The following is a 72,089-nucleotide window of genomic DNA, read 5'->3' as shown; positions in this document are numbered from 1 at the left end:
AAAAGTGATGTAGAGAATTAAATAATTGTAGTACTCATAGAGGTAGTGTAAGTCTGCTTCATATTAAGCAGTATCAGTGTCATACGAAATGTAGAACATGACTGAGCAAGAAGGGGAAGATATTACTATTCCAGGATTGTGAAAATGATCTTCAACATTTTAATTCTGAAAGTTGCGGGAATGCCAAATGATGGGATTGGCTAACAAGAAATCCAAGAGTTATACATGGCTCTGACAAAATTTGGCCTTGTGGAATCTTGTGGTAGAGAGCAAGAAGTCATTTATTGTATGTAACATGTTTTTAAAAACGATGGAGATTTTCTTTCAGAAACTGGTGGGCTGAAAGTAATAACAGCACAAAAGAGTATAAGCTATTCATAGGACATCCTTGGACGTCATGGAAAGTAAGTTAACTTTAAGGAGTTCTGATTTTTGATTTCTGATCTTCTATGGGTTTTTTAAACACAATCATTTTGATTGTGTTTTTTTTTCCCCGCTGTTACATGATGAATACCTTCAAGTCACTGTTTTTAGTGAATTTTGATACATTCTGAGAACAGCAAAAATAAACCATTTAACATGTATAATTAATTCTGTAATGTTTCCATTTATGATGTATATGTAGAACTGTGTAGAAGGCATGGAGAAGGTGAGGCTTCTGTAAGTGTCAAAGTTGTTGCATGCAGTGCTGCACTTCTGTGTATTCTTTGATATGCTAGACTACATCTGCACAATGAGATACCTAAGCAAAGGAAACAGAAGTGATGTGATTGTGAAATGAGCAAAATAAATTGCATGTATTTCAATTACATCACCTGTGTTTCCTATCATTACGAATCACATTGTGCAGATCAAGTTTAGGTCTGTCCAGGGAAACATAGGAGGTTTGGACTTTGTTGAAGATTGCAGTGGACATGACTCACTTCATTGGTAGACCTTCACATGTATTATGTCTTCTATTCTCTTCAACAACTCGAAATTTCATCTGCAACCCTGAGTAGGCCTCACCTGAAACAAAACTCTGGATAGTAGACATCTTATTGGCATCCTGAAGCAATTATTTTAAATTTTAGTGTCTTGCGACACTTTTCTGAGACAACTGCAATGCAAAAGATGCACCATGTTTTAAGATAGGCCTCACTTCATCTGCATCAAGATAGTGTTAGTTTAAAATGTATATCTTTAGGACTGTGTAGCTTCTGTAAGTGTCAAAGTTATTGAAAAACTGTTTGTCCTTCAATCTTTGCCCTTGTCTTTTGTAATTTTTCAATACATGTTTTTATATTTTTCAAATGTTTGTTCTCTCTTTCACAGATTGAAAGTATAAAAATAAAAAGTGAGGAATTTAACGACAATTATAAGGTAAGTATTTTGTACTCTTTTCGTTACATTTCTATCACATTGAACTACTATTAGTTCCACTGCTTCATTTCTTTAATCCTCAGTTTCCTGCCTTTGCTACTTCCCTCATTCCTTTCTCTATTACCTACTTACTCAACTCCTTCCACTTTTTTTCTCAGTCCCTCTCTTCTCATAGTTCCTCACTCTTGTTCACTCACTCCGTCTCTATTACTCTTAGTGTCTTTGACTGATCACTGTATCACTATTTGTTCATAATGCTTTCTCTGTGTAGTTGAAGCACACTAAGGGGCATATTATGAATGCAGCCAATAAAATTATTGCTCTTTTTATTGGCAGAAAACTGGTGCAAAAGCGGCTTTATTGGCAGTTTTCTGCCGCAAAAGCAGCTTTAGCGACACATTTCTGCCTATAAAAGCTGCAAAACTTTTATTGCCTATGTTGATAATATGCCCCTATGTTATTTACATTAGGGCTATATTGTCCAGTATAACAATCAAAATTGCTCTCCAAAGACACCAGGCAAAGCAGACGCTCCCTCAAACAGATCACCAAGCGCAATTTACCCTACTTACAATCTAGCCTGTTCTCTGTCGAGACTTTAGCAATCTTTAGAGCACAAGATAAGATTTTTTTACATGGAAGAGCCATACGTATTGCAATTCTACTTAAGAAACAAGCATTGGCATAGACAATAGGTCTCGCCTTTGGGACCTTATACGTGTTTAGCCATGCAACAGTTGATGTTGCTGCACCAAGGATATTATGCTGCATAACTAAAGACTTAGAAGGTCCAAAAGTCGATACCTATTGGCTATGCCAATGCTTGTTTTTCTTTCACTTCGTTATCTATTTTGTTTTTCACAATTATACCATCTTCTGTCTGTTCTTTGGTAAATAGATCTATTAAATAGTATCTCTTCTTTACTCCCTATAGCTGTCTTTCTTGAAACATCACTCTCTGTTTACTTTCCTTATACTTACTCTTTTTTTTTTTAAAGTTTTTTTTTTGGTTAGCTCCCGGTACGCGTACCGGGAAGCTAAACCGGAAGCGAACCAAAAGAAATAGAGCTTGCCAGAGTGCTAAACATTCTAGCAATTTTTTTGGAAAGGGAAGGTAGTTCTGAAAAGAACTTTTTTTTTAATATTTTTGTTGTTTTATATTTTTTTTGTATTTTTTGAACATTTTTTGTTTTTTTTGTATTTTTTGAACGATTTTATATTTTTTTGGGTTTTTTTGGGGGGGGGGGGAACAACAAAAAACAGGCGTTGAAAAGGGCTCAACAGGAGCAAAAAAAAATTACTGGGGGCGGTTAGGGCAATTATGATTGTCATAAGCCAGGTTGATGGCATTAATACTCATGTTACCACATGATATCAACGCACCACAGTGCATACAAGTATGTTTCATGTGCCCAAAATTCTCTTGGATGTTTGGCACAGTTTCCCGTGCCTCTGCTGGTGTCAATGATATTGACGATGTTGACCTGGCCACAGGAGTTGCTGTTGGGTTTTGTTCCATATCCCGTATTTCCGCCCGGCTGTAATTAAGTGGATGCTTCCTGGTCATGTGCCGATGCATGGTATAGTTCCCATAGCTATACTTTTTATCAGTCCCTCTTGATAATTTCTCTTTGCAGATGAGGCAGGTGACATACCTCGCATTCACTTTCTTTTGCCCTGGAGGGATTGAATAAAACTGCCAGATGAAACTGGCTTTCCTATGGGAAACCCGGGGCACCTCTTCCAAGAACTGTGGTTCTTCTCTCTCCTCTTCCTCTAGTTCTTCCTCTTCCTCCTCTGTGTTGGTGATCACCTGGGGAGGTGGTCCTCTCTTCCCATGAGGAGGTGGAGGTGGTGGTGGGGGTGCACCAGCTGAAGCAAGTACTGAAGTCATTTCTCAAGTATTAATAAAGGTCTTCCTCTCACAATGATGAAAGTCAGAGTGAGGAAAGAAGGAGGGGTTTTCATCATTTGGAAAAAACAATACTTCTCAACCAATGAAAAGTGTTATTTTTAGGTCACCTGACCTAGCCTTCCATAATTATGAAACTAAAAGTGAAATGAACCAATGAAAAGCTTTATTAACAAGTCACATGACTCTAACTTTCATGTTACGCGCTGCGGAACGCTCCCCGGTTAGCTTCCGGTTCGCTGCGCTTCGCGCCTCGGTCCGCGCCCGGGGACACTTCCGGGTGCGCTAACGCAGTACGTCACAAGACGCATTTCGCGGCAACGCGATACGTCGCGCTTTCGCGCCGCGGATCGCTTCCGGGGAGTTGCGTTTCGCGCCTCGGTCCGCGCCCCGGGGCACTTCCGGGTGCGCTAACGCAGTACGTCATAAGACGCATTACGCGGCAACGCGATACCGTTACTATGTTGATTTGTTACCGGTTCGCGGACCGGATCGCGGAATCGAATTGAGCTAACGGGAAGCTTCCCGGTTAGCGGACCGGGAGCGAAACAAAAAAAATATTTTAAAAAATTTATTAAGAAACATATAAAATATATTTTTGGATTTAAAGAAGAATACATTTTACTTCTGTAGATATTAGCTTTTAAAAAACCAATGAAATTCACTGAAAAAACCATAGGTTATAGACCATATATAGTTAGGAATTAGCATTTACAAAACCTTGAAAATTCACTGAAAAAACCATAGGTTATAGACCATATATAGTTAGGAATTAGCATTTAAAAAACCTTATTTTACTCACACAAAACCATTGAAATTCCATATATAGTTAGTTGCACTAACTATATATCGCGCACCCGCAATCCACTGCTGATCATGTCACATATTACATCATTCATGACATGGTCAGTGACATCACTGATGACATCACTGATGACATCTCAAATGACATCACTGATGACATCACTGATGACATCTCAAATGACATCACTGATGACTACATCCAGTGACTGTATAATTCTGTAAAGTTAAAATATGTCTTACATATTGAAGAATGAGTGGATGTATAAGTGTCTTGATGAAGGATTTAGTAGGGGCATGGCTGACTGTATGAGTGACTGATTAAATGTGTCTCACTGAGTGCATGGGTTAGTGACTAAACTGTCTTAATTTGTGCATCATTATGTCTGTTGTTCTGTAAACTGCTGCATGTGTTGATCATTAGCTATATGATTAACTGTATGGGTTATTGATTGGTTGCCAAAGCATTTGTATGGGAGACTGAGTGTGTGTGTGGGTGGCTGGGAGGTGTATGACTCTCTGCATAGATGTGTGAGCAGTTGATTGACTAGATGTATGGGTTCAAAAGTGCATGTGGAAACAGCTGTATGGGCGGTTGACTGTGTGCATGAGTGTATTGGTGAGTGAATGGATATCTCAGTGCTACATGTCAAAGTAAGTACATATGTAAAACACAGTACATGTGAAAGTTGACATATATAAATAACTGTGCATAAGAGCCAGTGAATGTGTGAGTGGCTGTATGGATCATTGTGAACTTGTATACAGGATTGTATAAGTGAGTAAATATGTTTTAGTATATGTTTGAATAAGTAAGGTGTGTATAACTGTATAGTTGAGGAAATGGAGGTGTGATTGATTCTTTGCATGACTGACTAAGTGTCTGAGTAACTCCATGGATGAGTGACAGTCTATGAGTGTCTGTTTACACTGAGTGTATCTAAGGTTATATTAGAGTCTGAAGAGGTTCATCGTATTATCACATGAATGATGTCATCAGTGATGTGATCAGTAATGTCAAATGAGATGTCATCAGTGATGTCATCAGTGATGTCATTTGAGATGTCATCAGTGATGTCATTTGAGATGTCATCAGTGATGTCATCAGTGATGTCATTTGAGATGTCATCAGTGATGTCATCAGTGATGTCACTGACCATGTCATGAATGATGTAATATGTGACATGATCAGCAGTGGATTGCGGGTGCGCGATATATAGTTAGTGCAACTAACTATATATGGAATTTCAATGGTTTTGTGTGAGTAAAATAAGGTTTTTTAAATGCTAATTCCTAACTATATATAGTCTATATATGGTCTATATATATGGTCTATATATGGTCTATAACCTATGGTTTTTTCAGTGAATATATATATATATATATATATATATTCACTGAAAAAACCATAGGTTATAGACCATATATAGTTAGGAATTAGCATTTAAAAAACCTTATTTTACTCACACAAAACCATTGAAATTCCATATATAGTTAGTTGCACTAACTATATATCGCGCACCCGCAATCCACTGCTGATGATGTCACATATTACATCATTCATGACATGGTCAGTGACATCACTGATTACATCACTGATGACATCTCAAATGACATCACTGATGACATCACTGATGACATCTCAAATGACATCACTGATGACATCTCACTTGACATCAATGATCACATCACTGATGATATCATTCATGTCATAATACAATGCATCTCCTCACACTGTAATATAACCTCCGTTACACCCAGTGTTAAATAGAGAGTATCATTTTTGAAACCATTGACACACCAATACTAGTTACTACATACGCACTCACTGATTCCTATGTCTACACACACATTCACTCATACAATCATTCATACATACAATCACTCATCTTTACAACACTATCATATGCACTCATACACCTATACAGACACTGACACTCTGCCACTCATCCATGGAGTTACTCACACACCTAGTCAGTCCTGAAAAGAATCAATCACACTTCCATTTTCTCATCTATACAGTTAAACACAGAACACCTTACATTTTTGAAACATATACTAACACATAGTTACTCTCTTATAGAATCACTGATACAAGTACACATTGATCTGCACAGAGTCACACACCTCCCAGCCAGCCATACACACACTCAGTCTCCCATACAAATACTTGTGCAACCAATCAATAACCCATATAGCTACTTATATAGCTACTGATCAACACATGCAGCAGCTTGCACAACAACAGACATACTGATGCACACTTTCAGACAGTTTAGTCACTAACCCGTGCATTCAGTAAGACGCATTTAATCACTCACTCATACAGTCAATCACGCACCTACTAAAACCTTCATTCAGACACTTATACATCCACTCATTCTTCAATATGTAAGACATATTTTAACTTTACAGAAACATAGTCACTGGATGTTGTCATCAGTGATGTCATCAGTGATGTCATTTGAGATGTCATCAGTGATGTAATCAGTGATGTCACTGACCATGTCATGAATGATGTAATATGTGACATCATCAGCAGTGGATTGCGGGTGCGCGATATATAGTTAGTGCAACTAACTATATATGGAATTTCAATGGTTTTGTGTGAGTAAAATAAGGTTTTTTAAATGCTAATTCCTAACTATATATGGTCTATAACCTATGGTTTTTTCAGTGAATTTTCAAGGTTTTGTAAATGCTAATTCCTAACTATATATGGTCTATAACCTATGGTTTTTTCTGTGAATTTCATTGGTTTTTTAACAGCTAATATCTGTAGCTGTAAAATGTATTCTTCTTTAAATCCAAAAATATATTTTATATGTTTATGAATAATTTTTTTTTTAAATATTTTTTTTTCTTCGTTTCCGCTTCGCGAATCGGGAAGCTTCCCGTTAGCTGACCTTGATGCCGCGAAATAGACCGCGAGCCGGTAAACGTTTCTTTACCGCAAGTGCCGCGTTAGAAAACAACATCGTGACGCCTCCCGTCCGCATGACGTTTCACGTTGTCGCGTGATACGTCATATGACGTGCTACGTTAGCGAACTGGTACGCGAAGCGAGTCGCAAAGCGCAGGTTTCTAGAAGCAAACCGGGAGGCCCTGCAAAGCGCTTAACGTAAACACAGCAAGTCATGTGACTTGGTAATAACACTTTTCATTGGTTCATTTCACTTTTGGTTTCCTAATGATGTAAGACTAGGTCATATAATCTAAAATGAACACTTTTGATTGGTTGAGAACTCTTGTTTTTCCCAAATGATGAAAATCCCTCCTTCTTTCCTCACTCTGACTTTCATCATTGTGAGAGAAAGACCCTTTGTGATCACTGAGCAATGGCTTCTTTAGTAGCTTCAGCTGGTGCTTCCCCACCACCTCCACCGCCTCCAAGGAAGAGAGGACCACCTGCTGAAGTTGTAATTCAACAAGAAGAAAAAGAAGAGGAACAGGAGGACGAGCACGAAGAGAGGCAGTTTTTGCCTGAGCAGCCCAGGACGTCTCACCGGAAAGAAAACTTCATTTGGCAATTTTTTAAAATTCCCAAAGGTCAGAAAAAAGTAAATGCAAGATACGTAACTTGCCTTATATGTCAAGATAGACTGTCCAGAGGGACCGACAAAAAATACAGTTTCGGAAACTACACAATGCATCGCCATATGACTAGGTGGCATCCTAACAACTACAGTGCTGCACAGTTTCGGAACGACCTAGATAATCTCCCTATTATGGCCAGAAGATCTGTTGTACCGGAAGTAACGGGACCAGAGGGCAGGGAGATGGTGCCAAATATACAAATGAGATTTGGTGAAGTAAAACACACCTGCGTATTTTGCGATGGATTCATTTCCTACGGAGAAAGAAGCATCACTCTGATCAACAGAGCTATTGACTATCATATGCAAGTTTGTCCGAAACGCCCAAAATAATAAATACTTCTTTTTTTTGTTTTGTTGCTCCTGTTGAGCCCTTTACAATGAATCGTTTTCATTGCCCCCTCCAAGAAAAACCCAAAAAAATATAAAACTGTTCCGAAAAATTCAAAAACAGTAAAAAAATGTTCAGAAAAATAAAAAAAAAAGTTCTTTTCAGAACTACCTCCCCGTTATTAAAAAATTGGTACAATATTTGGAACTGTGCCAACCTCTATTTCTCTTAGTTCGCTTCCTAGTTCGCTCGCTGGTACGCGAACTGGAAGCGAACCAAAAACAGTAAGTATAAGGGAAGGAAACACACACTTATGTTAAAAGAAAGACAGCTATAGGGGAGTAAACTAGAGATACCATTACCCATAATCCACTGCTGATGATGTCACATATTACATCATTCATGACATGCTCAGTGACATCATCAGCAGAGGATTGCGGGTTTTTTGGCAACATGCCTTATCCACGGTTTAATAACGCTGCCTTTTGCTTTATATAAGTTTTCAAATTGTATGAAATATATACCAATAGGTCGTTATGAACCTTTAGGTAGTGCTTTTGTTCATGAGGTCTGGTCGCTTCCATACACATACAGATGTTTCAAAGATGATCAAGAAGTTTATCTGAATGGAGAGGAATGCACTGAGACGCCAGATCATTCACTAATGTGTAGGCACATACAGTTACACGATTCATGCAACAAACACCGACCAAATATGGCTTGCGTGTTGCAAGGCACGCCAGTTCCTGCTATCATCCCCACGTTCAAGTTGTTGGAAAATGGTAGTTATTTGATGCTCAATAATGAAGATTGTTCTGAGTTAATTAAAAGTATTCCTTTTATCGTAACAGTAAGTGAACGGGTTATTTGCTGCAGAAATGTTCTATTTCCTCCCACACATGAACATAGGGAGTTTTCAATCTGGCCACAAATACCAACCTTGGGACACGTTTCAAAGGCATGGCAAGAATAAGAGCTCTTTTGTCTCAGAGAGAGGTGGCCTTGAGTTCGGCCCGTGAAACTTTCGTACTTCACATAGCGAACACCCGTACACAGGTTTGCCTTTCAATTTCAGCAACATGTTTCCGACTATCTTTAACGCATCCTCCACAAAATCCCTGGCACACTTTTTTAAAGTTGTTACCAGTGGTCTCGTGACTTCATTTGAGAAAATCTTTGGAGTCATCCCTGCTCCCTTTCATTGTATTTTCTGCACTCTGGTTCGTGGATTGGCATTTTTACTTGCATTACCAGCGGACGCTCTTGTGCTTTTTTACATTTTTAAATATGGATGTCCCTCCTATGCAACCTCCGACCCTGCAGCTGCTGACACTGTTCCGCAATCGCATGCTAGAATATTATGGCACAATGCCGTTGGCGATATTAAGCACGGCATATGGATTATCTTTTCGGTTCTCCTACTTCACCTGTGTCCAGCCTGTATTTCACTGCCTGACCTGTGATTTCGATTGGGCCATTGATTTGTGTCTCTGCGGACCGGTTTCTCCTGACGTCGACTTTAATCAGCTGATGACTCCTATCATTACTCACGAGTTGATTTGTCCTGGCGAAAGGATTATGGCTGTGGCATTGATGCATGGACTACTTGGTCCCTGGAATTTACTGGCGGCAGCACAGTCTTTCTTGGAACAGAGCTTTCTTGAAAACCCACCGAGCTGTCCTCTGATGGTGATAGAGGATCCGGTGCTGGGAGAGCACGTATGTTCTTTTCCGCTTTTAAATTGGATGGCTGAACTGTTTTCGGATGAAGACGGTGACTTCCTATTGGAGGCTGTTGCAGCTTATTTTGCACACACAGTTATGTCATAGACCTTTTTCATGTTTGATATGCTGAGTACTAGCATTTCATTGACAATTCATTGACTTATTTGTCAAGTTTTTATTATTTACCTTGCCTATTGGCTTAAGACTCGATAAAGTACTTGGCTGTTTTATTTTTCTTTAGCATTAAATTTTCCTAGTTTTTAATGCTTTACCTTGCGGACCGTCCACATATAAACTTGCAATCTGCTCTCATGAGATGGCACTTCTATTATCTTATTCAGTTCGTTTCCGGATCATGAGGAAGTGTCATCTAGGTCCTGGATATCTTTACACCGTGTTAAGTTAGGATGGGCTCATTACCGGTTTAAACGCCATTTTTCCTTTTTTGCAACTTCTGCACACGACACTTAGTTGTTGCTTTAGCTTTCCACCTAGTAGTTCATCGTGGTTTACATGAGAATAATATGTTATTGGTCTACTATCTGCTTTACTTGTTAAACTATATCTGTACAGCGAGTGCTAAAGTTTCAAGAACAACACGATACAGAATTGTTATGAGGTCTGATCTCCACGACTTCATACTCATAACATAAGTGCAACTTCTGCCAATTCTGGGCATGAGGCGGGTTTTATATTGCTTTGCCGAACACACATACACAACAGTTGATGCGGTTCACATGAAGAGAGAGCTGGTGTATGCTGATGTGATTCCTTCAAATCTAAGACACTAAAGTATGGGCACGCCCTAAACCAACACAAAGAGACCTTCTTAGCAAATAATATAATATGTGTATTAGGGAGGGTGAGATATAAGCAGCCGCGGGCCGTGGAGGGAGTTACGGTGAAGCAGGGAGGCGGGGAGGGGGAGAAGCAGGGTGGAGCCCTCTCTACCTTGCCCCTCCCCCTCCCCGCCTCCCTGCCCCACCGTAACTCCCTCCACGGCCCGCGGCTGCTTATAAGTGTTGCTAACTCTTATTCATTTACAGCATGTTAACATACTGTCACCATTCGCTTTTTATGTACTAGTAACTATGCTGGTAATTTTGCTACTGATAATATGTGTACTTGTATTCTCCACCCTGCTTCTCCCCCTCCCCGCCTCCCTGCCTCAACGTAACTCCCTCCACGGCCCGCGGCTGCTTATAAGTGTTGCTAACTCTTATTCATTTACAGCATGTTAACATACTATCACCATTCACTTTTTATGTACTAGTAACTATGCTGGTAATTTTGCTACTGATAATATGTGTACTTTTATTATCTAAGGTACTACGCCTGAGAAGACGGCATTAGTAAATAAACATTTCAAATACACATCTGTTCTTCTTAACTCCATGTTCTGGTTTCTAAGAAATCTATAACGACCGACTGTTCATGAGTTCCACGTATCCTGAGGTACTATAAGTTCATATTCTGGATTGTCTAAACATTGAGAGTTTGTTATATCCAATGTGACACTGTACCTAGCTTGCTAAGGAGTTTTTGATTACTAACATGAGTTTTGGGACACCCTAATTCGCCGAGGTTCCAATCCTCTGTCCACAGTTCTGTGTGAGAACAGAAACCCTGCGACAGGGGCACCCCCGACCCTTGCTGGAGCTTCATCACACTTGCGATACAACTGCAGCAATGCGCTACCTTTACGGCACAGATACATCACGCATCTGTGCTGTTTTTGCCCCATGATGCGCCGCATTGTAAATGCAGCACACCATAGGTGACGGAACAGCGGCACAGAATGACTAACACATCCCTGGTGATGCGCCAGTCATCATAAATGTATCCCTATGCTTCTTATCTTGTTAGAGATGAACCGCCATATGTATCATCAAAGTTTTTTGCATTTCCTAAATAGCGAACTTTAAGGAATAAATAGCGATTCATTACCATTCCTAGTTTGCGATGAGCTATTTGCTAATTAGCCGAATGTAGCCCAATGAAGCCCAATGTAGCCCAAAGATGGCCGCCAGACACACAAAAAAACAAATGTAGCCCAAATATCAGCCAGATGTAGCCCAACTATAGCCCAGTGACAGAATGACCAATCAGCTTCGCAAACCTCCGTTACGCGAAGCGGAGCGCTGTTACAGATATATATCTTTTTTTTAACGTTAATTTCTCAAAATCCACTGGAGCACATATATTGAGACCTAGCAAAGGCACATCGGGCTACCAGTCCCTAATATTTTGCCAAGTTTCGTGCAAATCCATTCAGCCGTTCAATTATTATTATTATTATTTTTTTTTGCCCCGCGGGGCCCTTTTAAAACCTCCACATCAAACCTAGGGGGTCAGCGAGGATCTACTATGCCCCCTTATAGTTATTTCCCCCTTTGTTTTGACCTCCTCTTGTCTCTCGATCCTACCGAGAGACAAGATGGCGGCCGCTACGGACTGTTTGGAATGTTGACAGACGCCGGAGAACCAATCAGCTTCGCTTCACAAAGCTCCGTTGCGCGAAAAGTCCGCGAACCAGTGCGCTGCCCAGTCCGCGCTTACAGATATATATCTTTTTTTAAACGTTAATTTCTCAAAATCCACTGGAGCACATATATTGAGACCTACAAAAGGCACATCGGGCTACCAGTCCCTACAATTTTGCCAAGTTTCGTGCAAATCCATTCAGCCGTTCGGGCTAAAAGTGAGGCCAACCGCCCTATGGAAAACTCAATGTTAAAAACACGTTTTGGGACCCCCCTTTTTTCTCGGCCCCCACTGGACGAACCCCCTTCAAATTTTCAAGGGCTGCTCAGAAACAAAATGTGCCATTTTCCTGAAAATTTCAGCCAATTCCGTCCACAAACGCCAAAGTTATTAGACATAGAATTTTCAAAAAACCCATAGAGAAAAAATCCTAACTATATATACCTACTGGCGACCGCCAGTAGGTAATATATATATATATATATATATATATATATATATTCACTGAAAAAACCATAGGTTATACACCATATATAGTTAGGAATTAGCATTTAAAAAACCTTATTTTACTCACACAAAACCATTGAAATTCCATATATAGTTAGTTGTACTAACTATATATCGCGCACCCGCAATCCACTGCTGATCATGTCACATATTACATCATTCATGACATGGTCAGTGACATCACTGATGACATCACTGATGACATCTCAAATGACATCACTGATGACATCACTGATGACATCTCAAATGACATGAAGGTATTCATCATATAACAGCGGGGAAAAAAACCCACAATCAAAATGATTGTGTTTAAAAAACCCATACAACATAACAAATCAGAATTCAGAACTCCTTAAAGTTAACTTACTTTCCATGACGTCAAAGGATGTCCTATGAACAGCTTACACTCTGTTGTGCTGTTATTACTTTCAGCCCGCCACTTTCTGAAAGAAAACCTCCATCGTTTTTAAAAACATGTTACATGCAATAAATGACTTCTTGCTCTCTACCACAAGTTTCCACAAAGCCAAATCTTGTCAGAGCCATTTATAACTCTTGGATTTCTTGTAAGCCAATCCCGTCATTTGGCATTTCTGCAACTTTCAGAATTAAAATGTTGAAGATCATTTTCACAATCCTGGAATAGTAATATCTTCCCCTTCTTGCTCAGTCATGTTCTACATTTCCTATGACACTGATACTGCTTACTATGAAGCAGACTTACACTACCTCTATGACTACTACAGTTATTTAATTCTCTACATCACTTTTAATCACAAAGCAATGTAAAACAGTAGACCGCATTGCAGACTTACATTCCCTCTACTCTATGTTTTGATTGGCTGCTTCAATTAGCTTATAAAAAGAAATAGTTTTTCTGAACTCATTCAAAGTGCACTTATTTCTCCATGACGTCCAGTCTTATGGTTAGAAGTTATGTCTCTGAACTACACTTATCCTCAAGGCCAAATCATGTAGGAGCCATTAGAACTTCTTGAAATTCCACAGAGCACATCCCGAGATTCTTTCCCTAAAATTTGGTTTTAAAAACACCAGGTAAGAGTTTTTAAGGTCATACGGCAATTTTTTTTTGAAAATTAAAACAGAATCATTGCAAAATGACCAGCCATTTCTAGACTTTAAATAAGCTGTGTAATGTCCTGATGTTATTGAAGGACCGTCATGATATATAATTGCTGCAGTTACAAAAGTCCTTCCTGATATTGACAACTGCGAAGCCACAACATTTTTAATTAAAGTTGTCAATTTTGTTCCATCAGGCCTACATCGTTGGAACATTAAAATGACATACTGGCCATATGTTTGTATAAATAATGTGGACATCATTTCAGATTTACATTGGCTACACTCCATGTTGTGATCAGCTGCTTTTACTAGCTTATTAAAGGAGACTGATTTACTGTCTGGCAAAGTTAAATATATAAATCTTTCTGAGTCTACACTAGTAGTACTTGATACCATACAGTTCTCGCAGTCATGCTGCCATTGATAAGAAAGCCCAAACAGCTGATCTACATCTACACCTTCAGCATGCAATACATCAAGCATATACATTAAAAACTCCTGACAATCTTGCTGAATATTTTGAGAGAATTGTGTTTGGCCTGAACATCTGTCTAACAGATTTCGAATTTCAGACACACTTTCTATGTTTGTTCTATCAGTGCTACATTTCTCTAACACAGAATTTAACAAACTGCAAAATCTTTGATCAGAATTGACCACAATCTCTTCTTTTACATTTTCTAGAGAAAACAAAACATTAACCACTACATTAGCATAGCAGTTGACACCAGAACTGTTTTCAAATTGAAAACCAACAACATCTTCAACAGAATTCTTTTTGTTTCTGCTTATAATTTCAGGTTCATCGACTTTTCGTCTTTTTGCTACAACCTCCCCAGTATTGGTTACATTTCTTCGTTTCCGGCCTACCACACGTTTCTCAAACAAAGGATATTGAGGCAAATGTGGTGCATACTCTCTTCTTAACCTATTGTATTCCTTAACACAATCTAGATCCGCACAAATGCTTGTGACATCACACTCAATCAAGTACAATCCCGATAAAGTTCTAACTCGTGACAATGCCACATATGCCATACCCTCCTTGAACACAGAACTGCCAATATTCACCAATGCACTGTCTACACTTAAACCTTGCGATTTATGGATTGTCACCGCATATGCCAAGCAAACAGGAAACTGCTTACGGCGAACATATAAGTCTTTTACAAGCAAAAATCTAGCAGAGCAACGACCAATTAGCTGTACTTCCTCAATGCCATCAAATTACATTTTTAAAAATTCAATTCCATCTCTATTTCTGTATTTTACAAAATCAACAACATTACCCATTGATCCATTTACCAGACCTCTTTCAACATGTAAATTCCTTCTTAAAATTATACGGCAGTTCAAGCACACATTCAGAGTCTTTTCAAAACCTGCAGTTTTAGATATACTCTTCTCTAATGAATCCAATTTTGTTTTCAGATTCTCAGACAAAATAATTGTTGATCCCATATGCTCTACTCTGTCAATAGCTTCCAGTTTCACAATCTCTTGCTTTTCTAAATGCAACATTTTGTTGTTGAATTTGGCACATTCTGCAAGAGTTGGCATCAAACATATTCCAGATTTCTTCTCAGTAATTTTCTGAAAAATATTCTCAGGCACAACATCTTGTTCTGGATATAAATTTGACAGTAATCGTGCATGTAAAGCTTCTTTCCCATGCTCGGTCACTTTTCCAATTCTAACATCTTGTAGAATAGTCTTGTAAACTTCATCCTTCGCCTGACGCATATTTTCATGCAGTTCAGCATAATTGAAGTTTAACCATATATTGACGTTGCCAATGCTGCCTAGGCACTTCCTGGTATCTTCATGCGTGAGCATTTTGAACACAGGTTGCCCTTTCACTGGTGTCAGCTGCAGAAGATCTCCGAAAACAATGATGTGTTTGCCACCAAATAACACATCATACTCTGTTTTGAGAACTTCTTGCATTCTCAAATGCACAAAGGCAAGCATGACATTGGAAACCATGCTTACTTCGTCAATGATAAGAAGTTTCATTTTCCTCAAGATTCTTGAAACTTCAAAACAAGCATCTCCAGATAGCTTGTGATATTGTAATTTGTTGTCATGCTCCACTGGCAGCATCAGTAAACGATGTAAAGTAATCCCTTTAATGTTATGTGCTGCCAGTCCAGTTGGAGCGGTGACAACACAAGACAGCGATGACTCTGTCCTTTCCTGCAAATAGCATGAAATTGCTTTAATGAGGAAACTTTTTCCAGTTCCCGCTTCTCCACTCACGTACAGTCGGACAGGCTTCAACGACGTACATGAGCACTCTTTCTTGTCATGACTTAATCCATGATCAATTTGCATGGTAACTTCGTCATATATTTTCCTCTGCTCAACGTTGAGTTGTCTTTCCAACTCTTCTAAGTTAACCGCATCCTCCTGAGCATGTGCCATGGCTCTTTCCACTTCATTCATAGCAGTGGCAGCTTCATTTTCGATAACAGGTCCTCCTAGTGGATCCTGACTCAATGAAGCAGAACTCTGACTGTCCTGAGAACTGTCTCTGGCAATCTCGGCTGCAATCATTGCTTCCTGCTCAATTTCCGCATTCAACATTTGTACATATTTGGGAAAAGCAGGACATTCTATGGTCTCCTTGGCGGCATTGAAAGAGTCTTCGTAACAGAGAAAATCTCCAAGCAGTTCCTCTTCTGCACGCCAAGGCTTGAAAAGTTGCAAAAGTGCTAAATAGAAAAACTCCTTTTTTTCAGGAGATTCGCCACTCAATTTTCGATGGTTTACCAAGTGGCATTTTCTTTGCTTGACCAGACATCCCTCACTTCCTATTACAGCATACACTCCTTTCTCAGTATCTTCTTTGATGTTCCTCTTGAATATGTAATTTTGCAGAACCTCATACAGACAAACATTCTCGAGGTGACTGCTTCGATTTGGATAATATGTATCCAACATGTTGGTCTTCAAAATGTCGGTACTGTTTGGCTCCTTTTCCGCCAAATACTCAATTTCCCGCACAGGTTTGAGAACTCGATTACGCGTTGCAGCAAGACCAAGACTCGCCCAAATGATACTCCTGGACTTGGCATAGAGACTTGCTGAAGACAACCGGTCAGAACATTCGTACGCTCCGATTTCTCGATGCGACAACATCTTCAGACTGAAACTGTACAACTTCTTGCTGAGGCTCTTTTCATGGGAAATGTCCTCCCACATATCCTTCAATTCTGTCTTCTCTTTTTTGGTGATGTAAGACGTCACATACCGAGCCACAGCCATACAGTTATCAGCCACAAACTGTATATCCATGTTAGCATTCCACATGGACAAAATCACCGGGTTGTAGTCGTTGATGTACTTGGACTCTTCGTTCCTCTTCAAATTGTATGTGTTTTTAGGTGATTTCTTCATCACATTATGTCGCAGCGAAGACATCAAACTGTTTACTATTCCTTTAGAAATCACCGGTCGTGGAAAACCGAAACGACATTTGGTGTAGAACTTGTCCTTGTTTCGGAATTCACGACGACAGTACTTTCCACATCGATGGCTTTGGAAACGCAGAACTTTTTCTCTTAGGCTTTTCTTCTCCTTTGCGTTTGGAACAGCACACGTAGAATACTGTTGTATAAAACTCATCACTGAGTCTTCTGGATCCGTTCCAAATTTAGGTGCATCCTTGATCCACAGCAACATATGTATATGAGGAGCACCTCTTGCTTGGTACTCCTTTCTCCAGAAGAAATCCAACACCTCTCCAAGAGGTGGATTCTTCTTATTCATGATGAAAGACATCATAGCTTCAAATCTATGATTGAATTACCTACATACATTGACTGGATCCAAAGAGCACAGTTCTCCGGGTGTCTTGAATTCGATGTTTTCTACGTTAGCATTTGCCTCTCTAGAAATTCAAGTAAGTCTTCCCAGCCATACTCGGCACAGCTCAGAGTGAGGAACCATGTGAGAGTACCTAAGTTCCTCAGCATACATTTTAAATCACCATGACGACGGTACCAGTACTCATTAGTATCACGCTGACACGCCATGAGATTAATCAGGTGAGAATCCAAAATACTGTCTTGGACATTGACTTTATCCATAAAGTCACTTGCCGAGATGTTTTGCATGTGTATATCACTTTTCAAGATGTGGTTCACTGCATATGACAGTCCAGACAGATCGCTTTCAAACAGGAGATGAAACAAATAAGGAATGCATTGTCGAAACCTAGCATCTCCTGCATACAATCGCAAAGTCCGGTATTCAGAAGCAGGAATTTGATGAGGTCGCTCATCATATCTTCCTCCCTGACCTGTTGGAAAAAGCTGTGGGAAACACCGAGCTTCCAAACTTTCCTCCCAAACACTAATGGGACTCCCTTTGGCTTGTTTCATTTGAAACAACTCAATAGCATTCCCCATGACTTCCTTGGAATGCAAAGGATGAACACTATAATGTTCATATATTTCTTCACTAGTAGAAGTTTCTACTTTCTCAATTTGACCAGCACACAAATCGCTATCCTCTTCCTCACTTACTTCCTCTTCTGCAACATATACATTCTTTTAGTGTTTATTATTTTTTTTCAAATACAATGTTGCCTTTTTAACTTTCCTAACATCTACTAAATCTTGCCATATTTTCTTATTCTTTGTCGGAACCCCATTAACTAAGATAACCAGAGGTTCCTCGTCCACTTTTTCTACTCCAATTGTGTTAATGGTTTTCTTCAAATCTAGAGGCAAATAAACAACTCTTCCCTTTAATCCTCTCTGTAAATCTGATGGAGGCAATTTCCCTGTCTTTGGCTCCATTCTTACAATAGCCTGAAAGGGATGGATACTTTGAATCAAAATAGATTCATAAGTATTTAAATCCTTCAATTCAGAAGGAATCTCAACCAATTCCAGATTATTATGAACTGCTCTAGCAGGCATCTGGTTTTGATTTAATTTGCAACAACAATAAGTACACACACGTTGATCCAATCCCAAATCAAAACAATTTTCTACCATCAAGTATGTTGCGAAATCCTTCCATTCACTATTATTTTCCCTTTCACTTTTTGCATATAAATCCACTAACTTAGTCTGATTCTTATAATAAGTGCGTCGACAACACACACAAGTGAAATTGGGCCTCTCACTTGATTTGACCTGAAACGTGGCAATTTCCCTCTGGAAATTATCTGTACTGGAAACCTGTACACTATCTTCCACATTACCCGCTTCTTCTTGGTCAATTTCAACATTCTCCTCTTTACTTCCAAAGTAACAAAACTCAATTTCTTCACATATATTCTTCACATCTATTTCAGAACCATGCAAAAGAGCAGCACATAATTGTTTAAGCATAATTGCTGGACTCTCAGCATAATACAACAATCTAACTAATTTCCTCACTTTATTATGATGCACTGCTAGCATCCTGAAATGATGAAAAACACTCTGGCATACTCTCCTGGAAAGACAAGCCAGTGAATGACCATGCAAACCTGTCACTTCTCTCACTCTGCAAGGATCTAATTCTTGCAACAACCTTATTTTCTGCTTCAAACTTTTCTTATTAAATGACCGTACAAAATCACAAAGCAAATTGATGGAATCCTGTCGCACACTGCAAATACTACTACACTTCCAGGTGTACACCGGACCCTTAGCACGTCTTCCTAAAACCTCATTACCTAACACCTCTTCTGCCTCTGTTGTCACAAGTTTTTCTTTTTCAACTGGACAACCATCTTTCACTTCATAAGCACGACCACTGGTGTCAACTGCATGCACCAAATCATTATCCTGGAAATAACTTTCCTCATTAAAAAATGCCTCACAGCTTGAACTATGCATCCATTCTCCAGAAAAAACTTCACAAAAATTACTACGATTAACTATTCTCTTCCATCTACTATTTCTTTTGAAATCATAAATTGCCTTGTTTAGCTTCCTAATTCTATTGATTATCAAAATAAATAACTTACGTTTAATTTCAAATGCCTGATCAATAACTTTCTCAACTTTTTTTTTTCTCTTATAAAAAACCACTTTCTGTTGACCTTTCTTAATATTTTTTAACAAATTGCCAATTATCCTGTTGCGGAACATTCGTTTACAAATGTCCCTAAACTGTTGTTTCCTTCTACTATCATGCACAGAGTTATCTCTTGCTCTAGCAGTAACATTTTTGATTGGCCTTTCCTTTCCATTTGAATTGCTTCTCTTTTTCTGGACTGAAACATTTTCTGTAGTAATATTTTTTTTACTGAAAATATTTCTTATGAATGTTTTTGTACTCTTACCCGGTGCTTTCTTGTTGACTTGACAAATCTTTTTGTTAGAGGACTGCTGCTTTTTTTCAATCACCTGCTGTCTTTGACGTTTTGCAGCCTTTCTCAGTCTTTCTTTCGTTGGCATGGTGAAATGTTGAAATGATCTGCAGTTGAATCTGTGGTAAAATATATTAAAAAATGTTATTAACCACTATTACCCAACAGTACATCAATAACAGTAATCAAAAACTTAAAACACTACTTTACATTTTTACATATAAGATTTTTTAGTGCATGGCAATTTTAGAATACAGAAATAGCAGAAAAGAAATGGAATTTATAATCATGTTACCTGTGCTATCTTATATGTGAATCTGATCTAATTTTATGAGCATATTTTAATATTTTATTGAAGACACTACACATAACCTGTTTTTGAAGGTGTCTTTATTTTTAAATTAAACGGTTTACATTTTTACATTTATTTATTATAAATTTTTAAAATAAATGTTTATAGTTCCATAGGCTCAAGCAGGTCAGCTTCCCACCCTATGTCATATAATTCGGACAAATCTGCATCCTCATCACGTTCTTCTTCATCCTCAGGATTTAAATTATCCAAGGGATCAACATCCACTGATGTTTCAATTACAAGTTCAATGATGAGGTCAAAATCAACTGATTGCAGATTATCGCTCATGTTGATGTTGTCTTTATCTTTAAAGAAAGATAACAACAATGAGATGTTGCAGAGTAAGATACAAATCTCAGAGATTATAATAGTAAAATTGTTTAACAAGAGTAACATTTTGCAAATATTATTTAGCCATGTCCAGCGATGCTGAGCAGGTGAAGCCTATGTCTAATTTTTCAGTGAACAGGACTCATCTCTTCTTAACCTTGGATAAGCCTCACCGACTCTGTGTCCCCTGCAGATACTTAAATGTAAAGGGGCAGATTTATGTTAAATGGCACATCCCCAGGCATGCACCAGTTAACGTGCAGCGCTGCTCTGCCACCCATGGTGTGTCGCATTTACAATCAGATAGGAGAAAGCTGCGTCAAAACCCTGCGCCTGCTTTAAGCAGGCATAGGTCTTGACGCAACATTGTGGAGATGGGGCACCTCTGAGCCTTGCTGGAGCTGCATCACACTTGCAATACAACTCCAGCAATGCGCCACCTTTACAGCACAGATACGTCACACATCTGTGCCATTTTTGCCCCATGCTGCGCCGCATTGGAAATGCAGCACACCATGGGTGGCGGAACAGCGGCGCAGGATGACTGGCACATCCCTGGTGATGCGCCAGTCATCATAAATCTATCCCTAAGCTTCTTATCTTGTTACAGATGAACCGCCATATGTATCATCAAACTATTTTGCATTTCCTAAATAGCGAATTTTAAGGAATAAATAGCAATTCTTTACCATTCCTAATTTGCAATGAGCAAATTGCTAATTGCAAATTACCCATTCATTTCCATGGGCTAGGAGGCTCATAGGAATGAAGGTGCAATTTGTGATAAGCAATTAGCTCATCACAAATTAGGAATTTTTTCAAGGGTGCAGGGGTGTCTCAAGAACACCCTGCTGCACCCCTGAAAAAGAAATTTGGGGGCATATGGCGCACATACATGCCCTAAGGGCATGTATTGGCGTCATATGGCACCTTTTGTTTTTTGGAAAAAAAGCTTTTTGAAAAGAATTCGCAAATTACCACAAACTAGAAGTTGGTGGTAGTTTCCAAATCCTTAATGTCATTTTTTACATATTTTTTGTTTGATACATTGCATTTAAGGAATCGCAAAATTTGCAAATCCTTCAGTGCAATCGCAAAATAAGGAATAGCAAATATTGCTATTCCTTATTTTGCATCCAACTTGTTTGATACATACCATTTGTCTAATTAGCATTCGCAAAGGCCGAAATTTGCAGAATTTTGATCTTTGCGAATGCTAATTAGCTTGATACATATGGCCCCAAGTGAGGCCTGTCTTGCAACATGGTGCATCTTTTGCATCACTGCTGCATCGGTTTCATGTGGCACGTTTTTTTTACACCATGACACATCTGCCTAAATGCATCAATTTGTAATTTTGTCGCCTCATAGCAAATCTTTTGCACCGCCGCTGCATCATAAAAGTGACGCACAGTGGAGCAAAAGAGGCATACACCTATCATAAATCTGTCCCTAGCATTTTAAATGATTAATCCAGGATGATGATAAGGTGTGGCCTATCCAGAGGTTTGTTTAAGGTGAGGCCTACTCAGGATTGCAGATTAAAGTTACACTTGATGAAGAATACAGAGGAGATAATACATGTAAAGGCCTACCAATGAAGTAAGTAATGTCCACTTTATTGCGCCAGTCATCATAAATGTATCCCTAAGCTTCTTATCTTGTTACAGATGAACTGCCATATGTATCATCAAACTATTTTGCATTTCCTAAATAGCGAATTTTAAGGAATAAATAGCAATTCTTTACCATTCCTAATTTGCAATGAGCAAATTGCTAATTGCAAATTACCCATTCATTTCCATGGGCTAGGAGACTCATAGGAATGAAGGTGCAATTTGCGATTAGCAATTAGCTCATCGCAAATTAGGAATTTTTTCAAGGGTGCAGGGGTGTCTCAAGAACACCCTGCTGCACCCCTGAAAAAGAAATTTGGGGGCATTTGGCGCACATACATGCCCTAAGGGCATGTATTGGCGTCATATGGCACCTTTTGTTTTTTGGAAAAAAAGCTTTTTGAAAAGAATTCGCACATTACCACAAACTAGAAGTTGGTGGTAGTTTCCAAATCCTTAATGTCATTTTTTACATATTTTTTGTTTGATACATTGCATTTTAGGAATCGCAAAATTTGCAAATCCTTCAGTGCAATCGCAAAATAAGGAATAGCAAATATTGCTATTCCTTATTTTGCATCAAACTTGTTTGATACATACCATTTGTCTAATTAGCATTCGCAAAGGCCGAAATTTGCAGAATTTTGATCTTTGCGAATGCTAATTAGCTTGATACATATGTCCCAAGTGAGGCCTGTCTTGCAACATGGTGCATCTTTTGCATCACTGCTGCATCAGTTTCATGTGGCACGTTTTTTTTACACCATGACACATCTGCCTAAATGCATCAATTTGTAATTTTGTCGCCTCATAGCAAATCTTTTGCACCGCCGCTGCATCATAAAAGTGACGCACAGTGGCGCAAAAGAGGCATACACCTATCATAAATCTGTCCCTAGCATTTTAAATGATTAATCCAGGATGACGATAAGGTGTGGCCTATCCAGAGGTTTGTTTAAGGTGAGGCCTACTCAGGATTGCAGATTAAAGTTACGCTTGATGAAGAATACAGAGGAGATAATACATGTAAAGGCCTACCAATGAAGTAAGTAATGTCCACTTTATTGCGCCAGTCATCATAAATGTATCCCTAAGCTTCTTATCTTGTTACAGATGAACCGCCATATGTATCATCAAACTATTTTGCATTTCCTAAATAGCGAATTTTAAGGAATAAATAGCAATTCTTTACCATTCCTAATTTGCAATGAGCAAATTGCTAATTGCAAATTACCCATTCATTTCCATGGGCTAGGAGGCTCATAGGAATGAAGGTGCAATTTGTGATTAACAATTAGCTCATCGCAAATTAGGATTTTTTTCAAGGGTGCAGGGGTGTCTCAAGAACACCCTGCTGCACCCCTGAAAAAGAAATTTGGGGGCATATGGCGCACATACAGGCCCTAAGGACATGTATTGGCGTCATATGGCACCTTTTGTTTTTTGGAAAAAAAGCTTTTTGAAAAGAATTCGCAAATTACCACAAACTAGAAGTTGGTGGTAGTTTCCAAATCCTTAATGTCATTTTTTACATATTTTTTGTTTGATACATTGCATTTAAGGAATCGCAAAATTTGCAAATCCTTCAGTGCAATCGCAAAATAAGGAATAGCAAATTTTGAATTAAGGACATTTTAAGTCATTTCCACATGTGCAGTGTTTTCAAATTTTGATTTGAAAATCGTTTTTAGGGAAAAGGAATGGTTTGTAAATTTATGACAAGGACATAATGGTGTATGCTTCTTTATAAGGCATTTCACTGTCTCTGATGTCATTTTTCCCATATTACATTATAAGACCTTTCCCCATGGAGCACATTCCTTGTAAATATGCTCCCACCTGTGCATGGTGAATTTAGATTTTGACTGTTTGAGTCACATAGCCATGTTAAAAGTGACCCAAAAAAATTGCAAAGGCTTTAAAAAAACACTTTCATGTGTCTTAAGGACATTTTAAGTCATTTCCCCATGGGCAGTGTTTTGTAAGTGGCGCAAAAGAGGCATACACCTATCATAAATCTGTCCCTAGCATTTTAAATGATTAATTCATGATGACGATAAGGTGTGGCCTATCCAGAGGTTTGTTTAAGGTGAGGCCTACTCAGGATTGCAGATTAAAGTTACGCTTGATGAAGAATACAGAGGAGATAATACATGTAAAGCTCTACCAATGAAGTAAGTGATGTCCACTTCATTGCGCCAGTCATCATAAATGTATCCCTAAGCTTCTTATCTTGTTAGAGATCAACCGCCATATGTATCATCAAACTATTTTGCATTTCCAAAATAGCGAATTTTAAAGAATAAATAGCGATTCTTTACCATTCCTAATTTGCGATGAGCAAATTGCTAATTGCAAATTACCCATTCATTTCCATGGGCCAGGATGCCCATAGGAATGAAGGTGCAATTTGCGATTAGCAATTAGCTCATCGCAAATTAGGAATTTTTCCAAAGGTGCAGGGGTGTCTCAAGAACACCCTGCTGCACCCCTGAAAAAGAAATTTGGGGGCATATGGCGCACATAAAAATTAACAACATTCCTTTACCTCAAAAACGATTTTCAAGTCATAATTTGAAAACACTGCCCACAGGGAAATGACTTAAAATGTCCTTAAGACACATGAAAGTGTTTTTTGAAAGCCTTTGCAATTTTTTTGGGTCACTTTTAACATGGTTATGTAACTCAAACAGTCAAAATCTAAATTTACCATGCACAAGTGTAACCATATTTACAAGGAATGTGCCCCAAGGAGAAAGGTCTTTTAATGTAATATGGGAAAAATGACATCAAATGTCCTTAAGACACATAAAAGCGTTTTTTGATTGCCTTTGCAGCATGTTTGTATCACTTTTAACATGGCTATGTAACACAAACATTCAAAATCTAAATTTGCCATGCACAGGTGGGAGCATATTTACAAGCAATTTGCGCCACAGAGAAAGGTCTTACATTGAAATGGGAAAAATAACATCAGAGACAGTCAATTGCCTAATAAAGGAGCATACACCATTATGTCCTTGTCATAAATTTAAAAACAATTCCTTTTCCCCAAAAACGATTTTCAAATCATAATTTCAAAACACTGCACATCGGAAAATTACTTAAAATGTCCTTAAGACACATAAAAGCATTTTTTGATTGCCTTTGCAGCATGTTTGTATCACTTTTAACATGGCTATGTAACACAAACATTCAAAATCTAAATTTGCCATGCACAGGTGGGAGCATATTTACAAGCAATTTGCGCCACAGAGAAAGGTCTTACATTAAAATGGGAAAAATAACATCAGAGACAGTCAATTGCATTATAAAGAAGCATACACCATTATGTCCTTGTCAGAAATATTATAACCATTAATTTTCCTCAAAAACGATTTTCTAGTCATAATTTGAAAAGACTCCACAGCTCCTATGCAGAAAAACACCCTGTCAGTACTAATACTTCACATTTTCTCCAATTACATTTTCTCAAAGAAACAAAATCTATTTGTAAAACACTTGAGACAAAGCAACATTTGAAAAACACAACTTTCTTCATAATTTTCTCCTTAAAGCACACTATTCTCTATCTAAATTAAAGAAATATTTTCTCACTTTAGCAAATACTTTGAGTTTGAAAACAGTCTCAGAAACACACCAATTTGTCTTCAGCAGAGCAAAAGGTATGCACTCCAGAGTCTGCAGCTATCAAAAGCACAGAAATGCTGTAATTCTTCACACATATCTCTCATGTCACCCAATCAAAACTCTTCCCTCACTTTTTTTCAAATGAAAACCCTTCCCCCCTCTGCCATTTCATGCCTTTTCTGCATGGCAACCACCTCTTGGAAGACCTCTGGTGTTTGCAAGTTCACACAACAATGTTGCAATTGAACTCTGAACTCTCAGTGCACCTGCGTATCCACTGCAATCTTTCATTTAATGATTTTTTATTGACCATTCAAAATACATCTTTCAAAGAACTCATCCATGCACCCTAACTTTCTGTTTTCAGCAATCAAAATCCACCAATCACTGTTACTGCTTCATTAACACAGAAACTCCACAGTTTTTTTCATTTTAAACTCTCATTTTTTCAACTGCCATTTCATTGCCACACTTCATCTGACTGCAGCAGAACCTTCTCTCACCATGTTTTCTGTCTGGATTGTTGGACATAGTTATATCCACTGGGCTCACAGGTATGCTAAGAACAGAAATTTACCTAACCTCAATTTACAAGATGTGGAAATTAAGTGGTTTGGCCACAGAGGATTAAAATGTCACCAATTGATACCATTGGTGAAAACCTTTATGCATTTGCCAAAACCTGACCTGTTAATTGTGCACTGTGGAGGTAATGATTTGGGCACTTTGACTGGGGTAGGTCTGGAAATGCTTTTAAAGGACACCTTTGAGCAATTGATGGCACTTTTTCCTCAAACTGCCTTGGTATATTCAAATATATGCCAAGACAGAAATGGAGGTGGTCAAATCAATTTTGTCCACAAATTGAGAAGTCGAGTAAGCATGTAAACAAATCTGTTTCAGCTTACATGAGAGACCATGGAATGGGCTCCATGTACAACAATAACTTGCGTTACTACATTCAAGATATCTACAGAGGAGATGGAGTTCACTTCTCAGATGAGGGCAACAGAATTTTCATTCTGAATTTAAGACTGTGCATTGGTACCTACTTATAAGTACCTAAATGTACCATAAACCCAAAAGCTCTTCTCAGAGCTACCCTACATCTGATCACTCACAATTATTATTTTACTCTAACATTTTTCACTAATTTTCAAAAAAGTACGCTCCCCGGGGCGCTACCCGGTACGCGAACCGGGAGCTAACCTCGCTAAATTTTTAAAAAAATGTTTTTTTTCGCACATATGGGCCTCCTCAGCCACCCTCAGAAAACCTAGGGGGTCAAGATAAGTCTACCGTGCCCCCTTCTACCCATTCTGAACATTATTTGCCCTCCATCTTGTATCTTAATTCGACCGAAACACAAAATGGTGGACTCCCGTAACGCTTAAGGTTCGCGAACCGGGGCGCTCAACAGTTTGCGTACCGGGTCGCTCCCTGGGAAGCGCACCATCAAAAAAGGTGGGAAAGTAGTTTACAGAAAAGCCACTGGAGACAATGTCACCAAATATAGATTAGCTCATACTACATACCAATCCCTACCATTTTCACAAATTTGATTGGAATTCCATTTAACCATTTAGCCTGTAGACCTCTCTAAATACCCTGAGGTAAATTACTTCTCAAAACACATCTGAAGTGTTGGAATTGACAACCAATGAAAATGTTACTTTCATTTTCTACTTTTTTTACCTGACATTTGATTGGTTATGTACCTGAATATATATAAAGAAAGAGAGAGAAACACAGCCATTTTGACTACTACTTCCTGAATTACATTGCAAGATCATTTTCACTCACAACTTAAACTTGTTTTTAGAAGGTGAGATATTATTTTATAAATTTGAAAACATTTTCAGATAGTTATATACTATCCCTCTGTAAGAGTTAGACTTTGAGAAAGGCTTCTTTATTATAATTATGGATTGATTTAGGTTTCTGTGGTATAATTATGAATTTACTTAGGCTTCTTCACAGGCACTTTTTAATAGTACTACTTCACGCCTGAAACCATACAGTGCCAATAGATTACTTCTCTGTTATAAACTCACAAGTACCTGTCTGAACTTAAACCCAACAGTGTCCTATCACTACTGATATATTTATTTTTTATGCAAATTACAGCAATAAAATGGAAGGTGAGCAGAATGTTTCCTTCGAAATTGTTCTGGACAGCAACAATGAACAAGTTATGGAACCCATTGATGACTTAGAATTCATGGATGAGTCACGGGACTATGAATTACTTCAATGTGTAGAATCTGTCGATCATTTACTCCATTATGATGACGGTCAAATGTGGGAACTTATGTTCACTCAACAAGAGTACATATCGGACAGTCAAATGCTAGATGTTCTATTAAATTTTGAAAAACAATCTGAAAAATAAAATTGTATGTAAAATAAAAAAATTGTTTGAGTCTTTAATCATTTTTATATGTAATTCATAAACTAGTTAAATGTTAGAAATGTTATTAAATTTTGAAACACAATCACAATAATAAATAATTGCTTAAAAAATAAAAAAATTAAAAAATAATCAACAAAACCAACAATCAATTAACATACAGTATTTGAAAAGTCTATCATTCATTTTTCATTATAGTACGCTGCCCAGAACGCTTCCCGGTTCGCGGACCGGGCGCTACCCACGCAAAAAAACAAAACCTAGGGGGTCAGGGAGGATATACTATGCCCCCTTATGGTCATTTCCCCCTTTGTTTTGGCCTCCTCTTGTCTCTCAATCCTACCGAGAGACAAGATGGCGGCCGCTCCGGACTGTTTAGAATGTTGACAGACACCGGAGAGCCAATCAGCTTCGCTACGCGAAGTTCCGGTACGCGTAAAGTCCGCAAACCGGAGCACTGCCCGGTCTGCTGTTACAGATATATATCTTTTTTTGAACATTAATTTCTCAAAATCCACTGAAGCACATATATTGAGACCTAGCAAAGGCACATCGGGCTACCAGTCCCTACAATTTTGCCAAGTTTCGTGGAAATCCATTCAGCCGTTCGGGCTAAAAGTGAGGCCAACCGCCCTATGGAAAACTCAATGTTAAAAACACGTTTTGGGACCCCCCTTTTTTCTCGGCCCCCCCTTGACGAACCCCCCCCAAATTTCCAGGGGCTGCTCAGAAACAAAATGTTCCATTTTCCAGAAAATTTCAGCCAATTCCGTCCACAAACGCCAAAGTTATTAGACATAGAATTTTCAAAAATCCCATAGGGAAAAATCCTAACTATATATACCTACTGGCGACCGCCAGTAGGTAATATATATTCACTGAAAAAACCATAGGTTATAGACCATATATAGTTAGGAATTAGCATTTACAAAACCTTGAAAATTCACTGAAAAAACCATAGGTTATAGACCATATATAGTTAGGAATTAGCATTTACAAAACCTTATTTTACTCACACAAAACCATTGAAATTCCATATATAGTTAGTTGCAAGATGTCATCAGTGATGTCATCAGTGATGTCACTGACCATGTCATGAATGATGTAATATGTGACATCATCAGCAGTGGATTGCGGGTGCGCGATATATAGTTAGTGCAACTAACTATATATGGAATTTCAATGGTTTTGTGTGAGTAAAATAAGGTTTTGTAAATGCTAATTCCTAACTATATATGGTCTATAACCTATGGTTTTTTCAGTGAATTTTCAAGGTTTTGTAAATGCTAATTCCTAACTATATATGGTCTATAACCTATGGTTTTTTCAGTGAATTTCAATGGTTTTTTAATAGCAAATATCATAAGCTGTCGAATGTCAAGTACGTGGTAAGTAAAAACATTTTCGTGTTTATGCACACTGATCTGCTTTGAATGCTGCCCCCCCCCCCTCATTTCTATTAGGAGTACTCTCTCTTTGCAGATAGTGAAAGGTAGTTAACGCAGGCCTTTGCCCCCGTTGTAATACGTCGTGCCTGCTTCTCTCTCCATTTGATTGATTGTTATCCAAGCATTTACTGTTTTAGAATTGGTTCTCTTTGGTTCATTCTCTATTTACAAACAAACACAGAGTCGCAATACTCTGTTTAGTCTTTGCAGATAACGAAAAATCGTGTAAAAAAACCAAAAGGAATCGAGCAAAATCAGTAGGCCACTAATGGGATCTCTTTTTGACCTCGCTAAAATAGAAACATTAGGAACAACCCCTCATGACAAATACGAAACTAGTGAGATGAACTAAACTCCACACCATGATGGCTGCAATACAGCTCGGCTCCGCCACCCACCCCGCCCAAATTAACGATAAAGAGCTGCTGCCATGATTGCTCGCGGAATGGCCACGACGGAGCTACGAAATGGTGGTGCTATCATGCTAACCCCAGCTTCAGTCTGAAACATCCAGAAACACTGTAGACTACCAATTCGATCAGTTCCGGTAGCGCCCCAACGTAACCCGGTAGAGAAGAACTAGCCCTCCCCTCTTTGACTGATGGTTCTTGTTGCCTGTCCCTTCTGTTGTCATTTAACAGAACTATTTAGCCTGCTGAAAGGGGTTGTGTACCGACCGCTGGTTGGTGGAGACATTTCGACTGTATTCTGGACCTGCGTTGTTGCGTAATGCGTCATACGATGCGCCGCGTTAGCGCATCCGGAAGTGATCCGGGGCACGACGCGCAGAGCGTAACGTAATCATAACAGGTCATGTGACTTGTTAATAAAACTTTTCATTGGATCATTTTACTTTTCTTATTCTAATGATGAAAGGCTTGGTCATATGACCTAAAAATTACGCTTTTTATTACTTCCGAACATTATTTTTTCTTAAACATATATGTTATAATGTTCCAGGCTAATGTACTTTCCCGGAAAATTTACAACTGTCCTGTAAGTAAAATATATTCTTTTTTCGAGAAAAAGGGCGTTTCTTCGTCCCATGACGGAGCCGTTGAGCAAAAGAGGGTCGACCTGCTGTCTTAGTTGCCGATACGCCTGAATATGAGATTCTTATCGATCACTTTATGTTGCAGGAGTAGAAAACACAACAGCCCTTGACCATTTATCTTTACTGCGTTCCTGCGTATTATACCTTTTACCCTTCATGTAATTGGTCTGCTTTATTTCACTTGCCTTTTACTGATTCTAAAACAGTGACTATTATTAAAAACTTTACCAATGTAAATACTACTACCATGTGTTCTTTTAAAAACCTTTATTGTGAAAATGTCAGTATACAAATACAGGCCTATAACCACGTGCGCCGGCCACGGAGCAAACTGTAATCGTATATGATGAGGAGACATTTACACTGTAGAGGAACGTAACGGGCGGGCCATTGGGTTGCAAGAACTAAGGTGTCTAACAGTTGCGGAATCGGTGGACGTACATTTTATAATTAAAATACGACAGGGCCAGTTACAATAAAATTATCTAGATATACATTTGCGGGCAAGTACCATGGGTGACGTTAATTCGAACTTTCAATAGTACAGTAATCAATAACACATCACAACTTAATATCAATAGAGATGTCGAAATATTCAATCTATTCTCGTCCCCGCCCGCCATGTGCTTCAAAACTGCATACGTATCTCGTGATATCAAGGTTGTACAACAAGTACACAACAAGGAGTTACGAGTCCCATTTATTCCGGCGCCATTTTGGGCGAGGACGGGCAGGTCCAGGATATAGTCAAAATGTCTCTACCAACCATCGACTATCATGATGTTCATATGCTGTATTTATTAGAGTAACACTCATCTGTCCAAATCAAATTAATTTGCCACAATCTAAACATGTCATTTTAATCTTTCCAAAGTTCTTCTAAATATTTGGGACCGTTTCCCTTGCCTCTGATGCTGTCAGTGCCACTTCTTTGATGAATGTACTGGCAGGTCGGGGGTTCTTCTCCAAATCTCTCTTTTATGCAGCACTATAATTAATCGGTGCCACCTCTCCATATGACGATGCATGGTATAGTTACCATAACTATATTTTTTTTCGGTTCCTCTGGAGAGTACATCGTGGCAGATGAAGCGTGTAACGTACCGGGCATTTACCTTTTTTTGCATGTAGAGGAAAGGAAAAAAAATTCAAGCGTCCGAGTTCTAAGGTGTCCCAGGGCCATTTTAGTGGACCAGGCCCAAATCCAAAGAACAGGCCGCCATTTTGAGAGTCCTGTTGCAGCCGCCTGTCGCTGTAGCATCAAGAGCGTCCGAAACTCAGCTGAATGGCAACTGAAACGGTAAAGGGGCGCCCCACTACAGCAGACGAGCCTCCACCTGGGAAGGCCCGTTCACGCCGCCTCCCCCCCCTTCGGGCACCCCACGCCGTTATTCGGAGCAGTATTGTAGGATGGCCACACCAGTGCAGCAACTTGCTAGACACCACCTCGGTGGTAACCGAATCTCAGCGCCTTGTGGTGTCTTCTAGTCAGAAAATATTGTTGCGCTGCCTTTGGCCCCATTCGCACATCGGTCCGCTACTGACGCCACCTCACAGGCCAACGGGGCGCCCCACGCCGACTTTCAGCATTGTAGGATGGCCACACCAGTGCGACAACTTGCTAGACACCACCTCGGTGCAATCCGGATCTTGGCATCTCAGCGCCTTGTGGTGTCTTCTATTCAGAAAATATTGTTGCGCTACCTTTGGCCCCATTCGCACATCGGTCCACTACTGACACCACCTCACAGGCCAACGGGGCGCCCCACGCCGACTTTTACCATTGTAGGATGGCCACACCAGTGCGGCAAGTTACTAGACACCACCTCGGTGCCATCCGGATCTTGGCATCTCAGCGCCTTGTGGTGTCTTCTATTCAGAAAATATTGTTGCGCTGCCTTTGGCCCCATTCGCACATCGGTCCGCTACTGACGCCATCTCACAGGCCAACGGGGCGCCCCACGCCGACTTTCAGCATTGTAGGATGGCCACACCAGTACGGCAACCTAGACACTACCTCGGTGCCATCCGGATCTTGGCATCTCAGCGCCTTGTGGTGTCTTCTATTCAGAAAATATTGTTGCGCTGCCTTTGGCCCCATTCGCACATTGGTCAGCTACTGACGCCATCTCACAGGCCAACGGGGCGCCCCACGCTGACTTTCAGCATTGTAGGATGGCCACACCAGTGCGGCAACTTACTAGACACCACCTCGGTGCCATCCGGATCTTGGCATCTCAGCGCCTAGTGGTGTCTTCTATTCGGAAAATATTGTTGCGCTGCCTTTGGCCCCATTCGCACATCGGTCCGCTACTGACGCCATCTCACAGGCCAACGGGGCGCCCCACGCCGACTTTTACCATTGTAGGATGGCCACACCAGTGCGGCAACTTACTAGACACCACCTTGGTGCCATCCGGATCTTGGCATCTCAGCGCCTTGTGGTGTCTTCTATTCAGAAAATATTGTTGCGCTGCCTTTGGCCCCATTCGCACATCGGTCCGCTACTGACGCCATCTCACAGGCCAACGGGGCGCCCCACGCCGACTTTCAGCATTGTAGGATGGCCACACCAGTGCGGCAACTTACTAGACACCACCTCGGTGCCATCCGGATCTTTGCGCGTTGTGCTGCCTTCGACCTATTCGCACATCGTTCCGCTACTGGCGCCGCCTCACGTGCCAACGTATTTTCTCCGCATTTTATACCCTATGCCGCATAACAGGTCATGTGACTTGTTTATAAAACTTTTCATTGGTTCATTTTACTTTTGGTTTCCTAATGATGGAAGGCTTGATCATATGACCTAAAAACAACACTTTTCATTGGATGAAAACTTTTTTTTTTCCCAAACGATGAAAGCCCCACCTTGTTTCTGGATGTTTCAGACTGAAGCTGGCGTCAACATGAAAGCACCACCATCTCGTGGCTCCGTCGTGGTCATTCCGCAAGCAATCATGGCAGCCGCTCCCCACCAGAAGCCTGCAGGAGTCGGGGCCCCCCAAAACTTTTGTTGAATCCTCAAGGCGGAGGGGACGCTTTCGAGAATGGGGTCCAAGACCTAGCAGACAAGCGTGCGATTTCCAAGGTGTCCCAGGGCCATTTCAGTGGACCAGGCCCAAAAAGGAAAGAGCCTGCCGCCATTTTGAGAGTCCTGTGACAGCCGCCTATCGCTGCACCGCAAGAGTGGGCGCAACTCAGCTGAATTGCGGCTTTTGACACAGTGGACCAAAAGCGGACGGAATGGCAACTGAAACGGTAAAGGGGCGCCCCACTACAGCAGACGAAACTCCACCTGGAGAGGCCCGTTCACGCCGCCTCCCCCCCCCCCCCGGGGCGCCCCACGCCGTTATTCGGAGGGCGGCAACTTACTGGACATCACCTTGGTGCCATCGTTCTGCTGCCTTGGAACTATTCGCACAACAGACCGCTACTGATGACCCACCCCCCGCGACGCCCCACGCCGGATACCGAAATCAGTGCGGCACCCAGGCAACATCACCTGGGTGCCGTCCAGAAATCTGGACGTTGTGCTACGTTGGGACTATTCGCACAGCCAACCGCTACTTCCTTCATTTTCCCTAAAAATGTTTAAATGTTTTTACTGTTTTTGTTTTGTTGTATATATTTATAAGTTATTAAAGTTTTATAATCATACTACTTTTTTGGAGTGCTATATATTTTTAATGTGACACATAATTGTAAAAACTTTGATGTACAAAGAGTCATCCCTGGAATCTTCCGCTTCAGGCTCGGTTCCCTCCCCAATCACAATACAGGATGGTTTTCAGATAGTAGGAACGCGTGTGCTGTGACGGATCTCATCGGGTGTGGGCCTTGATCTACTATAACTCCTTTGAAGAGGGGTGATTCTTTACAGCTGGGGCCATAAACTACATCTGCAGGGCTAGCTGATAGCCTAGGACCGGCCTGGACAATCGGACACAGAGGAAAAGGAGTGTCAGAGGGTGCGGTAGTGAATAGAGCGAAAGGGAGGTGTCGGGCGGGCACAGGGTGTGATTCTCAGGGAAGAGCAGCGCAGATGGGGGGAGGTTTATTACCCATGCATAAGACAGAGAGCGGGGGTGACCAGTGCCTGGGGAGATGCTTGCGAGGGTGGGGAGCCATGCTAAGGATCGACAGCGTACAGAGAGTGGGTCTGGTCAAGGCATCTAAAATGGCTGCCGTGCACGACAAAAGTGTGGCATTTGAAAAAAGGCAAGATGGCGCAGACAATGTTTTTCAACACTTCCTGATTTCCTTCGAATCGAACGTTAACAGACGTTCGGGCATATTACCAAAGTTAAGCGATATTTATCCCTAACGATGCTTAGCAACAAATTTTTTACCGCTAAGCATCGTCAGAAATTATCGCAGATAAACCCTGCTATTATCAAGGTTTATCGCAAATGCGATGAAAAACGACCGCAATGCATTAATATCGCTGAAAAGTCCGCGATATTCATGCATTACCGAGCTAATGCTCTTAGCCATGTTATCCACCTCCCGTTGGATAACATGGCTAGGAACTGCTCAGGGCAGGTGTTACTTTTTGGAGATATTCGCGCTTAGCGCGAATATCTCCAAAAGTTGGTAATAGGAGATAGCGATGTTAGCGACTGTTTCCAGTCGCTAACATCTTGGCATGCCCACTTTGCATGTCATTAGTGATAAATATCACTGACATGCAAAGTGGAGCCCAAGATGGTCGCTATCTCCTACTAGCGGTCGCTAACTGGTGTTAGCAACAGCTAGGTAATACAGAGATAATTTTATCTCCGCGAAGCGGAGCGCTGTTACAGATATATATCTTTTTTTGAACGTTAATTTCTCAAAATCCACTGGAGCACATATATTGAGACCTAGCAAAGGCACATCGGGCTACCAGTCCCTACAATTTTGCCAAGTTTCGTGCAAATCCATTCAGCCGTTCGATTATTATTATTTATTTTTTTTGCCCCGCGGGGCCCTTTTAAAACCTCCACATCAAACCTAAGAGGTCAAGGAGGATCTACTATGCCCCCTTATGATCATTTGCCCCTTCGCTTTGGCCTCCTCTTGTCTCTCGATCCTACCGAGAGACAAGATGGCGGCCGCTATGGACTGTTTGGAATGTTTACAGATGCCGGAGAACCAATCAGCTTCGCTTCACAAAGCTCCGTAACGCGAAAAGTACGCGAACTGGAGCTCTGCCCGGTCCGCTGTTACAGATATATATCTTTTTTTGAACGTTAATTTCTCAAAATCCACTGGAGCACATATATTGAGATCTAGCAAAGGCACATCGGGCTACCAGTCCCTACAATTTTGCCAAGTTTCGTGCAAATCCATTCAGCCGTTCGGGCTAAAAGTGAGGCCAACCGCCCTATGGAAAACTCAATGTTAAAAACACGTTTTGGGACCCCCCTTTTTTCTCGGCCCCCCCTTGACGAACCCCCCCCAAATTTTCAGGGGCTGCTCAGAAACAAAATGTTCAATTTTCCTGAAAATTTCAGCCAATTCCGTCCACAAAAGCCAAAGTTATTAGACATAGAATTTTCAAAAATCCCATAGAGAAAAAATCCTAACTATATATACCTACTGGCGACCGCCAGTAGGTAATATATATATATATATGTGTGCTTGATTCTTTACCTAAATTTACAGTGCTTTAAATATAGTTATGCAAAGTCAAGTCCAGACCTATTGCTGATTCTGAGTGACCTCCGGTCCCTGGGTGATTTTATGCCAGTGTAGTGTGCCTGGAGTTGAAGAGTCTGTGTTGGAATTTTAAGTCCTTATAGGTGACCTCTGATTCTTAGTGATATCTGATTCTTGGATGTTTCTGTTAAGCCTGCTGTTTTTTTCTAGGATATCTAGATCACTATGTTTAAATTCTGGGTGGCCTATTGTCTCCAGAAGTTGCTGTACACCCTGCTGTGTTTGTCTGGTATTTCCAGATAATTTTAGATACATTGTTGAGTCTGAGTGGCCTCCGATCCCTGTGCCTGTTGTGTTTGTTTAGTATATATAGGATGTTATATTTAGATTACTAATTTTTTGTGTTCTCTTGTGCCTAGGAGTTGTAAATCCTGTTAGGATATCTAAGTTATTATATTCAAATTTCCAATTCTCAGGATTCCCTTTTTCGTGGTTATTGTTGTATAGCCTGTTGAGTATGTCTTGAGATGGACAGTCATCTTTGATATTTTTAAGTATTAATTCAAAATGGAGTTCAAATACATTTGAAGCCCACTGTAATGCCCTTCCCTGCTGTTTTCACAGGGGTGTAATAAATATGCCCACCTGCACCACCTACAGTCTGGCAAGAAGTATTATCTATTTTATATTCGGACATCCCCAGGTTTAGAGATGTTATTACTACAGGATGTGGCAGACTTATGGAAAAACTGAGCTAATCCTACACATAGGAACACCAAGGGGCATATCAACAAGGGGGTATCAATCAATCAATCATTGACATTTATAAAGCGCGCTACATACCCGTAGGGTCTCAAGGCGCTGGGGGGGGGGGGTGCCGCTACTGCTCGAACAGCCAGGTCTTCAGCTTCTTCCTGAAGGAGAGGTGGTCTCTTTGTGGAGGTATTAAAAAATTATCGACGCTTTTGCGGTCATTTTCAGCCAAAAAGCGGCGATAATTCCAACGCCCTATTAGCAAGGACACACTAACACGTGAATCCTTGTTTCTTCGCCCTTTCCCTTAATGCCCAGCTTTCCATCTCTTATGAAATGCAAAGTGGGCATTCCTCGACAGGATAATGGGATAAATGTCGCTAAGCTAGCTATCACCAAAAGTTGTATTTTATTATCACTGGATTTCCATTGATAATCACACAGTTCGGCAGCTTGCACTCTGAATTTTACTGCTGTGGAGATAAGCGTTGCTGATAGCACGGTATCGCCACAATAAAATTCAGAGTTGGGTGGCGATAATAATCCTAGCGCTAAGTGCGCTTGGCGATAATTATCGTCCCCTCTTGATGATATGCCCCTCAGTTGCTCCAAGGCTTTCATGCTGAATTTATGACACAACCCTGCAGTGGATTCAAGATGCGCATAACTGTGGGTATTGTTTGGATGGATGCTTTTTCTGTAGTGTAAGGAAGATCTATGCTCTGGGTTGTTTTTGAACAGATGTTTTTTGTGTCCTAAATAATTTATTATCCAGATCCAGTTAAAAAAGCAGCTTATACCTGAGTCACGTTGGTTACTCACCCATTCTTTGTAATGTTTCAAGAATTCAAACTACTATATTTCCTCATCTGAGCCACTCACTGGACCCTGGTCTTGGCCACAGTGAGACAAAGGTTTAAGCACTGGTGCATAAGTCACTCTTAAGGCCACGCTGCATGTTTTCTAAATAAATTAGAGGTGATTTGCTGTCAATGGAAATATGAGAGTGCCATTAAAGTGTGTGTGTTTTTTTTAAAGTCAATAGCCCCATTTCCCATGGTGTGGGGGTCAACAAATTGTTTTTATTTTCACTTAACTCACGTTTTGGATGGCGATGTATGAAATGAAAAACTGGGCATTTGTCTGCCTACTATAAATAGACCAGGCAGACAAATGGCCAAATCTCCGAGGGCCCTTACGCCAGCGATCATCAGATGAGTATTTCAGCCACAGTTGCAGTTCAGCCTTCACCAGCCTGCCTGGATTCAATGGAGGGATCCGGCTCCCCTGCAATGTAGCTTAGCAGCAGTTCTGGCATCCCTCCCTACTCTCCCTATGACCTTAACCTCAGTTTTGTTGGCATGCTCGTTGTAGGTGAGATGAGGGGCACTGTGGGTGACATGACCACTGCTCCCCTGGGAGCGAACTAGCGGGACCGGATACACCTGGGAGGAGGGTGTCAGTTTCTCTTGTGCCATCCCCCTTGTAAGCATCTGCGGAAAGGCTCATAATTGCAGCTTGGAGACCACAGCGCTGGTTCTTGGATCATTACCTTGTGTAGCTAAGCAAGAGGGTCTCAAAGCCTGACCTGCGGTGTTGGGAACCTATCGCCTTCACGCCAGAAAAAGGTGCCTCATCAATGCCAGGCCTCGTTGGAATCTGCCAGCAACGTCTGTGGCTTTTGCTTAGCCCAGCTGCTGGGTGTCCTATTATGACTTCCCATGTCTCTCTCCTCTTAGTGCTCACCGGAGCCCCAGATCCAATATTACATATGTTTTGTAATTGTGCACCCTAAATACCAGCGCTAAGTGACAGCGGTGGGAGGGTTTGTCTACGGTCGGTTCTATTACGGTAGCTGGAAATCAGTCTTGGTCTGGAGTCCATTTTACCTTCTTTCCTTTCCATTTTCTTTGAATAAACTCATCAAGATGGCCACAGTTACTTGATCATAGGGAACAGTCTCATGAGGATCAGCACAGGTGGTCATAGAAATTAAAAGAGCTGTGTTCATCTTTCACTGGCATTAAAAGGAAGTTAGTTCTACTCTAGGTGCATTCTAATACCCTTGTATGGTATTTTCACCTAACTCATCCCAAGGATCGGCCATAGTATAAAGGGGCTCTGACTCCATCCCACGTGAAATCTAATACATCTAAGAGGAAAACGTGTAGGATCTTTTATCTGGTTCATCCTAATGATATGCTATATTATAAAGGGGCTCTGCCTCTGTTCTAACTGGCGTGATTGTCTCTCTCTGACCCCTTACCTAACTCCAGCAGTTTAGTCTAGCAACGATGTCCATCTCAATTGGTTTTTCTTTATAAAAAAAACCACTAGGATCACGTAATTTTGCTCCCACCCTCACAAGGTCTCACCTTGGCCTCACACATAATGGATATGTCTTGTCCCCTTCACTGTTATTTACCCACCTGACCTCTCCAAACATGTGGCCAAAAAACACAAATACTGGTTACTCAAAACCTGCCCGAAACATTACTCTCAGGTGTTTACTTTTGTGTCAACAAGAGTAAACTATTTAATGACCTCATTTTATATTTCAGAAAAACTCCATGGTTCATGTATCGGTTAACAGGAAAATCCTGCATGGCCTCAATCTTTCAGCCTCACCTTCACCTTTTTTCAATGCCTATGCCACAAACACACTATCATCTTAACCGGACTTCAGTCTCTTGCCCTCCACGGTTTCTATGCAATCCATTCCTTCCTACCCCCCTTACCCACCTCCTATCCTTTAAATGTAGCTCACCCCACCACCGCCCTATCCCCATCCTCTCTCCACATGAACATGTACCACACAAGACATTATCGAATCTCTGGCTCCCCTAACCTCTCCATAGCTGCTTTTGACCCACCATATCTCCCTCAAGACATCACATGTCTGGCGGAACTATCCACACAACCACTAACCTTTACCCGACACTCAGACTTAGCTGCACGCCTTGAAGATCTCTCATTCCATCTGCGCCTACTCATAGATCAACTTCATGAACTGAAAGCCCTCTCTATCAATCATCTCTCCCTGCGCAGAATGATATGTGCACTAGGGAAACTGCCTCACAGGTGCAGTCCCTGTCTCTGACATGTGTCCTAATGCATACTACTCAACTGCAGACTAAAGACACAGCCAATATCTTTGACTTCATTCAAAACAATGAGCTGGATATCATCATCCTCACGGAAACCTGGCTAAATGGCTCGTCCACTCCTATCCTTGACCTTCTAGTCCCACCTAGCCATGAAATAATTTCATTGGACAGATCTATAAAACAGGGTGGAAGATTAGCCTGCAAACACTGAAATACACTCTTGGTCTCACATTCTGATTCCTCCGCTCTAACCTCCAGTGAGTACCTATGCATCAACATCTCTAGCAATCACCTCCTTGTATGCAAATTACACACATTCTATCACCCCTCCCCCTGGAGACAATCTTTTTTTCATTGAACAATTAATGAAAATCATCTCTTCCTGTTATAACACCCTAGTTTCCCAAATCTTACTGGGAGATTTTAACCTTCACTGGTCTTACCCAAACATGCAATCTGTAAACTGTCTACAATCCTTCCTATTGGAGCACGAGCTGACACAATATTGCGAGAGTCCAAAGCATAACAAGGGTGAAACTCTGGGCCTCATCCTTTCCACAGGAAAAACCATCTCAATAGATGCCATTATCCCTTGTGATTGGTCTGACCATTACAACATCTTCCTCCTAATTAACAAGGAGTTGCCCTGAAGAGCTCCAACCCAAGAAAACAAAGAAATGGAAAAGGAACCATAGAATTATGAACTCTATTGATGTGTATTTGGGCTTTGTTATGTGTATTTGTGCTTTGTTATGTGTATTTGGGCTTTGTATTTTAAACGCCAATCTCACCTGTGCATGACTCTCGTAATGTGCCTCATATAACTTTAGCTAGGGTATGTTGGCATATTTTTTAGTCCACTGTTTTTAATATCACTCACCTCAAATCACGAACAAACTTCTTTGTGCACGGTGTTTCCCCTGCACCGGGATCCTGTGCCATTTTGCTTTCCAGTCCGCCACAGCTTGTGCTGGTTGAGCAGAGAAAGCCTCTGGCCTTACTTCTGGCGGAAGTACGGATAGCGTTCTAGTGGCTGTGACATACATGACCATAAAAGCCATTTCCGGGATTGAGGCGCGGCGGGTCTTCCCACGGCTTCCCAAAGGTAAGCTCGTCTGCGCCCATCTGGATGTGGTCGTCGCCAGGAGCCAGTAACCGTGGATCTTCTGAGGTAACACCTGCTGAGAGCATAGAACAATGCTAGCGCTCCATCACAGCTTCTCTGTACCAACCAGTATCCACATACCCTAAAGGCCCAGCAGCCTGTTATAACTGTCAGTTTCAAAGTGACCAGGAGACTGGGAGATCACTAGGGAATGAGCCCAGATCTTTTTAATCAAAACATGGTCTAAACAGTCATCGAGACTCTAGCCTTCTTAATTTGATGACTCTGTCCCCTCCACGAATATTGGGATGCACCTGATCCACTCCCAAAAAATGTAATAAATCCTTATTACTCTGGTGCTGTTCTACAAAATGTCTCGCCACAGGAAATGTGGCTTCTTTTTGGCTATTGGTCGCATATGTTCTAAGATGCACATTTTTAATGGGTGGCTGATGCTCCCAATATAATTCAGTCCACATATGAGGAGTTAAATGTCAGAAATATTCTGATAACTTTCTGATTTTTGACCCTGGGTGCATTATATTTCAGAGTCCTTCCACTCCCTACACATTATTTCAATTTGCCTGATGGAGAGAACCCCCTCATTACTTTGAGGGTTCGATTAGGTTTTGTCAGAACTCCCAAATGGCTATGTACTAAGTTGTCTTTCAAAGACCTAGCCTATCTGAAGGTAATTAATGATTGGGCTGGTATATATGGTTCAATTCTTAAGATGTGCCAATTCCTCTTAAAATTCATCCTCAGAGGTATTTGAGAAAGATGCTATCGTTCTGAATTGTAGTTTTTTTCATTATCATTCTTTTTGATCTTTTATTTTAATAAATCTTCTCTAGGGGTATTTGTGACCCTGCTTAATGTTGCATTCAGCAGGCCCTTACCATACCCTCTCACCTCAAAGCTTTGCTGACTTTCTTGTGCTGCAGTTTTGAAATCCCTCTCTTTTGTACTATTTCTTTTGATTCGTAAAAATTCCCCATAGGGGATACTTTTTTATCAGTTTTGAGGGATGACTGCTGGCAGCATGTAAAATTGAGTTGACTGCCGTAGGCTTGTGGTAAAAGTACATACATGGATTGCCCTCCACAATGTTAATATGTAGAAAATTCACTGAGTCTGGACTTATCTCCCCTGTGAAAAAGCAAGTTGATAGTATTGTCATTTAGATAGTCAATAAACTCCCTGGCAGATTCAACAGAGCCATTCCATACTATTCATAGGTCGTCTATAGAACGATACCCCGGTCATCCAAGCCTTGCCCTCTGGCGAACTAAACACTTGCTTCTCCCACTAGCCCAAAAACATGTTTGCGTAGATGGGGGCAAAGCAGGTGCCCATCGCTGTACCGGAGGTCTGCCAGGAGTATTGTTCCCCAAAGAGAAAGATGTTATTTTTTTTTAACTCAGTCAATTGCAACAGCATTTTATTATGTTCACTAAATCTCAGCGGCCTTTTTGCCAAAAAGTGTGCTATTGCCTGCAAACCCAGTTTGTGATCAATGGAGATATATAAACTTGGTATATCCTACACAATCAACCTATATTCATCATACCAAAGGCAACATGTCCATATGACACAAAAAATCTCTAGAACCCTTTATATACAAAGGTAACTACTTCACAAATTTGTAAAAGAAATGATCAATAAAAATGGACAAATATTCAGTAAGACTTCCCTGGGAAGACACAATCGGTGTTCCTGGCAGTTTCTCAAAATTTTTGTGGATTTTAGGATTATGATAAAAGGTTGGGACAATAGGATTAAGACAATGCAAAAACAAATAATCCCCTGTATCCAACATTCGCTTGTCATACCATACTTTAAATAAATCCTGATACTTCGAGATTCTTTCTTGATAAAACGTTTTTGTGACTTTCATATAGCAAGTTTCATCCGAAAGCTGCATGTATGCTTCTTTACTGTACTGGTCTCTAGGCTGTAGAACAATGTTCCACCCTTCATCTGAGGGCTTGCATGCAATTGTTTTATCATTTTGTAAACTCATAAGTGCATCTTGTTGTCCTTTTGTTATATTCTGTATTTGTCTTTTATTTAATTTTGTTCTTAATGACAGCAAATCTTTATTCACTGCCTCAGAGAACACATCGGTTGCATCCGGTGGTGGTTGTGGTAGAAATTGTGACATTGGTTTAAAGGGACTTATATATTTCTCTTGTTCTACCCCCAACCGGATTACTCTTTCCACAATTTCCGATGTTCCATTACTTTGGTCATTGTCCTTGTTTTTCAATGTCTCCATGGCCTCCATCATGCTCAAATCTTCACCTGTCAATTCATCGGTTTCCTTATGCGTTTGTTGCTGTTTCCTTGGTTATTTGCATTAGGTCTTAATTTGGAAATATTTCTACAATTTCAGTTTTCTCACCATTTTAAAGAGGTCGATCCTTGTTTGAGTATATTCAAGTTTGGATGAGGGACAAAAAGTCGCATGAAGATTCACTCCCAGTCACCTCGGATTCAGAGTAGATTGTGTTGCTGCCATTTCTTTTCTTGTCCCCTCAAATGTTTTAGTAAATGTTAATACAGGGTCTTGGTTATAATCGGGGGCGTCCCTCTTAATTTTTTTTTGTTTGCGTTGCTTTATTTTCTTTTCATATTTTGATGAAAGTTTTTTCATTTGTTCTTTCAATTCATCAATTTTCTACTTGTCCACTTTCTTATCTACTTCAGCATCTAGCTTTTAAATTTCTTGCATGGCCTTGTCTCTATCACTCCACTCAAAGTTTACTAATGTTGCCAGCATGCCTTTACTAGACTGGGCCATATGTTCTGCCCATTCTTCAAGCAATTGCGGGTTAGGATTTTCATACGCCGGAAAATCATATATGCTTAGTCCTCTTGGGACCCTATCCACATCAATATAGCTGTGGAGGGAGGTTGCCTCCCACCACGTCCTCATTTCACGTTCATAAACTCTTTCAAGGGGGGGTTTATTCCGTCTATTTTTATTCTGTTAGCAAAACATAATGCATTTCGGCAAGCGCCTTAATCATATGTTTCAAAAGCACACCACAGCTATGGCTTTTTTTCTAAAAAAAATGTCATCGTTCAAAGAAGATCACATGATTTCCTGGGCATTGAAATCAAAGACAGATATTTTATTTCTTCGAAACAACCCGCCATATTTTAATTGTTAAAATGCATATAAATTCATTTCATGACACAAAAATGTTCTATTCGTATAACATGTAACATATTATTATTTCTCATGCCTACTACTTACACTTGTTAACAAGAAAAATTATTTTTAGCAATCTCATGATGTTGAGAATAAGGCAAATCCTGGGAGCTTATTGATAAAAAAATGTGGGGGGCCCAATCCCCCCCACACTGCCCCAGGTACCCCCAACCCCGGGGCAAAATATGAAAAATTGTTGGGGGCTCATGGCCCCAAGGACCGCTACCCCCGGTGCTCAATTTAATTTGGATTGCGGGGGCACACTGCCACCCCACAGCCCGGGGACCGCTACCCCTGGGCTTTAGAAAAAAAAATACCCTGTGTAAGCCCCCCAGCAGCCCTGGGGACCACCACCCCTGGGGCTTTAAAACTGTGAGGAGGGGGGCCGCGCGGTCTCCCTCCTGGAGCCATTGATGGCCCTGTAGAGCTGCCACCCCCCAGGGACGGCTCTTGCATTGTCCCGGGGTGCCCACCCCACAGACACTGCTGTTTGAAATGTCAGGGCGGGAGCCTCGCAGCTCCCACCCTATCATTGCAAACTGCTTTGCTTCATTGAAGCAAAGCAGATTGCTTTCCCACATGGGAAGCAGCATGTTAGCTGCTCCCAATGTGGAAAAGCAATGCCGGCTCCCGCAAGAGGCGTGGAGTCGGCTGGGACCATGGGGGGATTAGGGATCCCCGCAGTCCCCAACAAAGAGGGCCAGCCCAGGGGGATGGGGTCACCAGGGCTACAAGTGGCCCAGGAAGGGGGCTACGCACCCCCTCCCCAAAATGTCAATTAAAAAAATAAAATTACAAATAAATAATTAAAAAATGCGGGCCTGGGGGATGGGGTCCCCGGGGCCATAAATGACCCAAGGAGGGGGACAAGGCAGTCCGGCTCCAATATGTAAATTATTTTTTTAAAAGGGCCATGCCCCGGGTATTGAGGTCCCCGGACCGAATATGGCCTTGGGAGGGGGACCACGCGTCCCCCTTCCCGAATTTTTCATTGAAAAAAATAAATTAGGGGGCAGGCCCTGGGGGATGGGGTCCTCTGGGCCAAAATATTAGGAAAATAAGGGGGCCACACAGCCCCCTTCTTAAACCATAATTGAAAGAAAAGCCCAACTTTGCACTGGAGGCTACGCCCCCTTCTTGTAGCACGCTGCAAACACGCCCCATGGCACATTTGCTGAGGGGAACAAATCCCCCTTGAATACTGGGGGTCCCTGGGGCCAACTAGCCCACCTGGAACCTCCAGTATGCGACAGGCAGCTGCGTTGCAGAGAGGTGTTCTGAGGCCACGCCCCTTTTTACACCTCTCTACAATGCAGCTCGGTGGCGCTTACTGGAGGTAGCTGGTGGGCTAGTTACACCCCAGGGACCCTCAGTATTCAAGGGGTGTTAATCCCCCAACTTAAAACACGCCAAAGGGCAGGCACATTTACACGGTGGTGAAGGGAGGGGGCAGGGCCTGAGTTCAGATGTGTGCAAACTGTGGCACTGTTTAAGGTAGGGAAAAAATTATCTTTCAATACTGAGGGTCCCAGAGGACCAAATAGCCAAACAGGTATCTCCAGTACGCGCCAGGGAGCTGCGTTGCAGACAGGTGTTCAAGGGCCACGCCCCTTTGTATACCTCTCTGCAATGCAGCTCTGTGGCACTTATTGGAGGTACCTAGTGGGCTAGTTTGACTCCAGGGAGCCTCAGGATTCAAAGGGACTTAATCTTCCAACTTAGAACGGCCACAGGGCGCGTTTACACAGTGATGAAGGGAGGGAAGGGGCGTGAGGTGACATGTGCAAACACGCCCTGTGGCGCGTTTTAAGTTTAGGAAATAATTCCCCTTCCATCCTGAGGGACCCTGAGGGCCAACTAGCCCACCAGATGCTTCCAGTAAGCGCCAATGCACTGGGTTGCAGAGAGGTGGTCTAGGCCATGCCCCTTTTTACATCTCTCTGCTATGCAGATCTGTGTCGCTTACTGGATGTACCTCTTAGGCTAGTTGGACCCTAGGGACCCTCAGGATTGAAGAGGAATTATTTCCCCAACTTAAAACGAGCCACAGGACATTTTTGCACAGTGGTGAAGGGAGGGGATGTTGTAAGAAAGTGGCTCTATAAATACTGGAACAAAGTAAAATCAGCCGAACTATGAATTCCGATTTACTCACCTGTTACCAGGAGAGACCTCAGTGCTGCATCTTTGAACCCAGTACTGATCCTGAAAAGTAATTATAACCGTACTTACCAGTAACTTGAATTTCCTTCTTTAGGATATCATTGCCTGCTTTTTGCTGAAAAAATTTGTGTCGATTTTTGAAACTTACAAAAATTCCTCTAAAATCAACCAAACTACGAATTCCAAATAACTCACCTGTTATCAGGAGAGACCTCAGTGCTGCAACTTTGAGCCCAGTACTGATCTTGAAAAGTAATTCTAATCATACTTACCAGTAACTTGAATTTCCTTCCATAGGGTACTATTGACTGGTTTCACTTGGAAATTCTTCTAGATGTGGAGTTTTGGAACTTTAAAATATTCACCTAAAATTATCCAAACAACGAATTCCGATTTACTCACCTGTTATCAGGAGGGAACCCAGTGCTGCATCTTTTAACCCAGCACTGACCCTGAAAAGTAATTCTAACCATACTTACCAGTAACTTGTACTTCCTTCCATAGGAATCCATTGTCTGGTTTTCACCAGAAAAGTTTCTAAGTGTCTATTTTCACAAGCTACAAATATTCCTTAAACATCGCCTGTATGACTTAAACGCATTCTTTCAACTGTTTACAGGAGATGCATCTGTGCTGGATCCAGGATCCACCACTGAGTAAGAAAAAGTAACGATAACACTACTTACCTGCGAAGTGAATTGCCTCCCATAGTATAAAATTGGTTATTCTATGTAAAAAAGTTTCTAAGTGTCAACTTTTAAAATACAATAATAAACCTTAAAAATCACTACTGTAACCAAAACGCTTTTACTCAACTGTTTACAGGAGATGTCCCCGGACTGAATCTAGGATCCAGTTGTGTGGTTAGAAAAGTAATCCATAAAGTAACTAATTGCATTTAATTAGAAATTCACCTTGAGCTCAATGTTGCATTGTGTTTTAAAACTGTGTTGCCCATTGCAACAACTTTAACTACTGTACTTAAAAGTCTATTGCTTATTTGCAAAGTATTTAAACTAAAGTAATTCATTCTGAGAAAGTATGTTTTGTAATGTAATGTATAATGGAATTATAATGTAATTTAAAAAATAAAATATCTAAAAATATATAGTTTAAAAAAATGTAGTAAATTAATTTAACAATTAATACATTTAAAAATTGTCATTTACAAAGCCTTTAAAATTCACTGAAAAAATCATAGGTTTCAGACATGTTATAGTTAAGAATTATCATTTAAAAAGCCTTTGAAATTCACTGAAAAAAAACATAGGTTTCAGACATGTTATAGTTAGGAATTAGCATTTAAAAAACTTTAGAAATTCACTGAAAAAAACAGAGGTTTTAGGGGTGTTATAGTTAGCTGGACATTTCACTCTTACAAAACCATTGAAATTCCTCCGTTGTAGTTAGTTGTACTACCTATAACTCGTGCGCCTGCAATCCACTGCTGTGGATGTCACATATTACATAATTCATGATATGGTCAGTGGCATCACTGATGACATCTCAAATGACATCACAGATGACATCACTGATTACATCATCCATGTGACAATCTGATAAGTCTCATCATATACTAGTATAAACTTTCAACTCTCATAAAATATGGTGTACCATATTTGAAATCATTGACACACGAAAACAAGTTTCTAAAACTCACTCGGTGAATGCTACATCTACACGCACTTCTAAACACTTACCTATAGATTCACTCATACATGCTAACAAAGTTCAATAGAACACTATGAAATATACTTATACACCTACATCGACATTACACACAAAAACACATCCTATTCACTTATGCAGTCATCCTACTCACTTATGCAAACAATTGATCATACTTACGTTTACTAAGCTACACACTTATACAAACACCACTTTGTTTTCTTCATATATATAGTAACTCATACTTAGTGTGTTATAAAATCACTATTACAAGTATACAGTTTTCAATACAGTCACTCATGCAATCACTGAGTTTTATGTATTCTTATTTATATACAACAACTGTCACATACACTGCCTTTTATATTTCTACTTTGTTGGACATGTATCATTGAGAAATATATTTACTCATCACCACACCGATACAAAGATTCACTCACCCAAACAACTGTTTCAACATGCAGTCTTAACCTCATATACCTACTAACTCAACTGTTTACACATCTCTGGACAATCACACACCTTCCACCCAACCACACATACATTCACTCTTCAATACAAATACTCACTTAACTAACTAAAAACGTATATAGAGTTTCACATAGGTAGTAACCAACGTATGCAGTAGTTTACACAAAAAGAGACAGAATGATACAGATATTCACACACTTTAATCACTATCCCATATATTTAATGAGAAGCATTAAATGAGTCATTTAGACAGTCAATCACACTACTAGTAAATCCTTCATCCGAATTTTTATACTTCCACTCATTCTTCAATGCAGATTCCTATATATATAATAATTATTTAAATATCGAACCAAACAACATTCACTGGATGATGTCATCAGTGGTGTCATCAGTAATGTCATTTCAGATGTCATCAGTGATGTCATCAGTGATGTCACTGACCATGTCATGAATGATGGAATATGTGACATCATCAGCAGTGGATTGCGGGCGTGCAAGTTATAGTTACTGCAACTAACTAGTACAGAGGAATTTTAATTGTTTTGTACGAGTGAAATGTCCAGCTACCTACAACACCCCCTATGTTTTTTCAGTGAATTTCTAAGGTTTTTTTTACATGCTAATTCCTAACTATAACATGTCTGAAACCTATGGTTTTTTCAGTGAATATATATATATATTACCTACTGGCGGTCGCCAGTAGGTAGTTATAGTTAGGACCTAGTTTCCATAGGAAATCCGCAACATTCTATTGGGAATAACTTTGGCCCCGGTTGATGAATCTTCGCGAATTTCTCAAAGAAGATGGCCCGCTCCGCTCCGCTCTATCCCTGAAAGTTTTGGGGGGATTCGTGAAGTGGGGGCTGAGAAAAAAGGGGGGTCCCAAAACATGTTTTCCCCATGAAATTTTCCATAGGACGATTAGACACGGCTACAGCCCGAACGGCTATACAGAATTACATGAAATTTGGCAAAATGGTAGAGTCTGATTTGCAGATCGCCCTTTTGTTTAAATGGTGTAAATTCCTCCAGTAGTTGTTGAGAAAATAAAGTTTTATATGTATATATCTATAAAAGCACACCGTGCGCGCACCCGTGCGCGCACACGTGTGTGTGCAAGCGGAATTCTGATTTGCTGTCAGACGTCTGTCAACATTCCAATCGGTCGAAATCAGGAAGTGTTCGCCGCCAATTTTTGTCCGAGGCAGAGGCCAAATGTGGAAAGCATGAAAAGGGGTCAGGGTAGAGACACTCTGACCCCCTAGGTGTTCTCGCGCGAGGTGCGCGCACGGTGCACGCACCCCGAGGCAAAAGTGAGTAAAAACACAATAGTGGAGAACGTGGTAAAGGAGGCAGTGAAGAGACTCCCTGACCCTCTAGGCTTTCTCAGGGGGTCCCAAAAACATTTTTTTCCCCAAAAAAATTTGAGAGGTGCGCGCACATAGCACGCACCCTACAGCTGCCATTTTGTGTGGTTTCAAAAGACAGTGAAAAACGAAAGCGGAGAAAGCGGTAATGGAGACAGTGAAGAGACTTCTTGACCCCCTAGGCCTTCTCTGGGGGTCCCTGAAGGACCCCCAAGGGCATTAAAACCTTTTTTTTTCAACAAACAAAATTTGCGAGGTGCGCGCTTGTAGCGCGCACCCTACAGCCACCATTTTATGTAGTTGCAGAAGAGAGTGAAACACAAAAGCGGAGAACGTGGTAAAGAACACAGTGAAGACACTCCTTGACCCCCTAGGCTTTCTTAGGGGGTCCCTGAATAAAAATAAAAAAAATACATTTAAATAACAAGTTTGTGTGTTTAGATGTTGGGTGGCTCTAAAAAGAGCCGTTGTGTTCATTGAGTGTTTTTTGTACCTACAAGTAAGTGCCAATGCATATTTTAAAGTTTAAAATGAAAACTCCGTTTCCCTCATCTGTGAAATGTACACCGTCTCTCCTATAGATGCCTTGCATGTTGTAACGCAAGTTGTTGTGGTATATAGAGCCCATACCATAGTCTCTGATGAAAGCAGAAACAGACTTATTCACATGTTTCCTTGCTTTCTCAATCTGCGGACAATATTGGTTGGACCAGTTCCATTTTTGCCTTTGGCATATATTAGAATATACCACGGCAGTTTGTGGAAAAAGTGACATCAATTGCCCAAAGGTGTCCTTTAAAAGCATTTCCAGACCTACCCCAGTCAAAGTGCACAGGTCATTTCCACCACAGTGCATAATTATGAGGTCAGGTTGTGGGAGTTGAATAAAGGATTTCACTAATGGTAACAATTGGTGACATCTCAATCCTCTCTGGCCAATCCACATAATATCCACATTTGGTAAATCAGGGTTGAGAAAGCATCTATGTGCTGCATACCTTTCACTCCAGAAAATATAGCTATGTCCTACAATCCATACTCTAAGCATCTTGAAGGCAGATCTGGTTGTACTCAGATGGGCTCTGGAGATGAAATGGCAGTTTGAAAAATAGAAGTTTAGAAAAAAATGTGGCTGAGATTCAGTGCACTTGAAAAACAAGAAATGATTGGTGGTTTCTGATTATTTAACATTGAAAACTAGAGTGCTACTACTGTTTTTTAAAAGGAATAATACTATTAGTTTAGAAAAAGTCATTGAAAAGAACATTGCACAGGGTAAGCTGGAATATTGAGAAGTCAAACACACTTGCTGCTTTGGTTTGCAACATTGAGAGATTAACTTTTCACCTTTTGAGTTCAGTTAGGTGTTCTATGGAGAGTTACCATGGTAACAGGCAGAGAGAGCAGCGGGGGAAGGTTGGTAGTGTTGCAATGGACAATCAATTAAAATGTTAGTTTAGTTTTGAATTAGTGTGGGAAGAAATGTATTGGGACATGTAGAGAAATATGTGTGAGAAATGAGAGTGAATCAGGGCCATTTTGTGGTTGCAGTGTCTGAGGTACATTTCAGAGATTCTGCTTAAGAAAATCTGGTGTGTGATTGACACTGTTCTAAATCTTCAAAAGCATTTTTAAAGGTGAGTTATTAATTTGTAAGGGGATATATGTTGTGCACTGTAAGTTAATAATACAAATGTGTTGTAATGTGGAAGTTACTCACTTTTCCTCGCTTTCATTCTCTCTCACTTTCTTCCTTTCTCTCCACCACTGTTATTTTTCCTTCCTCTATTTTTTCCTCTTAGCAATGACCCACTTAATATAAATAGAGTACTATATACACTCTTGGGCAGATTTACAAGCATATTGGGCCTCTTTCTTTTTGCATTGTGTCTCATATTTGGATGTAATGCTGTCAAAAAACTAATGGTGCATATTGGAAATGTATTTTGAAAATGACTCAGGTTTCTGCACTGTATTGTAGTGCTGAAATAGATAGGCTGTGTTCTGTCTGTTAAACTTTTTCGTGTGGTAAATGTGTTTTGGTATGTTTTGTTTTAAACTTTTTGTCCAGGATCACACCGAGTGTCTGTGTAAATTAAAGAATTATATTTGTACCTTTTTCTATAGTTTCCCCTGTCTCTCCTCACAGTCTACCTCTCTCTGCTTATACGGTCCTTTGTTTTCTGAAATTTCCACTCTTTCCTTTTATTTTCTTGTCTTTCTTGAGAGAGCAATTTTTTTAAATAGTTTTTGTGTTCCCTCTGTTGAGGTTGTTTTTACTGTCCCCTAATGTTCCACTTTCATTTTATAGTCCCTCATCTGCTTTCTTAATAATACTCTCTGTTTTTTTAGACCTCCTCTTAGCAATGACCCACCTAATATAGAAAGAGTGCTTTATTCACTTTGGGCAAATTTACAAGCATATTGGGCCTTTTTCTTCCTGTATTGTGTCTCATGTTTGGATGTAATGCTGGTAAAAAACTAATGGTTCATATTGGAAATGTATTTTGGAAATGAGTTTGGTTTCTGCATTGCAAAGTAGTACTTATATTCATGGGTTGTATTCTTTTCTCTTAAACGATTTACTGAGGTGTATGTTTTTTGGTGAAATGTATGGTTTAACATTTATGACTAGGATGACACTGAGTGTCTGTGTAAATTAAAGAACTATTTTTGTAGATTTTTCTATAATGTCAGGTGTGTCTCCTCACAGTTTGCATCTCTGCTTATAGGGTACTCTATATTTTGATATTGTGTCTCAAGTTTTGATTAAATGCTGGTATAGAAATATTGCTGTAAACTGGAAATGTATTTTCTGTCTGCTCTATCTCTCTCCCTCTGGTTGCACCGTCTGCTTGCACCCTCTCATGTGTATTTTAGAGGCCTATTATGATATGGCTGCTGGTGTGTATTATACATTGCTACCATGGTAAATCTTTTCCTTTTCTGCCTGTAGTCTCGCACATTCTGCTTTTGCCGTTTTATCTTTGTCTTCACTATCTCCCCCTCTGTGTGCTAAAATTAGTCTCTGCATGTAACTTTATTCTCACCAAAATACAATTAATTATATCATAATAGGCCCGTGCAAATGCACATGAGAGGGTGTAGGCAGTGGGAGGGGGTTGGTGCAGACAAATAATGAGATAATGCAGGCAGAGACTAAACTGGTACAATCAGAGGATAGACGGTGCAGGGCTGTAGGCAGAGGGAGATATGGAGCAATCACAGAAAAGATGGTGCACAGTGAGGGTGAGATGGGTCAAGCAGAGACACAGATAGTGCAAGCAGTCACAGACATGGTGTGAGATTACAGGCAGAGAAGGAAAAGATTTAACATGGTAGCGCTCTCAAATACACACCAGCAGCCATATTTTATTAGGCCTGTGCAGATGCACATGAGAGGGTGCAGGTAGTGGGAGAGGGTTGGTGCAGACAGAAAATGAGATAATGCAGGCAGAGACTAAACGGGTACAAGCAGAGAATAGATAGTGCAGGGCTGCAGGCAGAGGGACAGATGGTGAAGTCACAGAAAAGATGTTGCAGAGAGAGGGTGAGATGGTTCAAGCAGAGACACATACATGGTACACACAGAGGATAGATGGTGCAGGGCTCCAGGCAGAGGGACAGATAGTGCAAGCAGACACAGACATAGTACACACAGAGGATAGATGGTGAAGGGCTGAAGGCAGAGACACAGATAGTGCAAGCAGACACAGACATGGTACAATCAGAGGATAGATGGTGCAGGGCTGCAGGTAGAGGGACAGATGGTGCAGTCAGAGAGAAGATGTTACAGAGAGAGGGTGAGATGGTTTAAGCAGAGACACAGATAGTGCAAGCAGACACAGACATGGTACAATTAGAGGATAGATGGTGCAGGGCTGCAGGCAGAGGAACAGATGGTGCAGTCACAGAAAAGATGTTGCAGAGAGAGGGTGAGATGGTTCCCTCAGAGACACATGTAGTGCAAGCAGACACAGACATGGTACACACAGAGTATAGATGGTGCAGGGCTGCAGGCAGAGGGACAGATAGTGGAAGCAGACACAGACATGGTACAATTAGAGGATAGATGGTGCAGGGCTGCAGGCAGAGGGACAGATGGTGCAAGCAGGCACAGACATGGTACAATTAGAGGATAGATGGTGCAGGGCTGCAGGCAGAGGAACAGATGGTGCAGTCACAGAAAAGATGTTGCAGAGAGAGGGTGAGATGGTTCCCTCAGAGACACAGATAGTGCAAGCAGACACATACATGGTACACACAGAGCATATATGGTGCAGGGCTGCAGGCAGAGGGACAGATAGTGCAAGGAGACCGAGACATGGTACACACAGAGGATAGATGGTGCAGGGCTGCAGGCAGAGGGACAGATAGTGAAAGCAGACACAGACATGGTATAATCAGAGGATAGATGTGCAGGGCTGTAGGCAGAGAGACAGATGGTGCAGTCACAAAAAAGATGTTGCAGAGAGAGGGTGAGATGGTTCAAGCAGAGACACAGATAGTGTAAGCAGACACAGACATGGTACACACAGAGGATAGATGGTGCAGGGCTGCAGGAAGAGGGAGAGATAGTGCAAGCAGACACAGACATGGTACAATTAGAGGATAGATGGTACAGGGTTGCAGGCAGAGGGACAGATGGTGCAGTCACAGAAAAGATGTTGCAGAGAGAGGGTGAGATGGTTCAAGCAGAGACACAGATGGTGCAAGAAGACACAGACATGGTACACACAGAGGATAGATGGTGCAGGGCTGCAGGCAGAGGGACAGATAGTGCAAGGAGACCGAGACATGGTACACACAGAGGATAGATGGTGCAGGGCTGCAGGCAGAGGGACAGATAGTGAAAGCAGACACAGACATGGTATAATCAGAGGATAGATGTGCAGGGCTGCAGGCAGAGGGACAGATGGTGCAGTCACGGAAAAGATGTTGCAGAGAGAGGGTGAAATGGTTCAAGCAGAGACACAGATAGCGTAAGCACACACAGACATGGTACACACAGAGGATAGATGGTGCAGGGCTGCAGGCAGAGGGACAGATAGTGCAAGCAGACACAGACATGGTACATACAGAGGATAGATGGTGCAGGGCTGCAGGCAGAGGAACAGATGGTGCAGTCACAGAAAAGATGTTGCAGAGAGAGGGTGCGATGGTTCCCTCAGAGACACAGATAGTGCAAGCAGACACAGACATGGTAAACACAGAGCATAGATGGTGCTTGGTTGCAGGCAGAGGGACAGATAGTGCAAGCAGACACCGACATGGTACACACAGAGGATAGATGGTGCAGGGCTGCAGGCAGAGGGACAGATGGTGCAAGCAGGCACAGACATGGTACAATTAGAGGATAGATGGTGCAGGGCTGCAGGCAGAGGAACAGATGGTGCAGTCACAGAAAATATGTTGCTGAGAGAGGGTGATATGCTTCAAGCAGAGACTCAGATAGTGCAAGTATATACAGACATGGAACAATCAGAGGATAGATGGTGCAGTGCTGCAGGCAGAGGGACAGATGGTGCAGTCACAGAAAAGATGTTGCAGAGAGAGGGTGAGATGGTTCCCTCAGAGACACAGATAGTGCAAGCAGACACAGACATGATAAACACAGAGCATAGATGGTGCTTGGTTGCAGGCAGAGGGACAGATAGTGCAAGCAGACACCGACATGGTACACACAGAGGATAGATGGTGCAGGGCTGCAGGCAGAGGAACAGATGGTGCAGTCACAGAAAAGATGTTGCAGAGAGAGGGTGAGATGGTTCCCTCAGAGACACAGATAGTGCAAGCAGACACAGACATGGTAAACACAGAGCATAGATGGTGCTTGGTTGCAGGCAGAGGGACAGATAGTGCAAGCAGACACCGACATGGTACACACAGAGGATAGATGGTGCAGGGCTGCAGGCAGAGGGACAGATGGTGCAAGCAGGCACAGACATGGTACAATTAGAGGATAGATGGTGCAGGGCTGCAGGCAGAGGAACAGATGGTGCAGTCACAGAAGATATGTTGCTGAGAGAGGGTGATATGCTTCAAGCAGAGACTCAGATAGTGCAAGCATATACAGACATGGAACAATCAGAGGATATATGGTGCAGTTCTGCAGGCAGAGGGACAGATGGTGCAGTCACAGAAAAGATGTTGCAGAGAGAGGGTGAGATGGTTCCCTCAGAGACACAGATAGTGCAAGCAGACACAGACATGATAAACACAGAGCATAGATGGTGCTTGGTTGCAGGCAGAGGGACAGATAGTGCAAGCAGACACCGACATGGTACACACAGAGGATAGATGGTGCAGGGCTGCAGGCAGAGGAACAGATGGTGCAGTCACAGAAAAGATGTTGCAGAGAGAGGGTGAGATGGTTCCCTCAGAGACACAGATAGTGCAAGCAGACACATACATGGTACACACAGAGCATAGATGGTGCATGGCTGCAGGCAGAGGGACAGATAGTGAAAGGGGACCGAGACATGGTATAATCAGAGGATAGATGTGCAAGGCTGTAGGCAGAGAGACAGATGGTGCAGTCACAAAATAGATGTTGCAGAGAGAGGGGGAGATGGTTCAAGCAGAGACACAGATAGTGCAAGCAGACACAGACATAGTACACACAGAGGAGATGGTGCAGGGCTGCAGGCAGAGGGACAGATAGTGCAAGCAGACACAGATATGGTACAAACAGAGGATAGATGGTGCAGGGCTGCCGGAAGAGGGGCAGATGGTGCAGTCCCAGAAAAGATGTTGCAGAGAGAGGGTGAGATGGTTCAAGCAGAGACACAGATAGTGCAAGAAAAAAACACAGACATAGTATACACAAAAGATAGATGGTGCAGGGCTGTATGAAGAGGGGCAGATGGTGCAGTCACAGAAAAGATGTTGCAGAGAGAGGGTGAGATGGTTCAAGCAGAGACACAGATAGTGTAAGCAGACACAGACATGGTACACACAGATGATATATGGTGCAGGGCTGAAGTCAGAGGTACAGATAGTGCAAGCAGACACATACCATGTCAAAACATAGAGGATAGATGGTGCAGGGCTTCAGGCAGAGGTACAGATAGTGCAAGCAGAAACAGACATGGTACAATTAGAGGATAGTTTGTGCAGGGCTGCAGGCAGAGGGACAGATGGTGCAGTCACAGAAAAGATGTTGCAGAGAGAGGGTGAAATGGTTCAAGCAGAGACACAGATAGTGCAAGCAGATACATACATGGTACACATAGAGGATAGATGGTGCAGGGCTGCAGGCAGAGGGACAGATGGTGCAGTCACGGAACAGATGTGGCAGAGAGAAGGTGAGATGGTTCAAGCAGATACACAGATAGTGTAAGCAGTCACAGACATGGTACACACAGAGGATAGATGGTGCATGGCTGCAGGCAGAGAGACAGATAGTGCAAGCAGACACAGATATAGTACAATTAGAAGATAGATGGTGCAGGGATGCAGGCAGGGAGACAGATGATGGAGTCACAGAAAAGATGTTGCAGAGAGAGGGTGAGATGGTTCAAGCAGAGCCACAGATAGTGCAAGCTGACACAGACATGGTAGACACAGAGGATAGATGGTGCAGGGCTGCAGGCAAAGGGACAGATAGTGCAAGCAGACACAGACATGGTACATGCAGAGGATAGATGGTGCAGGGCAGCAGGCAGAAGGACAGATAGGGCAAGCAGACACATACATGGTACAATTAGAGGATAGATGGTGCAGGTAGACACAGAGGATAGATGGTGCAGGGCTGCAGGCAGAGGGACAGATAGTGCAAGCAGACACAGTCATGGTACAATTAGAGGATAGATGGTGCAGAGCTGCAGGCAGAGGGACAGATAGTGCAAGCAGACACAGACAAGGTACACACAGAGGATAGATGGTGCAGGGCTGCAGGCAGAGGGACAGATAGTGCAAGCAGACACAGCCATGGTACAATCAGAGGATAGATGGTGCAGGGCTGCAGGCAGAGGGTGAGATGGTTCAAGCAGAGAAACAGACAGTGCAAGCAGACACAGGCATGGTACACACAGAGCATAGATGGTGCAGGGCTGCAGGCAGAGGGACAGATGGTGCAAGCAGACACAGATATGGTACAATTAGAGGATAGATGGTGCAGGGCTGCAGGCAGAGGAACAGATGGTGCAGTCACAGAAAAGATGTTGCAGAGAGAGGGTGAGATGGTTCCCTCAGAGACACAGATAGTGCAAGCAGACACAGACATGGTAAACACAGAGGATATATGGTGCAGGGCTGCAGGCAGAGGGACAGATAGTGGAAGCAGACACAGACATGGTACACACAGAGGATGGATGGTGCACGGCTGCACGCAGACGGGCAGATAGTGCAAGCAGACACAGACATGGTACACACAGAGCATAGATGGTGCAGGGCTACAGGCAGAGGGACAGATAGTGGAAGCAGACACAGACATGGTACACACAGAGGATAGATGGTGCACGGCTACAGGCAGAGGGACAGATAGTGCAAGCAGACACAGATATGGTACACACAGAGGAAAGATGGTGCAGAGCTGCAGGCAGAGGGACAGATAGTGGAAGCAGACACAGACATGGTACAATTAGAGGATAGATGGTGCAGGGCTGCAGGCAAAGGGACAGGTGGTGCAGTCAAAGAAAAGATGTTGCAGAGAGAGGGTGATATGCTTCAAGCAGAGACTCAGATCGTGCAAGCAGATACAGACTTGGAACAATCAGAGGATAGATAGTGCAGGGCTTCAGGCAGATGGACAGATGGTGCAGTCACACAAAAGATGTTGCAGAGAGAGGGTGATATGGTTCCCTCAGAGACACAGATATTGCAAGCAGACACAGGCATGGTACACACAGAGAATAGATGGTGCAGGGCTGCAGGCAAAGGGGCAGATAGTGCAAGCAGACACAGACATGGTACACACAGAGGAAAGATGGTGCAGGGCTGCAGGCAGAGGGACAGATCGTGCAAGCAGACGCAGACATGGTACAATTAGAGGATAGATGGTGCAGGGCTGCAGGCAGAGGGACAGATAGTGCAAGCAGACACAGACAAGGTACACACAGAGGATATATGGTGCAGGGCTGCAGGCAAAGGGACAGATAGTGCAAGCAGACACAACCATGGTACAATCAGAGGATAGATGGTGCTGGGCTGCAGGCAGTGGGTGAGATGGTTCAAGCAGAGACACAGATAGTGCAAGCAGACACAGGCATGGTACACACAGAGCATAGATGGTGCAGGGCTGCAGGCAGAGGGACAGATGGTGCAAGCAGACACAGACATGGTACACACAGAGGATAGATGGTGCAGGTCTGCAGGCAGAGGGACAGATAGTGCAAGCAGACACAGCTATGGTACACACAGAGGATAGATGGTGCAGGGCTGCAGGCAGAGGGACAGATGGTGCAGTCACAGAAAATATGTTGCGGAGAGAGGGTGAGATGGTTCAAGCAGAGACACAGATAGTGCAAGCAGAAACAGCCATGGTACACAAAGAGGATAGATGGCGCAGGGCTGCAGGCAGAGGGACAGATAGTGCAAGCAGACACAGAGATGGTACAATTAGAGGATAGATGGTGCAGGGCTGCAGGCAGAGGGACAGGTGGTGCAGTCAAAGAAAAGATGTTGCAGAGAGAGGGTGAGATGGTTCCCTCAGAGACACAGATAGTGCAAGCAGACACATACATGGTACACACAGAGCCTAGATGGTGCAGGGCTGCAGGCAGAGGGACAGATTGTGGAAGCAGACACAGAATGGTACACACAGAGAATAGATGGTGCAGGTCTGCTGGCAGAGGGACAGATGGTGCACGCAGACACAGACATGGTACAATTAGAGGATAGATTGTGCAGGGCTGCAGGCAGAGGAACAGATGGTACAGTCACAGAAAAGATGTTGCAGAGAGAGGGTGAGATGGTTCCCTCAGAGACACAGATAGTGCAAGCAGACACATACATGGTACACACAGAGCATAGATGTGCAGGGCTGCAGGCAGAGGGACACATGTTGCAAGCAGGCACAGACATGGTACAATTAGAGGATAGATGGTGCAGGGCTGCAGGCAGAGGAACAGATGGTGCAGTCACAGAAAGGATGTTGCAGCGAGAGGGTGAAATGGTTCAAGCAGAGACACAGATAGTGCAAGCAGATACATACATGGTACACATAGAGGATAGATGGTGCAGGGCTGCAGGCAGAGGGACAGATGGTGCAGTCACGGAACAGATGTGGCAGAGAGAAGGTGAGATGGTTCAAGCAGATACACAGATAGTGTAAGCAGTCACAGACATGGTACACACAGAGGATAGATGGTGCAGGGCTGCAGGCAGAGAGACAGATAGTGCAAGCAGACACAGATATAGTACAATTAGAAGATAGATGGTGCAGGGATGCAGGCAGGGAGACAGATGATGGAGTCACAGAAAAGATGTTGCAGAGAGAGGGTGAGATGGTTCAAGCAGAGCCACAGATAGTGCAAGCTGACACAGACATGGTAGACACAGAGGATAGATGGTGCAGGGCTGCAGGCAAAGGGACAGATAGTGCAAGCAGACACAGACATGGTACATGCAGAGGATAGATGGTGCAGGGCAGCAGGCAGAAGGACAGATAGGGCAAGCAGACACATACATGGTACAATTAGAGGATAGATGGTGCAGGTAGACACAGAGGATAGATGGTGCAGGGCTGCAGGCAGAGGGACAGATAGTGCAAGCAGACACAGACATGGTACAATTAGAGGATAGATGGTGCAGAGCTGCAGGCAGAGGGACAGATAGTGCAAGCAGACACAGACAAGGTACACACAGAGGATAGATGGTGCAGGGCTGCAGGCAGAGGGACAGATAGTGCAAGCAGACACAGCCATGGTACAATCAGAGGATAGATGGTGCAGGGCTGCAGGCAGAGGGTGAGATGGTTCAAGCAGAGAAACAAACAGTGCAAGCAGACACAGGCATGGTACACACAGAGCATAGATGGTGCAGGGCTGCAGGCAGAGGGACAGATGGTGCAAGCAGACACAGATATGGTACAATTAGAGGATAGATGGTGCAGGGCTGCAGGCAGAGGAACAGATGGTGCAGTCACAGAAAAGATGTTGCAGAGAGAGGGTGAGATGGTTCCCTCAGAGACACAGATAGTGCAAGCAGACACATGCATGGTACACACAGAGCATAGATGGTGCAGGGCTGCAGGCAGAGGGACAGATAGTGAAAGGGGACCGAGACATGGTATAATCAGAGGATAGATGTGCAGGGCTGTAGGCAGAGAGACAGATGGTGCAGTCACAAAATAGATGTTGCAGAGAGAGGGGGAGATGGTTCAAGCAGAGACACAGATAGTGCAAGCAGACACAGACATAGTACACACAGAGGAGATGGTGCAGGGCTGCAGGCAGAGGGACAGATAGTGCAAGCAGACACAGATATGGTACAAACAGAGGATAGATGGTGCAGGGCTGCCGGAAGAGGGGCAGATGGTGCAGTCCCAGAAAAGATGTTGCAGAGAGAGGGTGAGATGGTTCAAGCAGAGACACAGATAGTGCAAGAAAAAAACACAGACATAGTATACACAAAAGATAGATGGTGCAGGGCTGTATGAAGAGAGGCAGATGGTGCAGTCACAGAAAAGATGTTGCAGAGAGAGGGTGAGATGGTTCAAGCAGAGACACAGATAGTGTAAGCAGACACAGACATGGTACACACAGATGATATATGGTGCAGGGCTGCAGTCAGAGGGACAGATAGTGCAAGCAGACACATACCATGTCAAAACATAGAGGATAGATGGTGCAGGGCTGCAGGCAGAGGTACAGATAGTGCAAGCAGAAACAGACATGGTACAATTAGAGGATAGTTTGTGCAGGGCTGCAGGCAGAGGGACAGTTGGTGCAGTCACAGAAAAGATGTTGCAGAGAGAGGGTGAAATGTTTGAAGCAGAGACACAGATAGTGCAAGCAGATACATACATGGTACACATAGAGGATAGATGTTGCAGGGCTGCAGGCAGAGGGACAGATGGTGCAGTCACGGAACAGATGTGGCAGAGAGAAGGTGAGATGGTTCAAGCAGATACACAGATAGTGTAAGCAGTCACAGACATGGTACACACAGAGGATAGATGGTGCAGGGCTGCAGGCAGAGAGACAGATAGTGCAAGCAGACACAGATATAGTACAATTAGAAGATAGATGGTGCAGGGATGCAGGCAGAGGGACAGATGATGGAGTCACAGAAAAGATGTTGCAGAGAGAGGGTGAGATGGTTCAAGCAGAGCCACAGATAGTGCAAGCTGACACAGACATGGTAGACACAGAGGATAGATGGTGCAGGGCTGCAGGCAAAGGGAAAGATAGTGCAAGCAGACACAGACATGGTACATGCAGAGGATAGATGGTGCAGGGCAGCAGGCAGAAGGACAGATAGGGCAAGCAGACACATACATGGTACAATTAGAGGATAGATGGTGCAGGTAGACACAGAGAGAGGATAGATGGTGCATTGCTGCAGGCAGAGGGACAGATAGTGCAAGCAGACACAGACAAGGTACACACAGAGGATAGATGGTGCAGGGCTGCAGGCAGAGGGACAGATAGTGCAAGCAGACACAGCCATGGTACAATCAGAGGATAGATGGTGCAGGGCTGCAGGCAGAGGGTGAGATGGTTAAAGCAGAGAAACAGACAGTGCAAGCAGACACAGGCATGGTACACACAGAGCATAGATGGTGCAGGGCTGCAGGCAGAGGGACAGATGGTGCAAGCAGACACAGATATGGTACACACAGAGGATAGATGGTGCAGGGCTGCAGGCAGAGGGACATATGGTGCAGTCACAGAAAATATGTTGCAGAGAGAGGGTGAGATGGTTCAAGCAGAGACACAGATAGTGCAAGCAGACACAGACATGGTAAACACAGAGGATATATGGTGCAGGGCTGCAGGCAGAGGGACAGATAGTGGAAGCAGACACAGACATGGTGCACACAGAGGATGGATGGTGCACGGCTGCACGCAGACGGGCAGATAGTGCAAGCAGACACAGATATGGTACACACAGAGGAAAGATGGTGCAGAGCTGCAGGCAGAGGGACAGATAGTGGAAGCAGACACAGACATGGTACAATTAGAGGATAGATGGTGCAGGGCTGCAGGCAGAGGGACAGGTGGTGCAGTCAAAGAAAAGATGTTGCAGAGAGAGGGTGATATGCTTCAAGCAGACACTCAGATCGTGCAAGCAGATACAGACTTGGAACAATCAGAGGATAGATAGTGCAGGGCTTCAGGCAGATGGACAGATGGTGCAGTCACACAAAAGATGTTGCAGAGAGAGGGTGATATGGTTCCCTCAGAGACACAGATATTGCAAGCAGACACAGGCATGGTACACACAGAGAATAGATGGTGCAGGGCTGCAGGCAAAGGGGCAGATAGTGCAAGCAGACACAGACATGGTACTCACAGAGGAAAGATGGTGCAGGGCTGCAGGCAGAGGGACAGATCGTGTAAGCAGACGCAGACATGGTACAATTAGAGGATAGATGGTGCAGGGCTGCAGGCAGAGGGACAGATAGTGCAAGCAGACACAGACAAGGTACACACAGAGGATATATGGTGCAGGGCTGCAGGCAAAGGGACAGATAGTGCAAGCAGACACAACCATGGTACAATCAGAGGATAGATGGTGCTGGGCTGCAGGCAGAGGGACAGATGGTGCAAGCAGACACAGACATGGTACACACAGAGGATAGATGGTGCAGGTCTGCAGGCAGAGGGACAGATGGTGCAAGCAGACACAGACATGGTACACACAGAGGATAGATGGTGCAGGTCTGCAGGCAGAGGGACAGATAGTGCAAGCAGACACAGCTATGGTACACACAGAGGATAGATGGTGCAGGGCTGCAGGCAGAGGGACAGATGGTGCAGTCACAGAAAATATGTTGCGGAGAGAGGGTGAGATGGTTCAAGCAGAGACACAGATAGTGCAAGCAGACACAGGCATGGTACACACAGAGCATAGATGGTGCAGGGCTGCAGGCAGAGGGACAGATGGTGCAAGCAGACACAGACATGGTACACACAGAGGATAGATGGTGCAGGTCTGCAGGCAGAGGGACAGATAGTGCAAGCAGACACAGCTATGGTACACACAGAGGATAGATGGTGCAGGGCTGCAGGCAGAGGGACAGATGGTGCAGTCACAGAAAATATGTTGCGGAGAGAGGGTGAGATGGTTCAAGCAGAGACACAGATAGTGCAAGCAGAAACAGACATGGTACACAAAGAGGATAGATGGTGCAGGGCTGCAGGCAGAGGGACAGATAGTGCAAGCAGACACAGACATGGTACAATTAGAGGATAGATGGTGCAGGGCTGCAGGCAGAGGGACAGGTGGTGCAGTCAAAGAAAAGATGTTGCAGAGAGAGGGTGAGATGGTTCCCTCAGAGACACAGATAGTGCAAGCAGACACATACATGGTAAACACAGAGCCTAGATGGTGCAGGGCTGCAGGCAGAGGGACAGATTGTGGAAGCAGACACAGAATGGTACACACAGAGGATAGATGGTGCAGGTCTGCTGGCAGAGGGACAGATGGTGCACGCAGACACAGACATGGTACAATTAGAGGATAGATTGTGCAGGGCTGCAGGCAGAGGAACAGATGGTACAGTCACAGAAAAGATGTTGCAGAGAGAGGGTGAGATGGTTCCCTCAGAGACACAGATAGTGCAAGCAGACACATACATGGTACACACAGAGCATAGATGTGCAGGGCTGCAGGCAGAGGGACACATGTTGCAAGCAGGCACAGACATGGTACAATTAGAGGATAGATGGTGCAGGGCTGCAGGCAGAGGAACAGATGGTGCAGTCACAGAAAGGATGTTGCAGCGAGAGGGTGAGATGGTTCCCTCAGAGACACAGATAGTGCAAGCAGACACATGCATGGTACACACAGAGCATAGATGGTGCAGGGCTGCAGGCAGAGGGACAGATAGTGAAAGGGGACCGAGACATGGTATAATCAGAGGATAGATGTGCAGGGCTGTAGGCAGAGAGACAGATGGTGCAGTCACAAAAAAAGATGTTGCAGAGAGAGGGTGAGATGGTTCAAGCAGAGACACAGATAGTGCAAGCAGACACAGACATAGTACACACAGAGGAGATGGTGCAGGGCTGCAGGCAGAGGGACAGATAGTGCAAGCAGACACAGATATGGTACAAACAGAGGATAGATGGTGCAGGGCTGCCGGAAGAGGGGCAGATGGTGCAGTCCCAGAAAAGATGTTGCAGAGAGAGGGTGAGATGGTTCAAGCAGAGACACAGATAGTGCAAGAAAAAAACACAGACATAGTATACACAAAAGATAGATGGTGCAGGGCTGTATGAAGAGGGGCAGATGGTGCAGTCACAGAAAAGATGTTGTAGAGAGAGGGTGAGATGGTTCAAGCAGAGACACAGATAGTGTAAGCAGACACAGACATGGTACACACAGATGATAGATGGTGCAGGGCTGCAGTCAGAGGGACAGATAGTGCAAGCAGACACATACCATGTCAAAACATAGAGGATAGATGGTGCAGGGCTGCAGGCAGAGGGACAGATAGTGCAAGCAAAAACAGACATGGTACAATTAGAGGATAGTTTGTGCAGGGCTGCTGGCAGAGGGACAGATGGTGCAGTCACAGAAAGATGTTGCAGAGAGAGGGTGAAATGGTTCAAGCAGAGACACAGATAGTGCAAGCAGATACATACATGGTACACACAGAGGATAGATGGTGCAGGTCTGCAGGCAGAGGGACAGATGGTGCAGTCACGGAACAGATGTGGCAGAGAGAGGGTGAGATGGTTCAAGCAGATACACAGATAGTGTAAGCAGTCACAGACATGGTACACACAGAGGATAGATGGTGCAGGGCTGCAGGCAGAGAGACAGATAGTGCAAGCAGACACAGATATAGTACAATTAGAGGATAGATGGTGCAGGGCTGCAGTCAGAGGGACAGATAGTGCAAGCAGACACAAACATGGTACAATTAGAGGATAGATGGTGCAGGGCTTCAGGCAGAGGAACAGATGGTACAGTCACAGAAAAGATGTTGCAGATAGTTCCCTCAGAGACACAGATGGTGCAAGCAGACACATACATGGTACACACAGAGCATAGAAGGTGCAGGGCTGCAGGCAGAGGGACAGATTGTGGAAGCAGACACAGAATGGTACACACAGAGGATAGATGGTGCAGGTCTGCAGGCAGAGGGACAGATGGTGCAATCAGACACAGATATGGTACAAACAGAGGATAGATGGTGCAGGGCTGCAGGCAGAGGGACAGATAGTGGAAGCAGACATGGTACAATTAGAGGATAGATGGTGCAGGGCTGCAGGCAGAGGGACAGATGATGCAGTTGCAGAGAGAGGGTGAGATGGTACAAGCAGAGAATCAGATAGTGCAAGCAACAACAGACATGGAACAATCAGAGGATAGATGGTGCAGGGCTGCAGGCAGAGGGACAGATGGTGCAGTCACAGAAAATACATTGCAGATAGAGGGTGAGATGGTTCCCTCAGAGACACAGATATTGCAAGCAGACACAGACATGGTACACACAGAGCATAGATGGTGCAGGGCTGCAGGCAGAGGGACAGATAGTGCAAGCAGACATAGACATGGTACACACAGAACAGATGATAGATGGTGCAGGGCTGCAGGCAGAGGGACAGATAGTACAAGCAGACACATACATGGTACACACAGATGATAGATGGTGCAGGGCTTCAGGCAGATTGACAGATGGTGCAAGCAGGCACAAACATGGTACAATTAGAGGATAGGTGGTGCAGGGCTGCAGGCAGAGGGACATATGGTGCAGTCACAGAAAAGTAGTTGCAGAGAGAGGGTGAGATGGTTCAAGTAGAGACACAGACAGTGCAAGCAGACACAGACATGGTACAATCAGAGGATATGTGGTGCAGGGCTGTAGGCAGAGGGACAGATGATGCAGTCTCAGAAAAGATGTTGCAGAGAGAGGGTGAGATACTTGCCGCAGAGACACAGATAGTGCAAGCAGACACAGACATGGTGCACACAGAGGATAGATGGTGCAGGGCTGCAGGCAGAAGGACAGATAGTCCAAGCAGACACAGACATAGTACATTTAGAGGATAGATGGTGCATGGCTGCAGGCAGAGGGACAGACGGTGCAGTCACAGAAAAGATGTTGCAGAGAGAGGGTAAGATGGTTCAAGCAGAGACACAGATAGTGCAAGCAGACACAGACATGGTACATACAGAGGATAAAACGGTCCAACAGATACGAAATGCTGGAAACAGTTTGAGAAATGTTACATACAGAGGCAAATTGGAGCACACAGGGGGGAGATAGTGAAGACAGTGATGGAATTTTACACGCAGGGTGTGTGAGACTACCGGCAGAGAAGGAAAAGATTTAACATGGTAGTGCTGTGTAATACACTCCACCAGCCATATCTTAATATGCCTGTGCAGATGCACATGAGAGGGTGCAGGCAGTGGGAGAGGGTTGGTGCAGACAGAAAATGAGGTAATGCAGGCAGAGAGTAAACTGGTGCAATTAGACGATAGATGGTGCTGGGCTGCAGGCAGAGGAACAGATGGTGCAGTCAGAGAAAAGATGGTGCTGAGAGAGGGTGAGATGGTTTAAGTTGGAAATGTATTTTCTGTCTGCACTAACCCTCTCCCTCTGGCTGCACCCTCTGCCTGCACCCTCTCATGTGCATTTTTAGAGGCCTATTATGATATGGCTGCTGTTGTGTATTAGAAAGTGCTACCATGTTATAGTTACCCCTCTCTGCATGTAGTCTTGCACCCTCTGCCTGTATCATTTTGTGTCTGTTTGTACTTTCTCTCCTTCTGTGTGCTAAATCACCTAAATCAAGAAGTATGTCATGATTTAGATGATGTAGTTGTAGAAAGTCCTATGCAGTATGTGTTTCAGGCGTCTTAATTTTCAAATTGTGTTGATGCTGTGCAATTTATATGTTTGGTGTGCTGTTGAAATGCAAAAGCAACTGTGTCTGTAGCATGTAGTAATCATTTTAGTGAATTTAATTTGTACATTCTCAGTCGCACCCTGACTTACTACACTGCTTTTAGTTCACTTCATTGTCCTAAACCCTGAAACTCCATTTTTAGAAAAATATTCTAAACTCTTGCAACACAACTGCAGTGTTGTAAACCCTGAAAGAATATTCCCAGCAAGACTCCCTTTCATTGTAGTAATTATTTTACTGAATTGGAAGGGATAGTGTTATGTGTGTAAGATCACAGTGTGAGTCTGTTTTCATTTAAGAGGAATGTGGCAGAATAATTTGCGTAGTTAGTTTATTTCAAAATATGGGAATACATGTACTTATAAAATTGAAAAACGTAGTTATTTATTATCTATTAGTTAAAATGATATAATTAAGTGTTTATATTTTCTTGCAAGGTGCAACAAAGTTATCATATTGCTGAAATGGAACAGCATCAGGAGAAGTTTGCTTTAAACTTTGACATCTCAAATGAACTAATAGAGTAGGTAAATGGACCTTTTGCAGAGGATATTATTGTAGAAAATTCAGATTTCTTAGATGAGACTTTGGACAGAGAATTATTAGAAGCGGTGGAAGATATTGAATTTGATTATCAAAATTTTGAAATTGAGGAAAATCAATGAATTCTAAAAAAAATGATTTATGAATGAATGTTGCATTTATAGAGCGTGTGGTTACCCTGGAGCGTCCCAGCGCTGTACCACTGGGGAACCCATCCTGGCTTTCCCTGTGAGACGGTCCCTTTACTGGGCATCCCCAAGGTGAAGCCAGGCATCCCTGGCGGTGGTGGGGCCGGAGTGGAGATTAAGCAAGCTATTGCCCAGAGTTGCAGCGTGGGACCCCATGGTTAGAGTGGCACTGAGGCGAGATTTATCGGGCCCGCTGACATTGGTCCTGCACCCGGCCGCGTCGGGAATTGAACCCTGGTCCCGGGTCGACCTCAGCCTCCGGGTCTGCCGCCTCTAACCGTTGAGCCACACTTCTCCACAGTGTGAAATACTGGATGAAGTGATGTTGGAGGTTTTATTGGAATACAAAAAGTTTTGATGAATAAATTTGAGTCTTTTTGGACTATTGTAATAATTTGGATCGCTGATGTGTTTAAAACATATGGGAATACATCTTCTGATAAAGTGTGTTAGGGTTTAGGATATGTAGTACTAGAAACTGCTATGCAGTATGTTTGTCAGGCCTCTTAATTTGCAAATAGTCTCCATGCTGTGTACTGAAGATCTTGGCTGTGCTGTAGAAATACCATACCAACTCTTTCAGTAACATGTAGTAATCAATGCAGTGATTTTCAAGGCACACTCCTAATTTTTTTCTTTTAGAATGCAAGTGAGTGTTTTTTTTTTAAATATTGTGTTAGAATCACTTGCTCGGTGTATGTGTTTTAAGACATGGGAATATATGTACTTATGGAGTGAGTTAGACTTTAAGACATGCAGTGCTTTATACTCGTAGCCCTTGCATGATACCATACACTGCCTACACTCAACTGTATTGCTCTGAAGTCAGAAATATCAATCCCAATCCCACTATGATCCCCTACACTTCCTAAACTCCACTGCATTGTTCTGAACTAACCCTAGGCGTGCTACGCGAAGACATTCTCGCACTACGCGAGCTTCGCGAGCGTGCGTAGTAGCTTGCTGGACCCGTTCGCAAGCCTTTTTCTTGCTTGGGAGCGTGTTGTGCGTGTTTGGGGTGCTGTCTGCGTGTTTGGGGGATTGTAGTATGCGACCTTACTCGTGTGGTGGGCTATGGGCGCGGCCATCTTGTTTTTTCAATTATCCCGCCTGCTCGCGTCCCCTATTTCCTCTTCCGGGTCGCGTATAACGCATTCGCGTGGTGCACGTCTTGTTCAGGAATACAACTACTTGTTCACGCTGACAAAGTGTGACCCACGTGGGTTTAATATATAATATAGTAGTATTAGTATTGTGTATAATTCTTGGACGAATAAGTAACACGATTACTGGTTGTGTTTAGTTACATTGCAGATCAATTCCGTCTCAAAATCTTCTGTTATGTATGCTGCTCGCCACTTCTCTTACTGGTTTGTAACTTTGCGCTAGCTTGGGCTGGTGTTTATTGATGTTAGAGTTTTTAGAGAACTGAAGTTAGTTAATGCTATTGCTGGAGTCTAGTCCTTCCTTACATTGTCCTTTAGTGAAATAGTGGTGGATGGATAGTATTAGTTCATATTTTTTTTACGGTCTGCATGACGCCTCCTCTGTCACTGAATGCTTAGTTCTTATTTACCCCACCCCTCCATAGAACCGGTTTGAAGTTTGTTTACTGAATGGTAGGCTTAGCAGCAATAGCTTGGTCACGTCAGTTAGTAGCAGTTCATATGACGCAACCAACAATTCCGTGTATGCACAAATTTATGCATGTGTCCTCCATCTCATCTATGCATGTTTGTGGGCAAACATAAAATGGAAATGCCGACTTACTGAACAATTGGATTCTGGAATAGGTGGTGTAGGTCAGGTGGTACTGGCTTCGTTAGTATATTCTGCAATCAGAATGTGTATAGTAAATTTGATTAGTGTTCTATAAGTAGACGGTCTGTGAATCCTGCAATACTTTTGAAGTCAATTTTATTGGAATTGTTGTTTCCTAAAATGTTTGAGAGGATTTTTGAATGATGTCTTTGTTTCACAGCACTTAATGTTTCTCTTTCTTTATTATTTCGTACATGATCAGCACCATCCAGGGGCAAGAAGACGGGGTCTGAGTTGGCTGGACAACCACAAGAGGAGCGCTCCTCTACCGAGGATCCTGCTGCTGGCCCCAGTAAGTCCTACAGTGCTTATATTATTAACAATTATATTTCCCTAACTTTTTAACGCACCTTATTTTTTCCAACCTATTAAGCCTCCTTCCTAATTCAATGTTAGCACAACCTTCTTTGGTCTTAAATTTGTTTTCCAAATTTTGGGTATCCACTATCCAATGCCATCTCGGTCATAGTCAATTGTCCCACTCCCGACCCCCACACAAAGATAGTTAGATATATATACCCAATGATTTTATTACACAACCCAGAACAGAAGAACACCCTTTCGCTCACTCACTCATTTCAGTCCACAACACTCCAGACACTCAAAATATACCACAGAGTCTATGTGCAAGTTCAAAAATGTAATTTTTTTAATAACAAGCTTTGTATCGTTGTAACTTGTAAGTGATTCCATGAAAAACATCCTGCTCCACCATGCAAAATGAAGAAGATTAAATACTATACATTTTGTACATCTAGTGCACAAAAGAGAAATGTGTGAATTGTGGGAGACCTCTCACCGTTGAACATATACTGGTTACACATGAATCTTTCGAAAGCTCTGCAAATCTCTGGTTCGTAGAAGGCAATCTTCTCATCTGCCTATGAGAAAAATGTTGCACGTTAGACAGTGAATACAACTATGCCAGTTTTTAGCAGTCATGGCAAAAATTGCAACATTATGGATAAGCAAAAGGGACTAACAATACTGGTTTGTCAACCTCTTATGCAACACTCATGTGGCCTCAAAGGTGTCTTTCTTACTGTGC

This window comes from Lissotriton helveticus, chromosome 6, assembly GCF_964261635.1.
Source record: "Lissotriton helveticus chromosome 6, aLisHel1.1, whole genome shotgun sequence".
Taxonomy (NCBI): Eukaryota; Metazoa; Chordata; class Amphibia; order Caudata; family Salamandridae; genus Lissotriton; species Lissotriton helveticus.
Note: the sequence above shows the minus strand (reverse complement) of the source record.